The sequence below is a fragment of the Rhipicephalus sanguineus genome, chromosome 2 (genome assembly GCF_013339695.2).
Source record: "Rhipicephalus sanguineus isolate Rsan-2018 chromosome 2, BIME_Rsan_1.4, whole genome shotgun sequence".
Classification (NCBI taxonomy): Eukaryota; Metazoa; Arthropoda; class Arachnida; order Ixodida; family Ixodidae; genus Rhipicephalus; species Rhipicephalus sanguineus.
Window position 1 is genome coordinate 136,507,031 of NC_051177.1, and position 72,089 is coordinate 136,579,119.

General features: G+C 47.2%; 1 protein-coding gene and 1 long non-coding RNA gene across 4 annotated transcripts; one reads left to right on the forward strand and one right to left on the reverse strand.

Moving 5' to 3' along the window:
• Nucleotides 1–3,750: 3,750 nt before the first annotated feature.
• On the forward strand, nucleotides 3,751–28,046 carry LOC119381299 (venom allergen 5-like). 3 transcript variants are annotated; one of them, XM_049412624.1, is made up of 6 exons: nucleotides 3,751–4,105; nucleotides 10,038–10,125; nucleotides 13,792–13,965; nucleotides 15,724–15,839; nucleotides 24,912–25,005; nucleotides 27,833–28,046. In XM_049412624.1, the coding sequence occupies exons 3-6, from the start codon at nucleotides 13,915–13,917 to the stop codon at nucleotides 28,001–28,003; spliced, it is 432 nt and encodes a 143-aa protein (XP_049268581.1). In that variant the 5' UTR covers nucleotides 3,751–4,105; nucleotides 10,038–10,125; nucleotides 13,792–13,914; the 3' UTR covers nucleotides 28,004–28,046. The 3 variants fall into 3 exon arrangements, 2 of the variants coding, with proteins under 2 accessions (XP_049268581.1, XP_049268580.1); XM_049412623.1 differs by lacking the exon at nucleotides 10,038–10,125; XR_007415156.1 differs by lacking the exons at nucleotides 10,038–10,125; nucleotides 24,912–25,005.
• Nucleotides 28,047–33,060: 5,014 nt separating this feature from the next.
• LOC119383692 (uncharacterized) lies at nucleotides 33,061–41,378 on the reverse strand. The gene is made up of 3 exons (XR_005181711.2): nucleotides 41,263–41,378; nucleotides 37,811–37,933; nucleotides 33,061–33,297 (listed from the first exon to the last, which is right to left on the reverse strand). It is a non-coding gene; the product is annotated as an uncharacterized LOC119383692 (long non-coding RNA).
• Nucleotides 41,379–72,089: the final 30,711 nt, after the last annotated feature.

A 72,089-nucleotide genomic window follows, 5' to 3' on the forward strand; every position in this document is an offset into this window, starting at 1 on the left:
TACGACACCTAATTTCAGCGGGTTACCGAGGCTAGAGCGACCTAGAAACCGAATCCGCAAACGTGAGAGCCTAAAGACGCCGACAGGCTGGATAGGGGCGCCATCTAGCGGGGCCATGTGTGTACCGAACAAGCACAAAATTGTTATTGCAGACACATCGGGCGTTATCCAATGTAAATGCCTTGCAGCGGCATAATTAGGAATAACGTTGCCTTTTTAATCATTTCCCTCCTCAAGAACACTAAGGGAAAACAGCGTGGTTCCTGATTTGGTTGCACGAAGTGTCACAAGAGGCGACACCATCGCCCGGTAATACCGTATTGCTACACTTGGCCGGGATATGCACACGCTAAAAGCCTCTCATGATTTTGCTCAGCGTAATTCAGTATTATCTAAATTAAAGGGGTCGTGAAACGTTTTCCGAAAATTTTAACTACGTGTATATTCGGAATCCGGCCGTCCATTCATACTACACCTCGAATCGTTTCATCACCGGGTTCATTTAATAACTGTAAAAGAACAGTTACGATTCCCTTCTCAAGTTCCCTCAACTAACATGTGACTTCACTTAGTCAGCCAATGAAAAGTCTCTGTCGTCGACAAACTGGCGAGCAGCGTTGTTGCTGAGCCAAAGTTGGCCGAGGTTCGTAGCATCATACTGTAACATCATACGAGTAAAGACGTCAACGTAACGCTTTAAGATCTTATGACGCACAAGGTTGGCATAGCGAGGACTAAACCACCAAAACACGCCGTAGAACAACGCAACCAGAAAAAACCGGCACGCTGCACCAAGCGAGCGAAGACAAGAATACACACGCGACGGAGCCCGGATGTACTTGAAAGCGGAAGCAAGCAGATCACGTGCGTATATGCAGTGTGCACAGTCTATAACTAATATATCTGGGGTTTTAACGTCCCAAACCACGTATGATTATGAGAGACGCCGTAGTGGAGGGCTCCGGAAATTTCGACCAGCTGGTGTTCTTTAACGGCACCTAAATCTAGTACACGGCCTCTACCATTTCGCCTCCATCGAAATGCGACCGCCGCGGCCGGGATCGAACCCGCGACTTCGGGTCAGCGCCGAGCACCGAACCGCTATACCACCGCGGCGGACCGCCCAGTATATAACTCAGAGCGCAGAAGTGCTCTGTTATTTATTTTCTAGGTTCTATAATCCATTATTTTAGAGCAAATCAAAGCTAACGCAGTGTTTATAACTTCCCTTACGTGACGTCATGATAAGAGAAGTAGTGCCTAAGGCGGCCGGTAGTTTCCGCACAGTCGTTGGGAGCTCAATTAAACGCGATTTCAAACGGGCGTCATTATTACAGACTGAATATTGCGCCGAAAATTTTCGCATCGGCATGTCTAATTCCTGTTAAGCAGGGAAAAATACAACGGTCAGCTTCATTCTCTTTTCACGACCACTTTATTTGTAGTTTAAATGCAGTTATCATCACTATTGTGTGGTTTGCGCAAACGTGAAGCTTTACGTACGTACGTAAAGGTTTACGTTTGGCCACTAAAAGCTTACTAAAACTCGAGTTCCGTTAAAACGTAAAGTAATCCGGTAACGGTAACGTAAAGAAGGTACGTTACCAGCTAAAAACTCCCTAATGAAACGAAACACGTTACGCATTCTCAGGATACAATTAGGCCTACTAACCTAAGTTACTGTGACACTACGCCCATTTTGTACAGACGTGAGCCGATGCTGGGCGCGAATATCGCATTTTGTCTGAAATAAAAGCAAAGCGCACAAAAAAAGACGGGACACAAGAGACAGAAGACGGCACGGGCGCTAACTGCCAACTGATTTTAGTACGAAAGAATTGTGGGAAATTACAGAGCGTACGTCAACAAGCGCACCAGCGCGCACATCGCAAAGCTAATCATCAAAATATACTGAATATTGCGGCAAAGCAATTGAAATTCCCGTCCCACAATACACTGATGTCGGCTGACGCAATCTGTGCCTTCATTTTAATGTAGAAGCCTGCAACAGTTCGTGAGCAACCGTTTCTCTGCTGCGTCCAGCACCTTGAAACCAGCAAACAAGGCACACAGCCACACACTGCACAGTGCCAGAAAGATGCGCGCCCTTATCACGTGTAAGCGTCAACTGATGCTCATGGCCGTTGTTGGACACACCTGTGAACCGTTTGGTCAATGTAGGATTTAGCACAGCTTAGCGGCAATTCAATACACCCACACGCATCCAATCCTCGTCGCGCCTATATTCTTGATTCCTCATCTGTCTTCTTTTTACCCTCACAGAGGAATAAGCGCACAAAGCGTATTCAATTCAATATGCGAATGTCACAATCGCATTTTGATTGTGACATATTCGTGTACCCCTTTATTAACTTCACTCGCGGGCTGGAGATGGTGCCTGCCAATTCTCGGTGGACCCCGGCATAAAGCACGTTCTTCTTGAAATTACCTTGTGGCGCGTGCATGACTGCATAAATGTAGAGGTTGCATACCGGTGATATCGCGAGAATTTTTTTTGTTGCGCACTGAATTACATTACAGTGACAAACCTGATTAGCCAAACAAACGCAACGATCACCTCGTGTTTTTGCTGCTTTGCTAACAAGGTAATGACTAACCTGTCGCTCCATTCTAGGTGTTTAAAATTAAAAGCTTCAGCAAGTCTACTCAACAGTTGTCACGGCTAACTTTGCTACATATGTAGATTTTGTTCCAACGGAGGCTTACCTTTACGTTTTAACCAATCATCAAGCGCGAATTGGTCATGAATAGCTCTTTCAATGACACGTACGTTAGCTAATGACAAATAAAATAGCCACCAAAATCCCTTGACTGGGAAGAGTGTTTTCTTGTGGAAACTGTCCCGGCGTTTTCACAAAACATTAAGCTGAAAATAATACTTGAAGCGGGGTTGCAATAATACCTACACACATTCTGATATAGCACTATTCGCGATAACAGCGGCGTCTCCCTTGCCTTCCATGTACAGTTTGTTTCTTTGTCGCCTTAAGGAGACTGGCTAAATCCAGAAGCGATGTTCTTCTTCGTCTTTCTCAGTGAACTCAATGCAGTGAGCAGAAACATACACGAAGCATAAACGCAGAAGACCATATGCTTGTACAATGCCTACTCCCGAACAACCTCCGCATGGCGGTACCTCAAAGAGTTAGCGCAGCGTATTCGTTATAAACTGCAGCCGGATGCCGTCGCGATTATACATTTACAGCACAAGTACTTAATGTGACGGTACGCGGAATCTGTAGTGGCGTTGATGCAACTGTTCCTTGTTGGCTGCTCTATCTAACGCTTTTAGTCTGGCGGTGCGATACACATGGCCATGGCAGAAAAAACCCCATGAGAATTACGGGATGACTTTAGGAATTTTCAGCGAGAAAACACAAACACACGAGAGATCATGCGTATACTGACTTCCATATACTTGTTTCCCAATGCTCTGCGTTAAACGCTGCGAAAATGTGGCACGTCCTCTATCCTCTGACTGAAAGCTCGCAAATGAGCATATAATCGTTTTTCGACTTCGCGACGTCTGCGTAGCCTTTGGCGCTATCGCGCACGCTCGCGTATAATCGCTGTTCATAAGAGACGGGCGTGTCTTTGTGTGAAACCAATATGACAGGTAGCTTAACAACCCTCTAACGCCATCCTGAAATTCACCATTCTATTCACGTGGCTCCGCGACTGCCTGTCGGCTCGCTGATCGACAATCGCTTAGGCCGCGCTTCACCTCAGTAAGTCTTAGTAAAACCATCGTAACAATGTTTTGCTCAAGAGAACTGCCAGGGACCGCCCTAGGTATGCATGCCACGACAAATGATAATGAAAGAATGCCTGATGAGAAAAGGCGTATTAAAATGAAGCAAAAGTAATTGCTTCGGTAGTCCAATAACGCATGCAGCTTGACATTTAAACACATGCTCTATTTTAGTATTACCCTTTAGCTTATACGCATATTTATATGTGCCAGTGCGTCATAGTGGGTATGAGCCACATGTTGAGGGGACAACTGGTGGCCTAACAGCAGCAAACATTTTCGGGTGGAGAAGAAGAAGAAGAAGAAGAAGACTGACTTTCACACAGCTGAAAGGTGAGCATTCTTTGGAATGGCGTTCTTTACGACGCGGAAAACAACAGGTGAACTTTTGGTTGCTCTGCTTTGTAGTAATACTAGCATTGCGAAAGAAATGCAGAACGTCAACCATAATGCCGTCCCATCGGCATAAACTGGTGAATACGCTTAGTGACGAATTGATGCACAGTAGTAAACTTCCCTATACCTCTCCTTTAACTCTCCTTGGCAGTTCTGAGCAATATTCACTTAAACAATAACGTATAAAACAAACATAGACTAGCAAAAGTGGCGGCGTCATCATCTATGTGTCCTGACTAACAGAAATATTTTCATATTCATGTCGTTCTGCAATGCCGTAAGTGACTCCTTGCTGCGAATATTATTTCTCCAAATGCAAAATCAAGCTCGACGACTATGCGCATTGTCGTTTAAAAATGCGCATAGACATATTATATTTTGTACAACTGTGACTAAACGTAGTTCGCCACTTGACCAAACTTTTTACAAATAATAGAAACAATCATTCCTTATGATCCTGTTAGCGCATTTCACTATGTATCACAGGCAATCAAAAGTAGTCTTTGGGAAGTCTCGCAATGTGCCATCACTCATAACATCTTTTTTTTTCTTTTTTTCACAACACCGGAACGTTTACTCCAGCATGTTTCTGCTTTGAAGTGCGCCCATAGTTACAAGGTCGATTAAACTTTTTGATGTGTTCCTAAAGGCCACTTGATTCACTGCTCGACCATCATAAGAAACTATCACTAGAAAATATTATAGCAACAAAACCATCTAACGCTCCGTGTCAGAGTTTTGAGCATTTGAACATTACGAATAGAAACCGCACACTGCGATTCAGGAACTATGAAAAATAGAAGAGAGGCCTGATTTATAAAATAAATTTAGTTCTTAGTAACACACATTTCTCGCACTCACCGTGATAAAGTACCGTTCGTTGTTTTGCCGCTTATCTTTGCGTACAAGTGGATGAGCAAACAACACACCTGCGGGTTAAAAACGCACAAACGCACACATTCCATTCCTGAACGTTTTCGCCGGTGACCGAAAAAGCAAGCGCCTACGGCGTGGTGCTCAGAGCATCTTCCTTAAGCACTATAGACTAGAGCTAAAATAAAACACACTGTACGCGTTTATATAAATCATTCCTTTATGTTGTTACTGTTCGGCGGCGCTTGTGTTCCGTAAATTTCCTGGAAATGTATGCAGTCTCACAGGCTCGAGCCAGTCTTTCATATTTTAAAAGCTGCTGTGGCACTGGACGACACTAGGATGATGAGTACCAAACATTCTGGATAGTACGGTTTTGTTTGCTATACTAAAAACGTCACAAGTGTTAGCACGTATTCCAAACAAAATGGGCACGTGGCAGCGCTCTGTGTGTCGCGGCGGCGGAAGAGCCGACGAGCCCCGATGTTCGAATAAACTCTATATCAAAGCCTATGGCGCTGGCGTCGCGCGTGGAGAGGTTGCGTAATTTTAGGGGAGTGTCAATTTGCCTTCACTTACCTGTATTATACTTCGAAATCCCCAACTAAGGAATCACATGTGAGACAAAATTTAATTGCAGTGAAAGAGTCATCTAATAGCAGACTTGGATTGATGTGGGTCGGAGTGGCGTCCTCAGTGAAGCTTCAAATAATAATCACATATTCGACATGGCAAATAAATTAGTCATTACAACAACTGCTGAGCTGCGCAGTTGCCGCCAATCCACTCAAGTGCAGATAATTTACTTTGGCACCTGAGACCTCTGCTAAACTTATCGATATAATGCACACCGCCCAATAAGTCTTTCGAATGTTTCTATAAAACAATAGCGCGTTCATACTGAATTACTAATGAGAGTTGTGGATGCTTGCTTATGTAACGCGCTAATATACGCAGTACTGTTCAACTTCAGCTCTCCGTACACCGGTACTGAATGCCTACTGACCGCCGAAGGAAAAGCCGCACGGTCATGAGAAATGTGGGCATTCCCTCATCGCTCAGTTTGTTTCTCTTCCCCGCTTTGGTTCCACTCGACACCCTGGCCATCTGCCGGCCCGAGTACCAGAATCTCCCTGGTGGTCTAGTGCACACGGCCTGCAAGCCTCCCAACCCGGACTGCATCCTTGTGAAAACTGGACTCAGCGCTTCTGACAAAGCCGAAGCGCTTAAGGCCCACAACGACCTCAGATCCCAAGTGGCACAAGGGCGACTCTCCGGGTTTCCTACGGCTACGAACATGCACCGCTTGGTACGAATTCACAGCTGTGGAGCACAGACTATGATTTTAGATGCGAAGCATCTGATGGCGGAGTTCAAACCGGTGGTGGTGGTGGTGGTGTGCGGCGTGACCACCCTTACTGCGCATGCGCGAACCCTCTCCATACACCTCCTCTTCCACTACCCCCTCTCCTACTTTCTCCGTCTCCCCTTCCCCTCCCCCTCTCTCACTTCCCCCTCTCCCCTTCCCCATTGCCCTCTCCTCATGGTCCCCTTTAGCGGAGAGGGCGTAATTTTTTTGTCACATCGGCATGGAATGATCATTTTCTACAATCAGAAGTACGATCTAATGGGAGTATTGTAGCCTATTGCGTGAAATTACAAGTTTGGTGCTTGTATACTTTGCCGGCTATTAAATGCGCTATTTTAACAAGACATTTTATTCTGGAATACTAGTAACATCCTGTTGTACTTATGAGCACTGCTAATGTACGCATTGTTCGGCTCTAAAAAAACTTGGCTGAGGTTTCACTCTTTAAACCTTGTTACCACGAGCGAAATATCACGACCGACATGCTATGCACACAGTGTTTCATTAAAGGCCACTTAAACCACCCGAGACGATGGCGTACTCCTCTCCGTGACTCCCCCTATCCCCCCGCGGGCATCGTGATGTTATATCGCGAATGGAGGCTGTCTATTGTGCAAAGAAGAACATGTTTGTCTGCTAGCAGGTAGGCGCGGTCCATGCTCTTCCTCCTCGCACGGTGAGGAGGGGAACTCGGTGAGGTGGAGAGACGAGCCGACAAACCGAGCGCAGCGAAGAAAAGAGGGAAACGAACGAGGACCGCGTTGCAATTATCAAACGCGCAAAACTCCGCGAACGTTCGCTGTAAACTCGTGCACAACTGCAACGCCAGAAATAAATTTCCATCTCTGGCCGGTTAAGAGGCTCTTTAAACCTTCTTCTGATCACGCGCTATCGCAGGAGCGAAGCTCCGACTGCGTTCAGCTGCGAAGCCTCTCCGCAACACATCACGGGGCGTCACGCCATGCCTGCCACACTTACACTCCGGTAGCTCAAGGTCATTGCGACACGTATAATTACTTTAATAGACATGGCGCAGCAGGCCTTTCGCTTTGAAAAAAGTTGGAAACCTCTAGCAATGAGCCCACACCGCCATAAGCTCACACATATCAACTCTCGATGAGGGTTTTAATTGTTGTTCTTCGCTCATACCATGCACATCAAAGATTAGGGTATTAACAATACTTAAAAAGAAATATCCACTAAATATCAAAGTTCAGTATTCCTGCAAAACCCAGCAGGCTGCTTTAATAATAATGTCGCCAATCTGTAATAGTACTCATTGTTGAAAACAGCCGCCTTCTATCACATCGAAATGGTACCCAAGATCTCTTGTGTGTGACAACGCCACATTAGGTGCGTTATTCTCAGGAGAGGAGAATGGTTAGACTCGGTGTTGTGCTTTGGCACCTGGTTTTTTGCGAGGTGCACAGGGCATCTCCATAGCGCCACGCCACAATCGCTCTCGGAAGCATGTGTTATCAGCGCCATTATCTGCGCAACGCCCTCGCTTGCGTTCGAACTTCTCTGTAATCACAATAAAAATAATGTATAAAAATAATTAATAATATTGTTAGATTTTGCGTTCAAAAAGAACGATATCATTATGATGCAGAGAGGCAATCCGAATTTAAGCCACTTGAGGCTTTTTAACGTGCACCTAAATCTAAGCGGGCGCTGGTTCATTGCATCTCGCCGCCATCAAAATACGCCCGCCGTGGCACGGAATCGAGAGCTTAACAGTGCGACACCTCACCTGCTATGCTACTGTGGCGGGAACGTATAGAAAAAATGAATAAAATTGGAGAAAAAAAGAAACATTTATGGTAGCATGCTTCAATACAGCTTTTAGAAGTTCACTGTCCCACACACAGCGCTGAACCAGTGCCCTCTATAGAGAATCCAAGCTTAAGTTTGGGCGCGACGCTCGCGCGGCTGAGCTATGCGTCACTGGGGGCAGACGCTGCCAACAAGGGCGGTTTGTCGCCGGATTTGCCAGCGGCGGCGGCAAGGACACGTGCTTGTATGCACTCCTCATTCGGCCCAAAGCACTGCTGGTCAGTAATAGTTACATTGTGGCACACCACAGATGCAATTTGGGAGTTCTCTGCGCGCGCTGAAGCGGGGGCGGCAGTGTTGTGGCCGTGGATGCCCCCAGTTGCGATACGAACAGAGCCCCCCGCTCGACGTTGCTTTGGAATGCTATAGATAGCAGACTTGTGAACTCTGGTATATGACATCACCGCGCTTTCACAATAAGACATGACCACTTTCGTTACGCAGGGGTAGCTTTGATTAACACGAGGTGATCAGCCTTGGTGCATTGAAATGCTATCAAGGAGGCGCTGTGTGCGATCCATGTCCCCCGCTCTCTCTCTCACCCCCATTTTGTTTAGCCATAGTAGAATGTACATGAACAGGGGGAGTCCACGGAACGAGTTTCGAAAAGTGAAGCCCAAACAGGGTCAGTCCACTTGTGGCGCTGCGATCGGTAGTCTCTAATGTGTCGTCGTTTAAGCAGTGCGCGCGGCTCCGCCGAAGTGGTGCAGGGGTAGAATACTCGCTTCCCCACTGAAAAGGCCCGGGTTCGAATCGCAGCTGTAGATGGTGTGTTTTTATTCTCAGTGTCACCTTTTATAGTTGTATTGGTTTTCCTTTGTTTCTTAAAACTAGCTTCAGTTGCTACGCGTTGCTTCAACAAGTAACGCAAAATGTGAAGTAAAATAGAAGAAATTTTACAGGGAGCGTAGTTATTGGCAGTGCCACCGCCCGGGATTCAACAAAAATGTAAAGTATGTTCACTGAGATTTTAGCCAATACGAGAGTGGAAACGAGATTTCTCAGTTTACGTTACTTTTTGTAGCAATACGTAGCGACAGAAGCTAGTTTTAAGAAACAAAGGAAACCCAATACAGCTATAAAAGGCGGTACCAAGAATAAAAACCCACTATCTACAGCTGCGATTCGAACAGGGGTCTTTTGAGTGCGAAGCGGGCATTCTACCCCTGCACCACTTTGGCGGAGCCGCGCGCAACTCTTAAACGACGACACATTATAGACTACCGATGGTAGCGCCCCTAGCGGATTGATCCTCTTAGGGCTTCACTCTCTGTACATTGGTGCTGAGGGCGTTCCGGGCACTCCCCTGTTCTAGTACAGCCTAGTCATAGTTAGCTAGTTCTGCGTAGCTTTAGCTGCTGCATGCACGTGCTGACCTTGGCGGACGTTGGTGCGCCCTTGCTCTTTCATCGCACTGGAAGTGCGTGGTGTGCGGCGCTGGCACCACAGGATGGGCTCTTTGCTGGCTATGGCTTTAATTCGACTTTTTCCTTTGGCAGTCGCAACAGACAAGAAGGGCTCGGGTATCCTTGCATTTTTGTAAGGCTTTTTTATTATCACTGGTATTTTACTCCACGATATGAAAACAAATAAAGCAATGCATTTTATTCGCATCAAGACGTTTCTGTAGAAGTGAATACACTAAGTGGGATTTTACATTTCGGCTCAAGCCTAAAAAATTACTGCGATGTTGAATCAGCAATTGTATTAGCCATTCGAATAAATAATACTAATATGGGCGAATGTAGCGACAACGCTTGATGAATCTTTTGTCGGCATGTTTTACCGCAGGAATGGGACGACGAGCTAGCAGAGGTGGCCCAGGCTTTCGCCGACCAATGCAAAGGCCAACCTGATAAACAGGAACAAAGAATTACCAGTAAGTTTCGAATGCTTAAGCTTCTCTTGAAATCGCAGTGTTGTTTTCGTAAGGGTAGGACATTAACACAGCTTTCCTGCTGAGTTTTATTTCCATGCAAGCTTATACTGGCTCAAATGGAAAGTTAAAAAACAGCGATCGTAATAGGAAGCTAGATAAATGTGCATAAGTACATGAAATTTCGTGGGCAGAGCCCTACAATCGGTGTATCTATTTATGCTTACTTAATTTTGTGCGCTGCATATTAAATTGTCATATAGCATACGGAATCACATTAAATTGAGCCGGGCGGGGTCTGTAAAACTCTCCTTCTCTGTGCGGAACACTGTATTTTCTGCGTAGCAGTGAAATAAGCTGAATAGGATCGCATCTTTTTTTTTTTTCTTTCACCGATGTGCATGGAGAAACAACGATGCATAGTTATCCTGTCTGTGAATGGTTATAAGGTTCGCAAAAGAGATGCACGAATACAACTTGTGCACTGGATTGCTGGCTGTTCAAGTCGGCGTCTCGCATGAGGAGAGGTTTCGCGTCCTGAATTATGTAGGCTCAGTTGAGGAAAAAGAAACAAGGCTGATCCCCCTTTTATAGGAATCGGTTTAACACGAAAATGAAACGTGTCTTCACAGGGGTAGCTGAGCGTTTATTGTGCATTGTTTCCTCACAAGGGCAAAAGAATGAATGCTTTAGCAGCAAACTGTAATGTCATGCAAAGAACGGCAAGCAGCTCGAAGCTTCCAGTGCGCTCTAAAGCGGAAAGGACGCACGAAAATGACATATACAGCGCGAGCGCGAACAAACAACTGTCACAATTGTTACTTATTTATTTGTGAGCAACGCGCTCGTTTCGGAAACGTGGCCACTGTAGCGAGCGAAGTGACATTCGTGTTCTCTGTAACGTCAACGGAAACTTGCGGTGAAAGCACAAAAGGTACAAACCACCCCCATCACGAGATAAGCACGCGCGCACAAGAGACAGGCCCTGTAGAGGCGCGCTCGCATCGCAACGCGCGGGGCGACGACCTTTAAAGCGCGCCCTCTGTCGCTCTTCGCGCCATGTCGGTAGTGATAACAATAACACACAGAAGCCACCGATCTCTGATTACCGCCAACGGTGAATGGTGTATATAGATAGCTCGCCGTTAGTAAGCTGCGGATAGTACCCTTTGTGGCCGAGTGGTACGCTTTGTATGCTTTGCAGATAGTACTCTTGCAGAAGCGCAGATAGTACGCTTTGTCGCCGCGGGCTGCGGAGCGAGGGCTCGTACGTTCGACTCCCGGCAACGGAATTTTTCTTCTAGCTTTATTCTTTGCGATCTGTTAGTGTATATTTTCAACGTCATATCCTTCACGAAAATACGTCAGTGGAGCCATGGTGGACGCCGGCATAAAACGCTTTCGTGCTAAAAATTGAGATCTTGATAATTGCCAAAGTTAGATTACAACATTTTGGTATACAACACCCCTTTGGGGAGCGAGCTGCTCAATTTTGCTTCGTGTTCATCTGTTCCGGTGCACTGAGCGAGAGCGCCTGAGAGACAGGGATGGTTGTCGTCCCAACGTACTTTATATTTCCAAACACAATACATGAGTCCGAATTCCTTGAGTAACCACCTAAATCAGCGATACCTTATAAGAGGCGCCAGGTATATACTTTAAAGAGGACTCAGAATACGATGTATTTAAGGAGATAAGAACCCATTGGAATATTACACAAAACAAAAATTGCAACATTAGAGAGAAAACGAGACCGATGAAATACCATGTCTACGGCCTAGGTGGCCCGGCAGTGTGTATGCAGTTGCAAGTACAATATTATGAAACCTGAACGTCTAATACCCTTCGGGGAGAATGACAGCGGTAACGCTGCAAGAGTTCAAATTGTGTCGCAAGCCAGTACATGCACTCGTCTCTGCGTTGCCGCATATGCCTTGTAGGAGAGTCATATGCACAACACACCATTAAAATCAATAACGTACTGTTCGGTGCAACAATTGGTGCAACTGCATTCACAATTTCGTACCCTGCTTTGCCAACTACCCGAAGGGTCAACCGTCTGGACGACATAGGACCAGTGCGACCACTCCGTATTCGCTAATGCGGCCTTCACGAGCCAATATTGACAGACTTCGAAGCTACGTCGCAGCGTGGCTCAGGCCTTCGACCACTACGACACAGCCAATGTCGCCATTCAGAACTTTCTGTATTATTTACACTAGACGAGCCATGGTATGGCCAAGACGAACCACCAATGTGCGGATAATGGTGCCCACCAGACTTCTTCGGGAGCTTGGCTTGCAGTGTGAATGACTGTATGGAGAGTAACACCGGGGCTCGGGCGCTCGCGCTGGGGCGAAGAGGAATACGAGCATAACAAATCGATGGCCTATGCAACATGTGCTCTCTCTGTTTCTCGATATCAATAATGACTCGCATATCTCTGTAAGACCACAAATGTGAGGATGACAGCGGAAGCTAATTACGGTCAAGCTGCGATAATTCCTATCTCTTCATTTTCATCGTTTAAGTTGCGCTAAGAGCACGCAGGCAATATAGACGAAAAAAGAGAACACACGACGTTTAGCGCAAACTACCAACTCCGTTCTGTTCTGTCGTCCATGAAGTGTCAAAGTCTACATCGCACAAATTTAACGATGAGTGAACACCAACTAGCCAGCCTTGTAGTACCATGAAATGCTCGATGTCGTTTTATTCTATGTGCCCCGCCACGGTGGTCTAGTGGTTATGGCGCTCGACTGCTGACCCGAAGGTCGCGGGATCGAATCCCGGCCGCGGCGGCTGCATTTTCGATGGAGGCGAAAATGTTTGAGGCCCGTGTACTTAGATTTAGGTGCACGTTAAAGAACCCCAGGTGGTCGAAATTTCCGGAGCCCTCCACTACGGCGTCTCTCATAATCATAGTGTGGTTTTGGGACGTTAAACCCCAGATATTATTAGTTTTATTCTATGTGTGTCAAAGTCGCAGCCACAATGCTTAATTTTACGAGAACTTAACTAATCATCAAAGTGTCTTCATTTAGTGCATAGTGTATCATTTGCAAAGTGCGGGAAATGATTTCTCCGGGTTTTAGAGATTCCAGGGAATCCCTGCATCATCAAAAACAACAACTAACTTCGTGAGATGAAGCAGCGGATGAGCATTGTTAGCAAACACTCAGCGTAATTCTCGTATATCGTGGCCCATTGTTGCCCTGTGTGCATACAAGTTAGAAATTACTGATTATAACTTTACGACGAAAAAATCCGTAAACAGGGGCGGGTGCTAGAGCCGACATTTTGTCAAGTGAACTTGTCTTCCCCAAGGCTAGAATTGATTTTGTAGTAAAAATTTGTTCTTCATAAAATTCTCAGGACTTGATTGCATCCCATCATATTTACTGCGACATTACGTAAATGTGCGTAAAACTAGAAACTCGATAGCCTTAGGTTTACGACTTCCATTCTTCAATTCAAAATGAAGAATAATACGACCTACTAAGCACTATTTTATGTTTCCTAAAAGGCAAAGAACGAACAATAGTTCTAAAATTATTGCATTTGCCCAAAAGAAGGTCCCACTGCTTTATGCCGCGCTATTTTCTTACTAGTATTATCATTGCACAGCTTCATTTTAAAATATTGTTGTTTTTTCTCCGAATGTTGCAGCTAAGTTCCAAAATGTGGGTCAGAACTTTGCCCACAACTTGGAGTCGACGAATGATCCAGTTGCAGGCAGCGCGAGTCACGTGAAGGAGTGGTTTGATCAATACAAGGACTTCAATCCGGGCAATGTGGATTCTTTCAGCGTTACGGGAGGTCGATGTTACTGATTTTACGCAGGTTGGTGTTATGTTCTGTACTGGTGACGAAGCACTATATTTGAAATATGTCGCGATATGTGTACTTTCCTATGATAAAATTTGCCTCTACAGTAGGCTGCAGTAGGTGTAGGCAATTTGCCGCTACGGTAGGCGTAGTAAAATGACACAAATTCGATTGCGCTTTCTATACATCTCACAACTCATCAACATCGCTGATCGACAATTTCGCATCATCATCATCATTTATTAACCCTTCAAGGCCCATTTTGGGGCATTGTTGTTGGGCATCCCAAATGTTACACGGCACCAACCGCTATAGCTAACAGAGGTTCTCATGTCTTAGTTGATGTCTTACTTGATGTTTTACTGCCTTACTCCACGAATGGACATTCTATTGTAGCAGACTATATTGGCACGTTCCTTCCGACTGCGGCCTATAACCGTCCGTAAGGCAGCTGTCACACAATTTCGCGATATGCAAGCTCCTGCACATAAGAATAATATACACACAGATGTACGTCCTATTAGTGAGCGTTCTATATTGTGAGTTCCATGACTTTAAGCAATCTTTAGATTTTCCTACCATAAGCCTTCCATATCACAACTGTTGGGCTTCCTGTGGTACTCTGCACCCCTTGTTGCTGTTATGCTGGTGTTAACGTATTTGGATCCGATATCTGGTTCCTACACATTAGGCGCTTCCAGGACTACCTACGTACACTTAAGAGCGACACCATGTCACATCATCGTACAGAAAGGTGTCCAGCTTCAATACAGCACTTAGTGCTTTCTGCAGCATCTTGGTGCTTTGCTTTGCATAAAGATGAATTTCCAAATGTATGGGGCTAAAAAATTGACCGATGATCATGTTACTCTCTAATGCGAAACTAGAGCGTAGTTGTACTCGTGTTTTCAATTCGCGGTGTCTGGTTCGCGGCGGTGATGAGTTGCTGTTTCAGCGGTGAGAAATACCTAGCTGCGTCCCTCATTATTTAGAAACAACTGGCGAAAAGTGATTCAGGCGCGTCCGCTTTATTACATGACTCGTCGATGTTTCGAAAATTATAGCGTGGCTTCCAGAAAATGCCACAAAATTCGTGCCACGCATACAATGAATTTACAAATACAGTGGCGCCGTATCGGCGGCAGAGGTAGCGATCAACGTTTATTTTGGGGGCGCTTATTACAGGGTCCTCCTCACCCTTTCTACAACATTTAAATGAACCGCGCTAATGGTCGCGTCCGCTCCATACCGTGTCACTATTCTCTCAGCGCTTCGCGTTGGCTTTCATTTATCACTGTGCTCGATCTATCGGTGACGACGGAAGAAGAACGCTGGAACAGGTGCTTAGGAGCTTCGCTCTAAAAGTAAAATGAAGTCCGCTTCAGCTGAGGACGCTTTAAAGTTAAAGTTTCAGCTTCTTTGAATCTGAATGCCTTTTTCTTTTTTTTCTTCGCTGTGAGCCTTATTCAATCCCTAATATTTACACGGAAGAGCCGCCGTACGGCGGCTGCACTGAAGAGGAGATGGAAGATGACGTGGTTTCGATTACCAGACAGAGAGTGCCGTGACAACCTTTGCTAAAATATATTAGACTTGTGATTAAGCTATACTAGCTATTATATTGAGCTGATTAACAGAATTTACCAAAAAAAAAGTTGCCAGTCATTCGAGGGCACCTTATATTGCTTGTAAGAACAGAGATTGCCTGAAAAGTCATATGCGGAACTTCGTGTGACCTACTTTCTTATTTTCATTTATATTACGTAACTGCAGGTGGCATGGGCAGAAACAAGCTACCTAGGCTGTGGTTACGCACACTACAAGGCTCGGCAGAACCCGGACCCACACTTTCCTTTTCAAAAGATATTCGCTTGCCACTATGCACCAGGGTACGTCACGAAACTTGCAGTATATTTTCTCGCTTTGCTTTCGTGAAGATGTACTTTATTTTTGCTGAGATTGGTTAGGCTAGCCTCATTAGGTTATATTTGCAGTGGCGAGCACTGTACTTTTCAATGGGCAAAGAGTAGAAGCGCAGCGAGTGTCAAGCACTGGCTGATTCTCTTGGGCCTTAACTATTTCTTGTAGCTCCGCTTTTGGATCTTGTAAATAAGCAGCATTTCGAACGTCTTTTTACAAGGTTTAATAATATTCCCCTTGTAAATACATCTGTTGCTAGTCCTTCGAGTCTGTATATATTCCCCGTAACAATATTATGTAATCATTTTTGGGGTTTAACGTCCCAAAACAATGATATCATTATGAGAGACGCCGTACTGGAGGACTCCGGAAATTTCGATCAACTGGGGTTCTTTAACATTCTCCTAAATCTGGGCACAAGGGCCTCAAGCATTTTCGACTTGATTGAAAATGCGGCCGCCGCGACCGGGATTCGATCCCGCGACCTGCGGGTCAGCAGTCGAGCACCATAACGACTACACCACCGTGGCGGGGTTATTTACAAGGACTGGATTGCTGGACTATACAAAATAGCCTTTGCACAGCAGTGGCAGTTGCTGTCTCGCGCCTACTGGGCCACTGGTCTTAGTCAGTGATTGGTTTCAGTTCTCTATTACGCATGGAACAATGGTCAATCTGATATTAAGAAAATAAAGGGTCATGAACCACCCCTCGGCCTTTGTGAAAAAACGCATCCGTGCGGAAACAGACACCACTGTGAATAGCTGAGCCGAAACTTGCAGGCGTGCGGGGCGAGGTGACTTTAGAAGCGGGGTGCGAATTTGCCAATTTCTCAGGTGCCTTCTTTTCATATCGACGCATGTGCTCACTCTTTCCGGAACTGCCACCGCCTGCTGTTCGGCGTCACGCAACCGACAGCATGCTATTAACCAATAGACGACATAAATTACCAGCGGAATTTGGATCAGATTCCAGCTACGGGGTGGCGCCACATACCGGCGCCTCGCTTCATAGTCTGCTGACATATTAGACAGTAACCGCAACAGAGCGCATAGGGATCAAAATAGCATAGAGTGAGTGCTTTTCTCGAGGCGCTCAACGTCACGATGCACGCTGACGTAACTTTTTCCCCCAAGCTATCTCTCCCTGTGTACGTTCCAGTGCGCTCATCCGGACGACAGAAGACAGAAAGCGCTTAAGGTGTGCGCCTAATCCTTGTAAGTCCGCTCGTTCTCGACGGATTATAGAAAGTTTTGCAGCAATCAACTCGTGAGGCAGTAAACCCCTCTGCTGAAGCCATTCGATAATTTTTTAGAAAAGTGCTTCAGGGCCCCTTTAAAAAGGCTACTTCAGCTTTTAAGGTATAAAAATGCAGTTCCGCAATTAATCACAATTATTCTTATGTGATATTGCAACCTGTTTTTTTTTTAAATAGAGCGTGTGAGACTATTATGACTTACTCAATGCTCAGCCACCGCCAACCTGACGCCGACGAAGTTCACGGCGTGCTGCGACGAGAGGTCCGGGCGAGGAGAGAGAGATCTAGAGGCGTGGAATGCCGCTGCCACTTCTCGGCTACTCATAACGCCGTTTTTCTGCAGCTGGTCACCGACCCCGCAAAAAGGGGGGGGGGGGCGCCAGCGCGTGGTGTGCATGTCCCCCCCCCCCCCTTGCCCCCCTAAGAGCAACCTTATTCAAAACACTGCGCATAAGCCCGCCGCCTACCTGCCTCCCCTCCTCCCCTCCCCCCCCCCCCCCAGTAAAAAAAAAAAATCCTGGCGCCGGCCCTGCCCTCAAGGCTGGCCCGGAAAGCCAAATTCACATTCGCGTTGCGGTGTGCCCCCGCGCTTGCCTGCCGACCGGGTTTGGTCCAGGCAGAAGAGCGGCCCGCTGCAATATCACCCTTCTTTTCGTTGTTCTTTCAAAGCTATCATGAGAAATTTGCAGCCCAATTGATCTGTTTCATTTGGGTGCTGAGTGTTACGTTTTGGACTAAGCGTATTCGCTCTAATGCAACAATTGAGTGACCGGAAGCATATGTACTTTGTTAAACAGGTCAATTCGCTGCAGTGGTCTGTGTTGTAGTGGCGTCCACAATACATTGGAGAGGTAAGAATCCGGCCAGGCCATGTGATATACCTGTTTGTACAGGCTGTTTCGTTGTAGAGGCGTTCGTTGTAGCGGCGTTTTACTGTATCTAGCATGATTTATTATCAAGTAAATATAGTGGCAAATATCCCTCTTAGGGGGGCGCAATGTAGCGATGAAGTTCGAAGTAGTATTTTGAAATTATTGTTTTCTTAATGAACATATGTAACATCTGTATCACATATCTGCTCAATTTACTAATGACAGGACACAAAATATTACTGTACTAATATTCAATCTGAGGAACCCGAAATCGGGGACCACGGGTATATTTTCTCCCCCTGGGTTATTTAACTGGCACCTGAATCTAATTACACCGGTGTTATTACACTCCCCGCTCACCGAATTGCATCTGCCGTGACCGGGACTAGAAACAACATCATCTAACTTAGGAGCTAAATGAATAAGTTGAATTTTCACTTTCAGTTTTATTATATTCTCATAAGCATGAAATAAATATCATGGACAAATGTGACACGTTTCAAGGGCGAAAAAAGTATGCCTAGGAGGACTATAGTCGGCACAACCGATTTGTAGAGAAGAGAGATGATGTTGAAAAATAAAAAAAACATTGGGAGGGGCAAGCATGCAGTGTGCGCTGGTACTTCGCACAGCAAATCACTGCTAATGGGCAATGAGAGAGAGAAGAAAGATTAGACGTAGAGACCCGCAGTCTGCTTTTAGCCAACGTGCAGGCCGCGAATCTTTATTGTTCAGCCGCGGACAAGAAAAATCTCCCACAGGCACTACCTTGCATGAAGATCCTGTTCCTATATATATCGGGGTGGCAGTGAACGGTTGTGCAGTGCGAACAGCCGGTTTTTTAATTAAGGAACTCGCTAGCAGACGCTGCCTGCGTCGGCGTTGCCGCTGGCGGGCGAGGGTGCGTTCTCCTTCCTTGCGAGCTGGTAGTTCAGAGTTCATCGCAGAAACAGCGTTTCCATATTCAACGCGCGCCGTTCGCTCTCGCCACACGGCAGCGCTGAGGCGGGTTGCCCTTTCTTGCGCTCGAGCAAATGGACCGTCGCGAGAGCAGACGACCATGCACGCCGACACGCCAACCCTAAGGTGCTTCGCCTCTAAAATGTTGAAAAAATCGACGTTCACACATTTGCGTTCTAATAGAATAATCACTTGATAACTTCTTCTTAAAGATTCCTCGTCATAGCTGAAACACTGAGGTCCACTTCATTTTTAGCTTCAGTGCAATGCTACATATAATGAGAGAGAGAGAGAGAAGCTCTTTAATGAAAACAGAGAATTCTGCCGGCGTACCTAAAGGCGCCTACATGCTACTCTGCATAGGGGGGGAGTGAGGACAGAAAGGCCCTAGGAGGGCAGAAAAGGAGAAGGAGAAAAGAAGAAGATAATATGATCGTGGTATGTACATGTCACAACATAATGATGCTGATGTAAATTAAATTACAGTTTATCAATTCGATGTATGTCCTCGAGGAATCGCAACAGAAATTTTAAAATTTTACGTTGCTTATAAGGAGAAGACGTAGGTCCAAGTATATTCCCGAGGTCTAGCGGTGCTTGGGAAGTTGAGCATATTCTACTGCCGAGACAAGTTCTTTCATCTCTGTATGCTTGGCAATCTAATAAAATATGTTCTGTTGTTTTTAGAGCACCAAAGTTATCACACTATGGGTCAGTGGTCAAACCAAGGCAGCATTCACCAATAGCTACATGTGCTACATATAATGGTGACTTATGTGCCGTTCTGTCTGAATGACTGGGAAATTTACCCATTCAACAAAGTCGCACTCATTCGCGTTTTTTAGGCCTACCGAAATACAAAAACGCACCTTGCGTTCAAGCTTGACGAACAACCGAGTGTTGGCTGACGTACAGGCATTGTCGTTTCAATGCTTTCACTTATTGAGATAACGCTTACATGGACGCTGTCTGCGCGTTTTAGTCGTTGCGGTCGCGTTGACGCTGCCGAAAGGTTGTTCTTTTTTTTTACTGCGATAGAAATATACGGACACCACAGATATTGCGATATATACAGATGGTGCGACGGGTTAAAGGTCGTCGCCACACTCGTGATGCACGCGCTCCACTAACCACGCGCGCTTGCGCTTATCTCGTGATGGGGGCGGTTTGGTATCCTTATGCTTTCACCGGAAAGCTTGCGTTGAAGTTACAGAGTGCCCGAATGTCACTTCGCTCGCTGCAGCGGCCGCGTTTGCGAAAGGAGAGCGCTGCTCAACACAAAGAACAACAGAACAACTGTGACAGCTGTCAGTTCGCGGTCGACCTTTATATACCTGCGGGTTCGTTTTGTGCGCCCCCTCTGTTTGTGGAGGGCTGTAAGTGTCAAGATGTGAACGTTGCTATTCCGAACCTCTCATGCATGTGTCCTTTTCGTGCATCCTTTATGCTTGAGCAGCGCACTGCACGTTTGGAGCTGCTTGCCGTTCTTTGCGTGACATTCGCATTGATTGGTTTCTATCGCATTAATTGCTTCGCCCTTGCGGCGAAACCGTGACTTTTTTGACCAAGTTCATAAGCATCAAACAGCGCGTCGTGTCTTGTATGTGCGAGAGAAACCGTGTGAGTGCAGCTGACGATCCAGACTCAAGCTCAGAGGAAGCGGACGCGCCAGCTTTCGTCGGACGAAAGGCAAAGTAGACGGGGGTGAAGGGGTGCATGGCTCCGGCAAAAACTCCGCACTTTGCTCGGCCGCTTTATCTAGTCAGGGATTAAATACGGTCGATACGTTTGTATACATGCAGTACTCTCGCCGTTGTGGTTGCGATGCTGTGGTAGAAACACGAAGAACGCGTGGCTCGCCACAGCGGCATCGTTTCCTCGTGCCGGCGCTTCGTTGACTTAGGTAGGTTGGATTCTAACGAGATGGCTGCTAGCCTCACTTCGTAAAACATTCCAACTTCCTGCTATCGAATTCATTGCTCTGACCTGGTGGCGAAGCTGATTTTTGCAGCGTTAGAACAGTGGCCTAGCCGAGCCAGTTTCGCGAGGCTCCTCAAGAGCCGTGCTCCGCATGCGCGAGGATCAGTGATGTCACACAGCTGGCGCATCGGCGCTGGCACCTCCCGCGCACTCCGCCGCTGCCTCACGCGACACGCTGCCGCCAGAGGAGTGACCTCGTAGCCCATGTAGACGTAGTAGCGCCGGCGCGCGCGCAGCTATTCGTCTTCGCTGTGCAGTCGCCCTCTGACACTGCGCTGGAGCCGCTTGATAGCGCCTCTGACTGGCGTTTGCCAGTGTGGTATAGCCATGGAGAAGGAGAGCGCAAATGCTACTCAACGGCGCGGAAGAGCGGAGAAGCTTAACTCATCGGATCCCGAAGTAGTCTGGCAAAATAAATAAACATGTGCCACATAATATGATACCATGTGTGTGTCATTGCAGCAGCAGTAAGCATAATAATCAGCTAATCCCTGACAATCAGGAAAGCTAAGAACAAAAAGCTGAACCTTTGCTAACGCTACGTTATCCTGGCAATGCCGAGCTAAGCAACTGCAACATTTTTTTTTTGGGGGGGGGGGGGGGGGGCGCTTTCGCTGCTACAAACGTGTTTGCCTATAAATAATAATGACTTAAGTTAGTCTAATCAAATAAAATAAAGCTTCACGTTCGGAAACTGTGAAGCGATTATGAGGCGCAATGTGGTGGCGTACACCTGTTTATTGTTTAGACTTTATGCTTCTGTTCTCTGAGTTTTTATCTAAGCACAAGGTTGTTTTCACATGTGGGCCCATGGAAACGCAGTTGCCTTGACCGAGGATTCAACTGACGCGCCAATAATCAGTAGCGAAAGCACAAAACTGCTAAACCACCATGACGGGTGGCTCAAGTTGGTTGTACGTGCCATTGTACACGCCTTCACGTGACGCTCACCGTGCCGAATCATAAATATTGAAGCATCTCTTGGTATCTGCGCTGTCGTGACAGTCGCGCTTGGATTACCATGTCCGCGAGGGTCATTTGCAAATGCACCATGAGGGATCAAAAATGTTGGAGAATTTTAAGTTGGGCGTGCGCAGCACCTCTCCAGAGGCAGGCTGTGGGCCATGTCCAGTGCAGCCCGACATTGATGCTCGCTCCTCCGGTACTAACATTGTGTTTTGCAGGGCATCCTTATAAAATGGATACTTACTATACAGCTGTTCTACGAATGCAGGCGAAAAATGCACATATATAACTAGCGACCCCATTACATATTATTTGCTCGATGTGGACGCGAAGAAATTGTGTGCACTTAAAGTACAAGGCCTGAATGAGCCCTTTATGTACAGGTTGCGAAATATTACCGGTTGCGTTCACGTGTCGTCTTTCAGCGATAACATTCAGGATGCTTTGCGTGGATTGCACATAGGTTGCGAACGAACCATTTTGCTGTTGGTTCGCGCCTTTAGCAAAATATTCCTTTCCAGTAGCGCCCATTTAAAGGTACACTAAAGGGAAACAATGAACTGATTTAGATTGATAAAGTGTGCTCGGAGAACTCTTGTGTAGTTTATTTCACCACCATAGGTTTATTGTTAGACGAGAAAACCAAGTTCAAAGTTTCATTTTTAAATTTCGCGCCGAACTTTGTAATTCGTGACGTAAAAGGTTTCAAAGAGCATTTAACGTATTTTGGCCCACTGGCTCGACAAAATTTCCACAAACTCGTTATGTCAATTCTCTGGCCCCCTCAGAGGACAATGTACTTCGATTTAACCGATTAGGAACTACGTAGGCACAAGCAGGCGCCGTCAAAAATATGTGACGTCACGGCAAATGGTGCGGGAATTCCAAAGTGGCGTCGCCACCTGTATTTTCTCGCTTATTAAGCGTCTTCTTGCAGCAAGCGTGGTGTTTTTGGTATCGTGGAGGACTACTCTACTAATGCGAGAAAATCGTTTTGCTCTTTAGTGTCCCTTTAAAATCACAGCAAAAGTAAATAGAATGCTTGTGAAATGCGTTATTAACATATTAGTAAACATAATCACCAGCATATTCTGCGTGGAGAGCTGGCCGAAGGTTTCTCCTTTTGATCCTCATGTTACCCTTCTGTGAATCCGCCTCTTTCATTTTCCTGTGCAGCCCTCTGCCATTTTGGTAGGGTTTGGTAGGGGCCGGGACATTCGGTATCGCCTGAAGCAAAGCCTCCGAGATGATGAGATGTTTCGCGACATTTCCGCTAGGGGAGAGCACATGCGCGGGGGCGTCGCGAAGAAAGGGTGTTATCACCAGTTAAAGCGTTGACGGCGTTTGTGTACACGTATTGTCTTTAAGCGAGAGTTTTCACCGCGGCGGAGACATTCTGTAATTAATTTCTTCTTATGACATAGATAAACAGCATCCGAACTTCAACGTCAAAAGAAGGTGGAATATTGTGCTCGAAGGGAACAGGAGGACAGGTGCGTAACTTCTGGAGTCACTTCTTGCAAGCGGCTGATGAAACGAGAAGTACTACGTACGAAAGCTGAGTCTATATTTCAGTTTTGTGAGATAAAATGCTGCATGACAGCCAGCACATCCCCTTTATTGTTTATCACTTTCGTCCCCGTAAATACCGTGTTTTAGCATAAGCTACCTGGAAGCAGTTTTCAGAAGTGTGTTTCGCGTACAGCAAGACAATCCAAATGACGGCGCAAAGGTCGAGAAGACAAGCGCTTTGTTCTCATTTCTAGCTGCTTTGTCTTGTGTTCTACAGTACAACGAAGTGGAACCATAACTATACTAAATACCAGGTCAAATGCCGTACTTCAGAACAGTGCAACGATTAGATCGCTTTACTGAAACATTAAACAAATTTTGTATGACCTATCATTGAATGCATATGTGCCATTTAAATAAGTTTCATGATTTCGCTCAGCGTATTGTAAGGTTATATTCATGTGTGGTTTTTGGTTGTTATTAGGGTGCTTTGATGACGTCAGTTGACTCAGTGTTGAGAAATCTGATTGCATTCGAATCACGGTATCCAGCTCTGCCCTGTCGTTTGCCTTCCGAAAGTGTCCGTGTTGACAAAGTACGCTACGCGCAAGGGTTATTGGCAGCGCGGCAATGCACGCGAGGCGACAAGTTATCCTACGTTTTGTGCTCTTCTGATACACTGATCTGAAACGCAGCCGGCTGTTTGGTTGTCAAAAGACAGTTCCTGTTTTCTGCAAGATTGTACTGTATTCTGTCTGCTAGGATCCTCAGCATTAAAGCGATCATACAATCGGTCTATATTATTCTGCACAGTGCTAGCTATTTGTCTTGGACTTCATCTTGTAAAGTCAGTGGTGCCGCAGTATGCAATGACGGTGACAAACGCGCACATAATGCATTCGCCCAAATGGAACGCGTCGTGAGAGCTGGTTCAAGAGGGCACTTAAATATATTGTACGGCTCCTCCAAACAGAGGGGTTAACACATTGCGTCAGAGAGGACATTTGCTAGCTTCACCCCGTAGGCACAAGTCATGAATCCCGGTGGCATCGGGTGAAGCTTCTGTGCGAAGCTTGCGCTAAACAGATGAGAAAGAAATTTGATACCGCCGCACCAGTGACATGAAGTCCGGTATAAGCACGTAGCATAGAACCCCAGGCAAATTATGTAGCCACGAGGCTCATTGCTACGCGCAGACCTCACTTTCATCTGAGTTACTTGCCACGTGGCACTACTACTTAGTAGTTTTATGTAGCAGCATCATTCGCTCGATAAGCGTGAGGTGCAAAATTTCTCACTCTGAGAAACAAAGCCGGTTTGTAAGACGCTGATGGTGTCACTCACTCGCTAAGCAGGCTTGTGGCATGCACGTCAGCTGGCATGTATATGTTCACGAGAAAATTTACGTAACGCTGAGGCTGTTTTCTAACACCACGTGCTTGCAGGACTGCTCTACACAATTCGTTTGCCTTCATTTATCTCTTGACCTACAGTGGAAACATTAATGGAGCGTCCATGTACAAGCGAGGTGCGACTTGCAGCGCGTGCCCAGATGGAACTACCTGTGATTCTGCCAGTGGTCTCTGCGTAAGTTTTGCGAAGAACGCGCTACATATCTTGGCTGAACGGCAGACACCACTCCCTTGCAGAAATCAGCCTCGACGCGTAATTTTTTTTTTCGAATGCCTAAAACTTTTTACATGGTCACACAAGTCGATCTGTGAGAAACCCAGAAACACTGTAAGCCGCTAACCACATAACCAACTCCTTTGCCCGCCTCCCTGTACAACGCTTATTATCGTTTTCATTATTAAACCGGTAATGATAAGAGAGATAATTTTGTGCAGCAAAAAGTTACAACATATGTACGCAGCACATTAGCCAAGCGTTCATAGCCTGACTTAGAATGACTGTGGCATCCTCAGAGGCGATGAATGATCTCCTGTACATTTCAAATTATAATATACCATGCGGTAATCCAGAATAAAAAGTGAAAAAGGGAACTCAGTTGTGATGTTAAACGCGGCGTACATGTCTAGAAAAACGCGGGTGATCCCTCCGTCACAGGAATCGGTATAACACGAAAAAAAAACGTGTCTTTACAGAAGTAGTTGAATGTTTACTCTACGTTGATATAAGAGAGCTTGCACAATGTATATTGGTGTTGGCAGCTATCGCGCCGTTTAACGTGGATGCACCCAAGTTGACTCTTGGGGGCACATCTCCGTCCCAACGACTGACGTCCATTATCAACGATTAAACAAACCTTTGTGGTAGCTGTGATAGTTAACGGTGAGAGGGTAATTAGAGAAAGCAGTGTGACAGCCAGAAGCATAGGCGTGTGCAGGGCTCCCCATCAGGGGGGGGGGGGGCGAAGCTTCATCGCGGGGTCCCCCCACCCTACTGAGACAATGTATGGGTAGATTTGGCGCCCCCCCCCTTAGGTGACTAGAAGGGTCAATATAGGGGGCAGATTTTGCGCCCCCGTCTAAGGTGATTAGGAGAGGCGGCCGCCCCCTTGCCCCTCTGTGCGCACGCCTATGGCCAGAAGAGCGTCGGCTAAGGTCGCCATCCCGCGGCATGTTAAAGAGTATACAGAACACCACGCCCAGACTAGAGGGAAACGCAATGCGTGTCGTGTCTCCCCTCTAGCCCGGCTGCAATTTTTCTCGGAGGGAGCGTAAGCGGGGAGCGTAACGTGTCGCAGAGATATTTTAGTATGGATGGATGCTATGAGTGAGGCCGAGGCTTGCGCTAAGGTCGCCACCTCGCGGTTTGTTAAGGCACTGACATAATTGCACTTCTATTAGAAACGCACCGAATCGGACGGACACGTAGCAACGACCCGCTGAAAGTGCTAATCGCGAAGGCTGCGGTCATGATGCATCACTTACTTGGCTGCTTCCACACGGCGACCCCACCACGCCGACCAACATCACTATGAAAGGAAAGTGTCAGATATAAAAGGCGCGTTTGTAAAGTAACCAGAGTGTGGGACGGTGGCGCAGTGGATACGAACCGAGAGGACGTGGGTTCGACTAGCGTTGATGGAACTTGTTTTCCAAGTTTTTATTTGCCATGTGATCGTGTAACTTTTTTCGACGGCATTTCCGAGACGCAAATACACCACTGATGTCTTCGCGGACCCCGGCATAAATCCCTTGTTAAAATGTGTTAAAAATGTTTTATTGCACACGCAATATATGAACACTCTGGGAGCGTACTGCCGTTGCCGTCGCCATAGGAATTGGTGCCTGTGCCGCTGCGATGTTCCTCATAAAGTCGAAATTCATTGCGCGTCGTATGATCGATGTGCGAGTGAAAGCGTACGAGCGCAGACGACTAACGCTTATCTAGCGGAGAGAAAACCATATTTCATCGCTCCAAATGCCACCAGGGCGGTAGTGCGGCTGCATAGCTCCGCGATTTCGTCAGCCTGACGGGCATCGCGTGCGCTAATGTTTAGAAACTTCAGCAAATGGCATATTCCTTTGTACTTGCTGGTCTCAACACTCGGTTTGCGATGAAATGGTAGACAGCGTGAAGGTCGCTTTGCTCGCTGCAGCGGTCGTGTTTACTTATACCGACGTATTTTCGAGTTACCCTAGGTTGGGCGTGTAGGAGTTAGCCGCTAGCCTTATATCGAATAACATTCGAATTTGTTGCTATCGTATTATTTGCTTCGACCTTACTGGCAAAGCTGATTTTTATGGGAATGAATTGTAGAATTAAGTCGTACCACTCCGCTCTGCATGCGCTGATGAATATTTCGAGACACTTTCAGATAAAAAAGCACAGGAAGTATCTGCGCTGTTGTGCTTGCTGGGTTCACTATTGTAGCATTGCTACAGCAAGTGATAGCAGCCAAGTGAGAGTTCATCACCGTTTCCCAATGCGCAAGCATCAAGGAGCATATCATTTGAACAGTAAGCTAAGATTAACTGCTCGTCACATGGTTGATAAAACTAGGAAACTAAGTTGGTGTTGTTATCTAATACATTGTCATGCTTAATAATGCTTGTCGTTACGGGCCCAAGCGCGTTGGTCTATTTTCATAGCTGTTCTTGTATCCTGGACCTTGGAGCCATAGAAACGCAAGGCAGCATCTTAGTGTGCAAGTGAAAGTGACCGCGCGAAGTAAGAACGCTTTAAAAAGTAATTGCACGTCCGTAAACATGTGCCACGTTTCACAGCATTGCATATTTATTAAAAACTGTAGCCTGCTAGTTTGATATAAAATGAAATGTAGCAGTTTTGTAATGTACTTACACAAACACGCACAGTCAAGGCAGCTTGATCTTTCTAAATTTTCGACTACTCTGAAAGTTCATGTACAACATGCTTGGCTTCCAAGTACATTCGAACTACTTATAGTTCAATAGCGAAATATTCATCGTGCGAATTGTTTCTGCAGCACACACCTGGCGCGTCGGACGGGAACGGAAAATCGGAGAGCAGCGGCGGCAGCGGGACACTATGGATAATACTGGCGTGTGGCCTCCTGGGTATTCTCGCTGCTACTGGTGTAGCCATTGGATATTTGTACGCGAACTCAGGCACTGCCGCTTTATCTGTAACTCAGTGAGAACGTTCCTGTCTTACTATCTGCTACAAGATTCAGGAGCCTAGCGGACTGTTATACATCTATAGTAACGTGTATTTGTTATTCCTGTGGTTCGGCCTCTATTAAATCTATTATTAGTAACTATAGCCTTGCTATCTCCTTCTTATATGTTACAGACGGTTGCTCTCTGTAGCTCCCAAGTGAACGTCATGCTGCTCACCCGCTAGCATACAGCGGTGGCGACGATCAATCATACCCGTGAAATACAGGCATATAATAGCTGATCATGTGTATTTCAATGTGTCGTGACCATTTGGAGATTTGCCACAATTATTGACCTAATTTTTATTTATTTCATGATACCTGCGGGGTAAAGGTATTATGAAGGGGAAACAAATATGATTTACATTACTGATACAAGATTAGCTAAAATCTAGTGGTTTTACACGAAATGAACAGTATTTTCGATGACTTCACTATACAATAGTAGCTATTACGGAACGAAGCTCGTGATCACAGGTGCTGGTGGCCACAAATCCTCGAACGCGGTCTCAGTAAACAGATGTTCTGGCGATAAATGGATCACTACCAATTAATGGCAATGAAAGAAGTGAATTACTGAGTTAGCGCTCAGAGGGAAACTACATAATTCAGGATGCAGCTCAAGAACAGTTGCTCGGCTATAAGAATAGAACATTCTGTAGAGAACGGACGAAGCCTAATATCTGTGTAGAGGAAGCTGGACACAAGCGAAAACCAGATGTATGCACTAAGAGATAAAAAGGCAAAATCGCCACCAGTATAGAGAACACAGTTAAGCTGAGGAGTTCTACAGATAACTTTACAGTAGCCGGGACAAGCAGGACAATAATGTCAGTAAAAGCAGTAGCCCACAGGAATCAGACATCTACGGGAAGTAAAGAAAGGGGGAGTAAAGAAACGCATCTGGGAATTCAAAGAAGGAAACCCGCTGTGGCTAGGATCCGGTAACATCAGTTCTGTGGAAAGACGCTGAACATATCTGAGACCCCTGTAATCCAGGGGTCTTAAAGTCACCTCGGCTAGCGGGCCGCAGTCACGAAATTTTGTCCTGCACGGGCCGGTATTGAAGCATACCATTCAAGCAATGCGGGAATACGTGGGGGGGGGGGGGTTATAAGTATGACTACTGAGTTGGACAGAGAAAAAAACAGTAGGTCTCAAAATAATATTATACGTTGTTGTATAGATGCAGTTATTATGGATAATATTATACGCAGTTATTAGAATAATGCTCAGAAGTTTCAGAAGGGAACAATACTATGCGATAGTAAAGGGCGAAGTGGCAAATGGATACGCATACTAAAAATAGGTAGTGACAGGAGAGCCGTAAATAGAAATAAAGTGACTCGAAATATAAGAATAGCGTGGAGTTCACTTGGCAGCCATTCTCAAATCACGGATGATAGTTTCCAACTAACCCTCAAGAGAAAAACATATAGAAGCTGCATCTTAGTAGTAATTACATACTGAACAGAAACCTGAAGGCTCACAAAGAGGGTTCAAGTAAAATTGAGAACGACGTAGGGAGCCATGGAAAGGAAAATGATAAGGTAGCGTTAAGATACCAGAAGAGAGCAGAGTGGGTCAATGAAAAAACGGGTGTTAAGGGCGTTTTAGTCTAAATCAACAAGGAGAAATGGGCATGGAGATGGTATGTAGCGTGAAAGCTAGAAAACTGTTGTCATTAAGAGTAACAGAGTGGATTGCAAGAGAAATCAAGCGCACGAGGGATGACAGGAAGATAGATGGGCAGACGTCGTTAAGAAGTTTGCGGGGAAACGCGGCCGCAGCAAGCACAACACCGGGTTGATTGGCGAAACATTGAAGAGGCCTTTGCCCTGCAGGGCGCGTACAAAGGATGAAGATTATTACGATGAATCACTGCATGTTTTCATTACACACGAAATATGTCCAGCGTATTTAGATGATCATGCTATCCGATACATAAGAAAGGACAAATGAGTGTCACGAAGAGTAGGAATATAATGTTACATTTTGTGAAATGAACGCAGGCGTAGAAGCTAGGGAGCTAGCAAGGAACGGCAGTTCATGTAAGTCCTTCGGGGCTGCAATACTTGCGTGGCGTGTAATGCGAACCATCAGCATGAAGACGTGCAGCACATTATTTGACTAAAATTCATGATACTTTCACCCAAGGAGCTTCAATTACCGCAAACGTCATTTGGAGTTATCGCAAAAGTTGTGTAAGTCCTCATAAATTTGTGTGAATTATTCATTGAACTATTCATTGAACGCTAACTCTATTCGTCCATGTGCCTCGTTATCACTCGCAAGGAATAACTCCATCTCCTAAAGACTCGGTCTTTGCCGTGCTGTGGTGCGCCATGGACAGCCCCAATTCCATGGACAGTTTTAGACAATATGTCCAGCGTCAGGATTAGTGGCGGTTTTTATTACGAGCATATTTAGCGAAAACGTTATTGTGACTACGAAAGCTTGTTCGTGCTCGCCACCGTCTGCGAAGCTAAGTCCCTGTCACGGAGCAGGTGTTGGCTTAAGTGACTCCGAACAAGAGCCGTCTTATGGCAGGACGTTGTCCCAAGATGCGCTGGAAGAAAAAAATCACACAGTTCAATATTTGCTTTATTTATTTTCATACTCTCAGACCCGAGGGCATTACACAGAGAAGTGGTCTGACAACAATACATCAATAACTGCAAATTTGAAGGTGGCGGATTCTTCGATTGCAGCAATGGAGGCAGAAGGTCGTTTCAATGTGCATACGCCTAAGGCGGCTCGAAGGCGGAAGCCCACTTCTTCGCTTACTACTACTTGTTATTCTTCTTCTCTGCAGATTGTATTCATCCGTTTCCCACCACCCAAAAGATTTGTGCACATAATGTGGCTTTGCACCGCCGCCGAGATCGAATGCATTGACGCTTTTTTTACCTCACGTGGTTTGACATTGTTTACGGAACCTGCCTACGGGATCTGCCCACATTTGAACAAGCCACGTTGTAGTGTGATGACATCATCATACGACAATGTCATTACGTAACGATGACTCGGTCACGACATCACAAAGTCTGGCATCACAGAGTCTGACATACCAGAGTCGTGATGACGTGACGGGGTGACGTCAATGGTGACGTCATGCGACATGAGGCCACGTACATACTCCGACGGCATACATATATTTCCTTGACTATTACGCCACATTTAACGGACCTTAGTTACCTAGTTGTTTTTTGATCATTCATGTTTACGCAGCCGTCGACAAGGTCCTCGCGGTGTATCATCATGTCTCGGCTATTCGCGAAAAGTTCTTGAGTCATGAGAAATATGAGAAATATGAGCTTTCGCCTTGCTAACAACATCATCAAACACACTGGCGTTTCCCAATGAGAGTACTCAAGAAAAATTGCTGATGAAAGAGCAGGAAAGGTCGCGCAGCGCGGAAGCAGCTACTGCGTCTGCATGTTCGAGTGTCAAAGGTATTTTTGTGGTTATGCCATATGTACATAAGCTATCGCACAATATCATGAAGGTGGCGATCAAACATGACATGCGCATGTATGGTGTTCTCGGCTCCGCGAAAGTTGAGTGCTCTGTGCAGCCGCATCAATCGGCATGCGCAGACAAGGGCTACGTGCGGCACAAATAATGTTTCGACATTTGTGCCTTGCCCTACACATGTGATTTATCATATCCCTTTATCAGGTGGCAAAGTATACATCGGCCAAACTGTCCGGTGTCTTAATGATCGTCGCAGGGACCACATGGTCTCCCTTCCCGCGAATGACGGTGCTCATCTGCGAAACCATTGCAGGCAGTGCGGGTGCACTCCTGCGTTTGACAACGCTAGCATTTTAGGTTGGGGAAGGACGAAGCCCCAAAGGGAAATTTTGGAAGCGTTCTACACTAATAAACGGAGAAGCAACTGCGCCAGCGCCACGTCGCAACTGTCTGGTAAAGAGATTAGCTTTCTAAACGCCATGATACCTAGTTAAGATTTCGTGTAATGCGACACATGGTTGTTCACGCATTCGCAAGGTAGTGGCCGATGGGTAACTTAGCCTTTCAAGCATGCTTTTGACCAGTTGTAAGTGCCAGTGTCCCGCCGTTTCTTTCTCTGTGCTTTGTGTTTCCCGCTGTTTTTTAACCAATTTTATGCGTACCAGTTAGCCCAGTCCCATCGCCTTGGTAGTACTTAAGGAGGAGGAGGAGGCAGAAACAAACGTAAAGGCAGACAGCTTAGCCAGTTATTAGACCGGGAAATACTGAGCGTTTCCCACTAAACTAGGCATCTAATGAATTTGTGCTGAGCCTCACAGGTTCTCAGTTGTCTGACCAGACTGTCTCACTGTATGATTTTCTAAAAAAAAAATAGATTTAAAAAGCCGATCTTGATTCAACAATGTGCCCAACAATGATCTTGTGTATCATATTACAACTTGCCGACGTATCAGTTACCATTTAAAAAATAGCTCAGCTGTGTACGACACTGCTAGGTAATATTTCTAGAAAATTTCGTAAGTTTTCTATATGAAGACCCGATTAGATCGACAGTACCAGTTTTATGTAATGTTGGCGATTATGACATACATCTTGGTTCACCTCTTTACCGAGTTGTTTGGGAAACCTCTCATGACCTTTACTTATTTGAAGTTTTCAAACCGTTTTTACATATCTTTAGAAAATCATTTCATGTGCTTTTCAATGCACGAACGGTTCTATCGCTACACGGGCCTGCCCATGCAAACACACCTCACATATCGTGCCCCTATACAGATAAAGGCCCTCGGCGCCGCAATGTCAAATATATGATGGCAATGATAGGTTGAAGTGTGGTAAAAATACCCAAACACAAGAAGATTACGTTCGAAAGAGCTCAATCACATCCGCAATATGTAGGAGCTCTTATTGCCCATTGATGTCATTCAGCGCAAAATATGTATCTCGATCTTTCGTTATCGCAAAAACGGGCTTGCTTAGCAGATAATTGGTGGCTCATTAATAGGCCGTGTGTAATATGAAATTGTTTTAGCATGCATAGTCTACAATTAGACTGTCTAGGACTCACAATGCTTTATTAGTATTCTCCAGTGAAGGAAAACAAGTACTCTACTCAAAACCTTTGCGGATGAATTTGCCCTTCTGACCAAAGAGTTGGCGATGAACAGTATCATGCTCGCTTTTGCTCGTGTAGACGCAACATGTTTTTAGTCCAGAGCAGGTGACATTCTTTCTTATATGTCCGCCGCAAACTGCTTGGCATGTCCCTCCCAACGTTGAGCAGAATGGGGTTTTCGCTGCATGGTAGAGAAATGAATTTTAAGTATGAAGTTAGGCAACTGTTTAATGGTTCCAATATACAACTTGTACAACTACGCAAATAATCATTGGTGTTGCTGGAAGAAGCTGTCAAAAAAGGTAGGGTGGTTTTAAAGTCAATCATAAAACAAATACGTTGCAAATTGTTAGGACACACTTGCTAACTTATTTTCATTACCATATTACGGTAATATTGTCCAGATGTGCAGCTTAGCTGGACACACATTAACGCACGTCCATGTTAAGACGACGTCTTCAGGCTCACGGGCAAGGCGGCGCCAGAGGTGGCATCATATATCTATGACCCGCGATAAAGTTAGCTGGAAAGCCACCGTTTTTGACTTCGCCAAATGACCACACTAGACATATTAGGTTGCCGTCTACCGTAAATTCAGTTCAGCGCATAACTTCCATAACGGGTTGTTATGCACGCAGCTCAGCAGGAACGGTAATGCATGTGAGAACAAAGCTCATGCCTTAACTCATTCGTGACTGTGGGAACATTGGCCATACTTTGTTGTTTTAGTAAATAATTTTCTTATGAATAATATGAATATACAGTTTACTATTATATTCAATATAAAGAAAATGATTGTACTTTTTAATCCTATTATTTAGAACGAGTGATATTAAATTACGGTACGCAAGATTATTTTTAAAATCTACAATTATTGAACACTGCATAGATGATTTTTATTGTTATGCCCCCAGCACGAAGAAAAAAAAAACAACGAAAACTAATCTGAGATACAGAAAACATTTGCTTGACAGGTTTCTATGTTACAGAAAAGTTTGACTGATCTTGCTCAAAAAGCGTAAGAGTGACAATTTTTTGTCTGCTCAGTGAAAATTGACTTAGTACGCCATCTTTATAACTCTTGAAAAACGAAGTTGATTTCTGGACAAGTTTTGTCTGATTTTGGGGCGATGTGCCCGCAAACATACCCGCCATTTTTCTGATGATGTGAGAGTTAACAGCAGAGCGCCAAGACAGGCGTTCATTGATGATCATGCTCAGGTAGCGGTGTTAGTAGTAACTGTTGGGGTTTCACGTCCCAAAACCCCGATATATATATGAGGAACGCCGCAGCGCAGAGCTTCGGAAATTTCTACCTGGTGTTCTTTATCGTGCCCCTCAGGTAGCGGTGTTGCTCTGCCCATCGGATCGGTGTCTCTCCGAGGTATAGGCGGCTCATGCTTCGATGAGCGCGTTGCCAAAAATGGTAAACAATCGAGGCTGACTTCGTATGTGAAATCAGCAGAGCAGCTTTCATCGAGTCTGCTGACTTTATGGCGCAACGGATCTGGTCACCGGTTTACGATTTTTTTCGTGGTTTTACTTCATTTTTCCTAAGTGTTCGTCATTTATTTCTTTACTTTCTTATTGTTTTTCCTCTATCTCTTCCTTCCTCCCCGAAGAATAGGCATGCGTTGTGCCCATCAAGGTGGCAGTGGTCAGCCTGCTTTCTCCCTCTGTACTCTGTGTTCTTGTTTATGAATATAATATAATAATAATAATAATAATAAATAATATAATAATAATAATAATAATAATAATTTACGCGTGCTTATACCTCATTTGCATTCTTGCAGTTTTTTGTGTTTCGACACAGTGACTCGCAGCCTGACTTCATTTTAATGCAAAATTCGTTTAGCAAAGTATGGGATTAGTTGATGCAGGTGGCACACTTTGACGCAACGCTGTATTACCTAATGCAATAGTGTTTATTTCCTGAAAGCACCCGGAAAAAAATTTAACAATCTAATACAAACTCATTGATACGCTAGCGCAAGTATCTTGTTTCGTTGATAGAAAAACTTTTAACGTTCTGCGTGAAGTGTGCTTGCGAAGAGAAGTTCTAGGGCTCGTTTTTTTGTTTGATACAGCCTTAAATAAAACGCACAGATAATGAAGCCGAGGACGGTGTAGGGGACGGTAACTGTGCTGTTTAAGTGTATTTCGGTATTCACGATATAGATGTGAAGCAAGTAGAGTGGCTTAAAAGATAACTTGCCGCCGAAGGGACCGAACGTGGAATCTTCGGATATCGCGCCTGACGCTATACCAATCGAGCTAAAGCGGCGATCGTCCCCTCGTCCACTTTATCGGGTATTTATGCGCATGCTAACCTGAAAGTGTTAGTCAGCGCCGCTCGTAGCCATGACGGCGAGTGTAAGGCACTCGTTTTTATATCCAGCTGGAGTCACGTAGAACGCGATCTTTTAACACGTGGACAGACAACGTGCAAGGCTTCGCATACTACTGAAGGCATCATATCTTCCGGAACGGCACTCATGGCTACGAGCGGCGCTGACTAACATTCCCAGGTTTGCGCGCACATATACACCAGATTAAGTTAACGAGGGGCGGCTACCACCGTAGTTTACTTGGTAAAGCATCGGCCGCGTTATCCGAAGGCAGCAGGTTCGGTCCCTGCGGCGGCAAGTTGTCTTTGCGTCCACTTTACTTTCTTCATATGTGTTTCACTTTTGATTGTGCACATGTATCTGCCGCTCTGTCTTTTTCAATATGAAGCATTTCTTACGAACCCAAGGCACTTTGAGCGTTTCTATCTATCTATATCTATCTATCTATCTACTATCTATCTATCTATCTATCTATATCTATATCTATCTATCTATCTATCTATCTATCTATCTATCTATCTATCTATCTATCTATCTATCGATCACTACAGCACCCAGCCGCCTACGTCTGGGTGCTCTAGTGATCGCCTCCATGTCTTGGTGTAGACCAATATTGCCATGGGAGCGCAAGAGGATTAGACGAATATGACTTTCTGGTCATCGCATGGATAACGTGAAAATCCTGTCGCGTACATCGTCAAACCCTTTCCTCCAGACACGTGTGGCACATACCCGGTTACCAAGGGCCGCTATATAAGAGGGTGTATGTCGCAAGTGATTGACAGTTTATATCTTCCCATGACAGCGAGATCAGACATTGGTAATTCAAATGCGAGGTCATTGAAAAACCCTCAGGATTCCAGCACGAATTGAACCCAAGCGTTCTGCGTGGCAGTCAGGTATTCAACCACAAAGCCACTCCAGGTCTAGAAACTGCTTTGTAAAATCAACCTATGCAAGCGTAATGTCAGTGCAAACCACAATTTTATAACAAAGCAATAGACACTACATATGTGCTCCTATGATACAGGCGTCGTGTCAGGTTAACCTCTGTGTTTCCAGTGTTCGCTCTGTTTGATAGCAGTGTAATAAACATTAACATTTGTATTCCTCTGATTCCACAAGCTATATTCAAGGATTGCTCGACGCCGTAGAAATACGCTAATGAAAGTTACGTATGATATTCACGTAGTCGCACTGTAAAGTGCTCTTAGTTTCGATAATGCGGATGTCTGTGCTGTAAAATTAGTGCTGACGTTACGTCAGACCATATGTTACCCTGCGCCAGTGTAGTCGGCGTGCTTGGTAAAGCCACGATGTGCACACAACTAGTACGCTTTCAAAAAAGACGCCAATCCACCTCGTAACGCTTGTCACAAAGCCAAAAAATGCAGCGTAGGCAACTACTCTCTGAATGCTTCGCATGAAACCGATTCCCGCAAGGCGTGGGAGCTGCCGATTTTTTTATCTTTTGCTCAGCTGGGCCTCCTGCACTGCTCTAGCTAGCATTGTAACTTTTCGCTAGAGGCCCATTTCCTGCCTTTTGCTAGAAATAAACATTCATTCATTCATTCGTATCTGTATCGTAATCACTACAATGTTCTGAAAACAGTACATTTAACGTCCCTTATACCTTCCTTGCCTTGATTATTGGTTGCTCTTCATTGGGGCTGCGTAAAATGTGTAATATATTATTATGTTTTAAATATGCACAGCGCTACCGACCGCAGCGCAATGCCGCGCCGAGTTCTCAGCTACCCCTATATTAGGACGCAGCATTGTTTCGGTTTATCATACACGCGACCAACCGATGGTCTTTTTAGCTTTCGTACGCCTGGAGAAAACGCAAGTGGTTTGGTTCGTGGAGGCATCAAGAGGAACGAGAAAATTTTCAAGCGTTACCTCCATGATCTATGGCTCCTCAGAGAATCGTGCAAAGCGGAGCTTGACCCCAGCGCTTGGTAAATACAATGAGGACAAGAAAGCATGACTAGGCAGGGAGGTAATGCGCAATCGCTCGTAGGTACTTTCATCTAAGGTGGTTTGCTTCAATCACGGAGCTGACGTTTTACTGCAGTTGTAGTTTCGAGAAAACATGTCGGGATTCTCTAAGGAGGAACGCATTGAACTTTTCCACATGACATCGAGCACACACACACACACACGTCATAAATCGAACATGAATTGATCATAAATCGATAAAATTTTCGATTTATGATCGAATATTTATGATCGAGCACTTGTTCGATCGTAAATATGTTGGTTGTGTCCGGCATATAATTTTTTTTAAATGCCGATTTCAGTGTTCTTATCATACAAGTATATAGGATCAAGCTTGCTTACCTGTTTTACAGCAAACAGTTTTATCTCCACAGCCAAAAATCCATGACTTTTTCTCTTTGGGACAATCGGCTTCAGGTACACATGTGTTCCCGAAGAGATGACATATTAAGGGAAATCTGAATGCTGTAAAAAGAAAACAAACTTCGCAATTACCTTTGCAAGTGTGCGCGAGGAAAAAATTGGAAAAAAAAAGACACACTTAGGGATTGCTTCTGTCCACATCTTCCTTTACACGATGAAGAGAGCGTATCGCCAAGGAAGAAAAAACTCACACGGTCCCTTATGCATTCACCTAAGACGACTCAAAGAAGGAAGCCATCTTGTCCTTTTTCTTCTCAGACGATGTATTCATCCTACGCCGGCCCCCCTCCTACATATTTCTGCACCTAACACTGCCTCCCGGATAGGATGTGCTTTATGCGACTCACGTGGTTTGGCGCTGCCACCGTCATCGGTCCATCTTTGACCAAGCGTCGATGCCATGTCATGATGTCATAATGTGACGTCACAAACTTTTGCGATCTGTGATGTTAGGATGACATATGGTACATCATCACGTGATGATATTTCGCATCACTCGTCTTGATTCCGACGCCGCCGGACGACGACCGTCTAGTTTCGCGCTTGACGAGGCATCTAAGACTTTCGCCTTAAAGTATTTTCTTTGGGAGCTCTTACAGCAATTTGTAATCAAACTTCCAAATGAGTAATTTGGTTTATGCACTTAACATAGATTATTGAAAAGGTATTGAAGGTGACGCTGATTATGAAGAAAGGGCGTTGGGCAGGCTTTTACCTATAGAGTCTGCAAACCGTTACGTTTGAATGCAACAATATTGTCATCGTGATTGATATAGGGCGTACTTCTGAACGTCACTTGCATCTAGAAGGTATTTCACGCCGTACGTAGTCCTGAAATCTGACATGCAAGCAGAATGTACTACATGGCGTAGCCCCTAAGCGCACCTGAAGGCTTTCACTAAAGGTGGACTTCAAGTTCAAACTTAAAATTGTCATACTATTCGTTTGACGATTTTCCTAATATTTCTTATAAAACTCCGCACGTAATACTCTTGACTATGCATCACCTTATTCATCACAACTTATCAGGCGCATTTCTTTAAGTGAGAACGGAGATGACAACTTTCTATCAAGTAATTTGTGTTTTATTGCGATAGCAATTATGGACAGTCCTGGCTGAATTTTGCCGTCGCCGTCGCCGTCATGCACCGTATATGTATAAGTATGTATATATATATATAAGCCCTTAAGAAAAATAATTCAGAAAAATGCTTCTGAAGCGTGGAATCGAACCAGGGACCTCTTCCTCCGCAGCGAGTGGCGCTAACCGCTGCGCCACGAAACGCAGATCCTCCACGCAGCTAACGGCGCGCGTTATATACACACCCTTTACCGCTGGACGGACTCAGAGCGGCCGGCGCTTATAAGCGTTTCTTCATTACCAGCGAGATGGCGCTAGGAGCATGACGGGCGCAGACGGGCGCATTTAAAAGTCGTCGGCGAGCTCGCTCGCTTCTTATTGCGCAGGGAGCCTTGCCCTTCCGCTGTCTGCTCGCGCGGTTTTCTCGTGGTGAGGGGAAGAGGAATGTTTCAAGCTTTCACCGTGATGTCCGCGCTCCTGTTACGGAGCGTGCGAAAGTCACTCGAGCACAAGGGACGCCGCTAAACGAACAAACAGAAGATGAGCGCGAACTATCAAGTGTCACAGCTCGACACTTGAAGCACGCTAGTCTCCTTCGCTGCTTCGGCCGCCTTTGCAACAGGAGCGCTCTTCAAACTGAGAGTATCCATTGGCGAGCCTCACTTCGTATAGCATTAGTTTCTTGCTATCGCATTCATTGCTTCGCCCTTGCGGCGAAACTGTGACTTTTTTTGGGCTAGTCAGTCCGCCATCTGAATGTGAGCTAGATCTGCGATGTTTTGTTTATTGCTTTGTATACGGAAGAGTACATGTTTGCGGCAATATTTAAGTGTATAGCATTTAATTAAACTTTTCCGCCGCGAACAATTGCTCAACATGCCTATTTAAAGTATTGGACGACAGAGCATGCCCTCTGTGGCTGCTTCCTGATATATTTGTTCCAGATACAATGCAGAAAGCAAGCGTTTGTGTAAAGCAAGGTACCCTATGATAATTAGATCGGTGTTTATTATTGTTATTATGTAATTGTTGAATGTTTTTGTGTAAAGCTCTATAAATTACACCTAGTATATTTATTCGATCTGCGACAGAACACTCCGACTCTGCGCATGACAAAGTAAAAGTATTACCATTGTTCATTCACCGTGTAGATTGTTATTTAATAGTATGTTTTATAGACCATATTACAACAGCGAAAAATGTATGACAGTTGTGTTTTTGAAACAAATAACGACAAAGCGACAAAAAAGGAAGGCGCACCTGCCTTGCTTTTTAGCCCATATTTTTCGCTGCCTTCAGTTCATCTAGTTTAGGGCTGGAAATATGATGTGAATACCAAATGGAGAAGCGAATTTTCTTTTTCAGTGTTTCTGCTTTTCGACATAGCCGATCTTCAAAGGCACATTACGTAAATGGTTTATTATATTCGAAACAGCACGACGTTCTGTTGTGCTACAAATGCTGTATATTTTAAGGTACGCTATGAACTCAATGACTGCTTAAAACAAGAAAGGCTAGGAACTCTCATTAAATAAAAAGCAAGCAACTTAATGTGAGCACTTCTTTCTGTGCTAGTGCACTGAGTTGAATATGCGATGAATTGTCACACCAAGTCAATAAAAGAGAATTAGCGCGCCCACTTATGCTTCCATTCTAATGCAACTATGGTATCTATCATACGACTTCGTACAGACTTTTGAATGACCGCAGCTCGCCAGGTCTACTGCTCTCCATGTATGACAAGCCATACGCGTTGCAACGTTGTAGAACAATACGGCAATCATCCCATTATCGCCTTCGTATCCGCGGTTCCCCTATTGCCATCGTTATCAGTCAGTTTGCGCTCACCATCTTAATAAATCCATCATCGTTTTTATTGTTGTCATATTTCGCCAACCGTCTTTATACTTTCTTGTTTGCGGTAATTTCATATACAGTAGTCTGCTTTATACATACGCGTTGTGCAGTCTCTTACGGCTAAACCGAGCGGAGGCCAGATATTCTGTTGCATACAGAATGCTTCGCGTTACGCCTACCTTCATGATAAGCGGCACGTATCTGGAAACTTTTCACGCAAACTTCGCTCCACCCTGAGACGAAAAGTGTCGCATGTATTATAGTACACGCGTAAAAGTTCATAACTATACATTAGCCTATATATGAGCAAATTAACTAGAAAACAAAATAAATATTTTTTTCCTTTCAACCATATGTGCAAATATTGCTTGCGACGGAAACGTCGTCAAACATCAAAAGTTCAGTTTAAACATTGCATGAAAACACTACTCACCGATGGCATCCAAGATAAGGCAAAACAGGCAAAGTAAAGTGAGTGCCCTCATGGCGACAAACGGGCCGCGTTATTTCGTTGTTTTTCTTTGCACTATACCTGGAGCTGTTTTAGCCCTCGGGACGTGGCATTGCTGCTGGTATTGTTTTTTTTTATTTTAAGCCCCGTTTCAACAACCACCTGCGGATTGTGTAGGCGCGCGGCCGAAGCACATTACATAGAAAATCATAAGGAAACGTATATGGCTGGCTCCAAGTTCCCTTTCCTCTTGCGGCCGTTGCTTCTGCATAGAAACACTTGCCGAGAACGAACAAAAGCTCATTGTTTTTGGAATACCCTATTTCGAAATACTGCTGGCCGGCTTGAAGGACTAGCTTCAGTACTTGGTTATCAAGACCTTCTGCATATAAAGGCTGCTAAGCATTCGCATAACGCGAGCCTATCTCACAGAAATGAAATATTTGCGCAGGATATACGAGCGCTTTTATTCGAAATAGGTGGACTGATTGATGAAAATACGTTTTATAACAGCCTAAATTTACAACAGAAACAAGAAGCAGCAAATTGCAGTACTCCAGCGCTTGTAAAAAAAACAACTGCTAATATTTATTTACAGCAGTGATATAAAAGTATATAGTCCTATTTGAAAGAACAGTGTGCATAATTTTTCGGCTTATCTCTCTGCAGATCTCATGACAATAATAGATTTCCACCTTCTTTCCTGTCCATAGCTATCAAGAAGGGAACAAGTGGTAGCTTTCGGAAAAGACACAAAAGCGCAATGCACAATGAACGGTTTTAGCTGGGCAGTCCAGGCTAGTGAAAAGAGCTTCATGCTGCGATAACAGGTTCAAACTTCTGTGTTAGCAATAACTCTGTGTATATGGACGAATTATTTTCATATCACTGACTGGCGACCTATTCGAAGTACCTGCATAAATTCATCAATGATTAAACATTCATATGCGTAGGCTACAAACAAACAAACAAAGCTGTGGCACGTGCAGCCACGGCCCACGTTCCTTGCTGGCGTCGATTATCGTTCAGGCGTGTCTTTCCTTCCCTCCTGTGGCATAAGCTACAAGTGACCTAGGACGAAGAAAATGACTGACGCAAATGCACCCTCAACTGAACAAGCCTCACGTCTGCAGGACGTCTCGGCCGTGCAACTGCGTCTCCCATCTTTCTGGCCTCAGGATCCGCAAGTTTGGCTTCACCAGGTCGAGGCGCAATTCTCCCTGTACCGCATTGCCTCGGAAACGACACGCTACTACCACGTAGCCTCAGTCCTTCCTCCTGATGTGCCAGCAAGCTCTCTGACGTCATCTCCATCCCCTCGGACAGTACGCCATATCAGCACCTTAAAACCAAGGTGCTGGAGCGATTCATGCCTTCGGAACGCGTCCGCCTACAGCAGCTCCTTGCAGAGGGGGACCTTGGCGACAGGCGCTCCTCCCAACTACGCGCCGAATGCGACAGCTTTTTGGGGAACACGACGTCTCTGCCCACTCAGTGTTGCTTAGTGAGCTCTTTCCTCCAACGCCTTCTCAGCCAATCCGCTCGTCCTCGCGGCCGCCGGCGAGGTCAACCTGGACCGCCTGGCGGAGCTCGCGATGAGGTTCATGAAAGGACCTCCCCATCTGTCAACGCTGTCTTACCACCAGCAGACACAGCGATTTCGCGCCTTGAGGCACATATCGATGAACACGCCGCCTCCATTGCCGCACTCCGGAGCCCCTGCAGGAGACTCGTTTCGCCTCGTTCCGGTCGTCGAGCTCTTCCACGCACATGACATGCTCGTAGTCCCAGGCCTCCACATCTCTGGTGGTACCACCGGCGTTTCCGACACCGAGCCACGCAGTGTACACCTCCTTGTTCGTGGCAGGGAAACGCCTGTCGGGATCACTGATGGCGGCGTGGTGATCTCACCTCTCGTTCCAGCCGCCTTTTCATGGTCACCAACCAGCTATCGGGCTCCAGGTTCCTTATAGATACAGGTGCGGAAATTAGGGTTGTGCCCCCGACTAAGGCTGATCGTTCGAAATCACAGGGGCAAGTGCTTCGCGCTGCCAAACGCCTCGTCTATAGCGACGTATGGACTCTGATCTCTCACCCTCGACCTCGGCCTTCGCCTCATGTTTCCGGTGGGTTTTCGTCATCGCAGACGTGGATCAACCGATGATCGGCTCGGATTCACTCATACTTCGATTTGGACGTCAGCGTGCGGCGGCACCGCCTCATAGACGGTCAGACTCGTCTCTCCATGTCGGGAGTCCTGTCCGACATCGCTTCCAATGGCCATCCGTATGCTGATACCTTCCTCACCGTTCGAAAAATCTTGGCGTGTTTCTCTGAGTTAACAAAACCGTGCAACCTCACTCAGCCGCCTAACATTCGGCGACACACCACATCGTCAACCCGGGGTCCACCGGAGCCCCTCGACCAACGCCCCCTGTTTGGCGACCGCCTAGCTATTTGTAAACGGGAGTTTGACTACATTCTGGAGCTCGGCAATATACGCCCGTCGTCAAGCGCTTGGGCTTCGCCGCTTCATTTGGTGCCAAAGCGTGATCCTGGTGACCGGCGTCCTTGTGGGGGAATATAGAGCGTGAACGCCAAGGCTGTCCACGACAGCTATCCCCTACCTCACATTCAGGATTTTACATCGCGCCTCGACGGCTGCACAATTTTCAGCAAAGTGTACCTTGTTAAGGCGTACCATCAGATTCCTGTCGAGTCCGCCAACATACCTAATGCCGCCATCACGACCCCCTTTGGGTTGTTTGAATACGTGCGGATGCCTTTTGGACTCCGCAATTCGGCTTGAAACTTTCCAGCGGTTTCGTTTCTGAGGTCACACGAGGCCTCACTACTGTGTTTGCATATTGACGGTGTCCTCATTATCAGCCGCACGCCTGAAGGATGTGAGCACCATCTTCGCGCTCTGTTCCAACGTGCACAGCAGTACGGCCTCGTTGTGAACGCCTCGAAGTGTATTTTTCGGCGCATCTGAGCTCGAGTTCTTGGACCATCATATATGATCCCAAGGAATACGGCCTCTCCGGTCCCACGTTAAATCAATTCAGGATTATCCTCAGCCTACAACACTGCGCCAATTACGTCAATTCCTGAGGCTTGTGAATTTACCAGGCGCGTGGCACGTCCAGCCACGGCTCACGTTCCTTGCTGGCATCGATTAGCGTTCAGGCGTGTCTTTCCTTCGCTCCTGTGGCATAAGCCTACAATACAAATAAATATGAAACAAACATTGGCCGCGTATCTGCGTGCTTCGCTGCAAATGTCGTCTAAAGACGATAGAAGAGGCGCTGGGTGAGATATGAACGCCATCTGGCAATACGTCGGGAAACGTGAATGCTGTGTTGCGGTCTGGTAGTCCCGGCGCAGCAGCAGGCGAAGACCGGCAGTGACCAACGCGACCGGCGGGGACGCCAGCCAGCCCAACACGCGGTTGGCGCGAAGCGCCGGAGCAGAAGAAACGTCCGCACTCAACGAGTACTCTGCACACACTCTTTTATATTCACGTCGCCTGGGTAAAGCAGGAATGCCAGAGCGGCGCCCCATGGCACTCGTACAGTGCATACTGAACCCAAACCGAAACACAACAATGAGCTCGTGCAAAGGGCACCGAGGGAAGCCAAGTTTCGGCGCAGTCGCATTTTCTGCGCAGCTTAAGAAGCTAGGGTCTCTAGAATTACGTATCTATGTCTTTTCTATTACAGGAACACACCACCTAATACTTACCTAGCGATGTTGCGCCTCAGATATGCGTAATGTTTGCTTTTTGATCAACAATGTACACAAGTATAAACCTAGTGAGCCGTTCACGACGGCTGGCCCTTGGGCAAGTGGTTCAACTTTGGCCGAGTGGCTGAATCGAGGGACGTGCCGAAAAACAGAAAGACAGACAGAAAGACAGACCAAAATTTCTGCGTTAAGTTCCCCAAGAAAGACTATCGTCTTTAAAAAATATATCTAAGTGCGAACATAAACGCCTAATAAATAGTCGAAACGCGGACATGGCGCAAATGTTTACCAGAAAATACAGCTATTAGCCGTGATATTGGCGCGCTTCACACACAACGTGACGCGCTTGAAGAACGATGTATGGATGTTTTAGGACAAAAGAAGGCTTGCACTTAAAACATAACAGAAAAAGAGACGATATAGTTTGCGACATAACTACAAATAACATTTGTGTACGCATTATGGAAAGAAGCGGTGACGTAAAGCTCTAAACATATCGTTACAACTTACTATCGTTACATATCGTTACTCTTACACAAAACAGATGAAAAACATAACCGAAAAGACCAGGCACAAACGCAAATCAGGCCCGACTGTGGCCTAAACAATGCGTGACGTCCGCACTTGCGTCGAGCGCAATGTTTTGTAACAAACAACATCGGTTGTTGCTTTCCCACGTGTTTCCCTGTAAGCGCTTCGGCTGTTCGGTTCTCACAGACGATCACTCTCGCACAAGATAAGGAGGCAGAGAGTAGAAAGCCACCTCACCTTTATTGCCATAGCCCCAGTCCAAGAGTTGCGTGTCCTGCGGCGTCGAACGCCTGCACGCACCAGCCGCATCTCAGACGACTCCTATTCAGCTCGCTCCTTTGACGTTACCGCGGGCCATACGCAGCGGCACGAAAACCCTCAAAAATCTAATTATAAAAGGGTCTCAGCCTCTCAGGCTCAAGAAAACATGACCTGTAACAAAGAAAGAGGAAGATTTACTCGTTTATGGTATAGTTTACATATGTTTCCGCGATTAGAGGGTGACTGAAATCACCAAGAAAATTTCAGAGCACATTTTCAAAGGGCAAACATTATCAGCAGAAGCGTGAACCGCTGAGTAGTTGGTGTGGCATTTCTTCGATGAACAGTGGAGAACTGTCGATGAATACGTGCACCGAGAGAGACAGAGGACCGCTAGGAAAGACGCTTAACTTGCAACTGAGTGTTATTTGACAAGAAAAATCTTCGGGCTACTATTGCGCATGCGCAGTAACCAGCACACCTCTGAGGATTACGTGTAAGCCAAAAGCAATACATCACATAAAGAAAGATATGAGTTGTTCACACACGATATTACGTCCACGAGTTAGCTAATATGTTATGTAGTATATATACCAGCAGAAGGTTTGTTTTGGCAATGATTTCATGCCTAGTTACATGTGACGTAAGGTGTGAACAGAGTATAAATAGAAAAGTAGCATGTGCACTTGGAGGCAAATGCACACCAGCAACAGGCACACTTCGATGGGGCGGTGCAGTAAGTTCAACTCGCGAACCCACGATCCTCTTGAAGTAGGATAGTTTCTTGCTGTAAGGGCACCCCACTGGAAGAACCACCGAAAGTCATCTCAGGAACGTGTCTAACCTTGTGGCTCATCTCATTCCAAGTCGCCAAGCGAGGTATTAAGGCGAATGCCTTAGAGCCTCACCGAACACGGAAAATTGACTGCCGGCGTCGGTGTCGACACGAGCGATGCAAATGTGATCATCAGACATGACGTCACCATACGAAGTCATCATGTGCGGCTACCATATGACGTCGTCATGACGTCACATGTACCTGAATTTGTGATGTCATCATTACGTCGCTATGACGTTCTCTTTCACTTGGTCAAAGCGAGCGGTCACGGGGGCAGTGGAAAACAAGGTGAGGGGCAGAAAGCCTGCCGGGCTGAACAAGGGCGTATAAGACGTTTATTAGCGGACACACGGCGACGACACACGCAGTGACAGTCAAGGCAGGGCTGACTCTCAGCACGAGCTGCGCTTTCTCGAAAGGAGCCGAAGAAGGCGACCGTTTAGAAGGTGCTCGAGAGGACGACCATTACTGAGTTCGAACACTTCGCTACAATACCTGAGCGGGTCATGCTAGGGCTTCAGGCGTTTCACGTTGGCAATGTCGCGCCCTCGACGGCGCATGTCCAAAGATGGTTCGATGGGTTTAATCAGGTAGTTGACCGGTGATGTGCGTTCGACGCTACGGTAGGGCCTTCGTATTTGGGACAGTAGTTTTGAAGAGAGGCCAGTTGCAGTGGTAGGGACCGAGAGCCATGCGAACGCTAGAGGGAAGAACGTGGGCGCAGAAGTGGTGGCGTCACCGCGAATGCTCTTCTGCTGCTCTTAGTATGCGTAGTAAGCGTTTTGGAGAGCTCACGACACTCCTCAGCAGGTTTGGCTGTGGCAGGAATAGGCGCACATTCAGATCGACTGGCTTGTAGGGAAGGATTGCGTCGATTGTGTATGACGGGTGCCTGCCGTAGATTTAAGAAAAAGGGTGAGAACCAGCAGTGCTTTGAGGGGCGATATTGTCGGCGTACGTGACGAAGGGCAGAATGGCATCCCAATTTGTGTGGTCGGCGGCGATGTACATCGAGAGCATGTCGCCGAGCGTGCGGTTAAAGCGTTCGGTGAGGCCATTCGTCTGCGGGTGGTAAGCAGTTTTGCGGTGAACGACGTTGCACTCTTTGAGAATGGCTTCGATGACTTCCGACAAGAAAACATGGCCTCGATCACTGAGCAGCTCCTGGGGTGGACCATGACGCAGCATGAATCGGTGAAGCGAGGAGGCCACATCGCGCGCCGTAGCCGCAGGGAGGGCGGTAGTTTCAGCGTATCGCGTGAGGTGGTCTACAGCGACGATGGTCTACTGGATACCATCGGATCGTCAGAGGAAGTGGCCCATACAAATCGCCGCCAAAGCGTCCAAACGCTCGCTCAGGGCAAGGTAGAGGTTGCAGACCTGCCGATGACCGGTGCGTTGAGGTTTTGCGGCGCTGACAATTGTTGCAGGAGCGAACGAACTTCTGCACGTAGCGGTACATTCCACGCCAAAAGTACCGTTGGCGAATGCGGTGGTAGGATTTCGATACCCCAGAGTGTGGACACTGCGGATCAGAGTGGAATGACTCGCATATGTGAGAACGTGGACTGCGGGGTACTAGTAGTAGCCACTGGCGGCCGACGCGTCGTAACTGCGGGGTGGAAGAGTTCGTTGCGAACCGTGAAATGGTGGGCTGACGACGCAACGCGCCAGATGATGGTGTGGCCGATGGATCAGTCAGCAAGTCTATCAGTTAGGCAGTCTATTGATCGCTGCGCTGTCGGTAGCGATGGTGTGAATGTCGAGGGATGAAACGGCAAAGTGAGACACTCAGCTGCGGGCATTGTCGTCAGGCAAGGGAGAGCGCAACAGGGCGTCGGCGTCAGCATGCTGACGTCCGTTGCGGTACAGCGCGCGGATGTCGTAGTCATGCAGGCGAAGTGCTCACCGGGCGAGACGGCCTGAACGATCTTGCAATGACGACAACGAGCACAGTGCATGATGGTCGATGACGACATCAATGGGCGACCATACAAATAGCCCGGAACATCGTAAGGGCCCAGATGATTGCCAGGCACTCTTTCTCCGTAACGGTGTAGTTGATCTCGGCTTTAGTAAGCGTATGACTTCGATATGCCACGACATATTCCGGGAACACAGGTTTACGCTGCGGAAGGACAGCGCCGAGGCCAACACCGCTGGCGTCCATGTGTACATCTGTAGGAGCCGTAGGGTCGTAGTGGCCGTAGTATGGGAGGAGACGTCAACAAACGATGGAGCTTAGCGAAAGCGTCGTCGCAATCTGACGACCACGAATTGAGGGGCCCATTGCTGCCAAGGAGCTTCGTCAGTGGCGATATGATAGTAGCGAAGTTTCGGATGAAGCACCGAACGTAGGAGCATAGTTCTACGAAACTGCGGAGTTCTTTGACCGACGTAGGTTTGGGGAACTCTGTCACGGCCGGAAGCTTGGCTGGATCAGGGAGAATTCCGTCCTAGGACACGAGGTAGCCTAGCATTGTCAGCTGCCGTGCTGCAAATCGGCACTTCTTTAGATTCAGTTGTAGCCCGGCGTCGCTTAAACGCGTCAAAACGTGCCGCAGGCGTTGAAGATGCGTGGAGAAGTACGGAGCAAAAACGACGACGTCGTCGAGGTAGCACAGGCACGTGTGCCATTTCAAGTTTCACAGAACGGTATCCATCATGCGCTCAAAGGTCGCAGGCGCATTACACAGCCCAAACGGCATGACGTTGAATTCGCACAAGAAATCGGGCGTGACAAAGGCTGCCTTCGGTCGACCTGACGTCATCAGCCATGGAGACTTGCCAGTACCCTGAGCGCAAATCGAGCGACGAAAACAATTCTACTCCTTGCAGGCTGTCAATGGCGTCGTCTATTCGAGGTAGGAGATAAACGACCTTACGAGCAAAGTCCAGCAGTGAGAACTGGCTCGCGATTTCCTCGCGCACGAATGTCTTCATCTCTCCAAGCAACGCGGAGTGGTCGGTTATGGTCAACAAGCCATCGAGCTCGGTGTCGCGTGATGGATAGTGACATGTCATCGACCGCTGCCCGCGTAGCTCCTCATAGCTTTGCCAGAGCGTTATCACCTCTGCTACTGTGCTGGGGTTCTTGGCGAGCAGCATGGTGAAGGCGTCGTCGTCGATGCCTTTCATGATGTGCCTGATCTTGTCAGATTCGGACATTGTGGCATCGGCTTTATTACAGAAATCGAGGACGTCTTCAATCTAACTGGTGAATGATTCACCGGCTTTCATGAGCGCGTTCACGTAAGCGCGATTCGGCCTGCAGCTTACGAACGGCAGGGCGGCCAAACACGTTGATAATGGCGGTCTTGAATTCGGACCATGTCGTAAAATCTGATGCGTGGTTATTTTACCACAGGCCCGCCACACCCGCGATGTAGGAAACCAGGTTAGTCAATTTTCCTGCCTCGTTCCATTTATTTGGGACACTCACGCGCTCGTAACTCGCGAGCCAGTCCTCCATATCGGTACCATCCGCGCCAGTGAAGACTGGAGGGTCGCGGATACGAGGGACACCGAGACATGAGGTCGGTGCAGGCGGGCACGTTTGCTGGGCAGCGTCTTGAGGCATCGCAGGCGGCAGGGTACGGGATCGAAGAACCAGGGGCATCGAATGAGGGCCGAAGTTTTTGTGAACGCCGAACTCCTCCACCAAATTTTAAAGACGTTTATTAACGGACACTCGGTGATGATACACGGCAGTGACAGTCAACTCTCAGCACGAACTGCATTCTCTTAGAAAGGAGCCGAAGAGGGCGACCCACTAGAAGGTGCTCGAGAGGACGACCCATTACTGAGTTCGAATGCTTCGCTACAGCATGAAAAACCCATTTTTACCCTGCGTCACTGAGGTGGTGTGTAGGGTACGATTGGGTTGCGGTAAAGAATATATTGGAGAAACCAGGAGCTGCCTCTATGACAGGTTGATAAAATATTCCACGTTCCTGAACACTCAGAGAAACGGTCCTCACCTCCCGATGCCTTGCAGAGTGCGGGTACTCTGCCTTCTTTGATCATGCCAAGGTTATTGGCAGTGAGGGCAGGCTGGAAAGCGACATTTTTTAGGCTGGAAGGCAGAAGAGCCAGAGTAAGGCCTAGTTTGTTGTGCATAGTTGACACTTGCAACTCGCTACTGGACCACAAAGAAAGACGAACAAAACACGTATGGGCACAAAACGAGCGCTTCTTTGTACATACGTGCGTTTTTTATGCGTCTTTCTTTCTGTTCGAGCAGCGCGTCGCAATTGTCAGCGAGCCTGGAAGAATTAACTCTACAGGTGGTATGTGTATTTGTGTGCGTTCTGTACATCTACATCTTACAGGGAGGGAATCATATTACTTGACGAGATGATGGCTTTCGGATTTCAATTTACTATGTCAGCCGCTCTTAGCGTATACTCTTTTTATCTTATATTTGTTGACACATTACACCATTTTTAAAATAGGTGCCAAATTCTTGTCAAAACAAAGCTCCTGCAGGTGTCTATACCATTTTGCTGAGTTAGGTTCTCGACATAATAGTGTGCGATGATCAACTTTTAATTGCACATTTTCATAGAGGCATAGTAGTTCTTGCCCATGCGCGGTTTTCGTCAAGAGACTCTCGGTACAACTTTAGTAAACCATAGTAAAACGTCCAAGAGACTCTTCGTGCCTAACAAAAAGTTTTATGTTTAGCATCTTTCGCGTCAGTCCTGTGTTTCTTTCGTCGATGTGATTATTCACGGACGGTGCGGCGCACTTTACTCAGAAAATTATTAGCAGAGTTCGCGTTTTCACTTCAGTAAAAACACCTTTGGTAAAATATCGTCGTAGCAAGAGAAAAGCCAAATATATTGCTGTTCTCGTACGTATGGAGGAACTATCATTAGAGAGTGCTACTTAAAAAGGCTTTGTAAACTTTGATATAGCAAAGTGCGACTTAAGAAGGCTTTGTTTTCTGAGTTCCTTCTGTTGCTTGCAGCCCGATTTTTCTTGCGGTTTCTTCGTGGAACACGTATCGTTACCGAGGACGCCGGCGATGAGTCAGACGATATTTTGCAATTATTCAGCATTATTTCTAACTCTGGAGTATCGGCGACATATATTACCACTGTTCCTGAAGGGCTTTTGTAAGAAAACGAGTTCTGCCGTTTTATTGTATTCAGGCGCGTTGTGACTTTGGGCACAGTATTGTAGCTATAAATATTACCGAGGAATGTCCACAGGCGAACGAAGTGTCCATCGAGGGCTTTGGTGTCTGTTATTGTATAAACTTATATTTTACGCTTTCACTTCATGGAAGACCGTGCGCCCCATGCGAAATATACTCGAACTTTTGTGTAGTGACTATCCGAATAATTTACCCAATATAATAACCACTGTCACGTTCACGGAAGAAATGCACCTGCACAAAACTACTCAGAGGTAGTGGTGACAGCCAGCCTAAATTCCGGTGTTAGTATTACACACCTTCGTCACCGTCTGCTGAAACGTGCCCCTTAGCATGAACCATGTGCCGTATTGTCGGTAAACCTCCAGATTTTGGCTCATGCGTGACTTGGAATGTACGTTCCCAGCAACTACATGTGCGGTCACAACGGAGATAGGCAAACCTCACGTTGGTTTGTACCGTTAGTTCGGTTAGTTGTCTGTTAGTTCCCATTATATTGCATCTAACAAAAAAGAGCCCTTAAAAAGTCATCTTCTTTCCTACGTTGGTGCAAACTTACTTATCTCATTGTGCAGCCCTTGTCATTTGAAGAGGATTGTTTTTTCACTACTGCTTTTGCACGTCATGCATTTGCACGTCATGTGGAGGTGTCAGAAGAGCGCCTGAGAATGTGATAAAGCGGGTAGCGCAGAATGTGCGGAGAAACTAAGGTGCGGTGGGGAATGCTATAGAAGGAACGCGTTGAGTGGGTTGGGCTAGGTGAAGTTGCATAGAACGTGCCAGGGTGTGGTCGCACTCAAAACTAGCTCTCAACCATATCTAATACTCGATCTTATGCAGGCCGCCACATGGAGGCTTCAGGTGCCCCTACACGCAAACCAGCCCGGGTTCTAGCTTTGCTGTCTTCATGACCCGTTATTGTCATGAAGGCACCTATAGGCATGCTAATGATTGGCATGCTGTTGACACTTAGCGTTGAACACTTTTTCTGAACACAAGTATTCCCCAATCAAGAAACTACATGCTTACCAGTGTGAGCGCTTGCTTCTTCAGCTTCGTAACTGCCTGACATCTGGCGAAGGCACCTGTTACGTACCTGATACGTCGGGAATCGTAGAACCAAACATATGCCATGAAAATACTTCACGAGTCTCGGATCACCAAACTAGCGGCCGGCAGCATGTGCTACAGCCTGAATAAGAGTCCTTTCTCTACAAGACTAGAAAACCCTAGACCTTGACCACGACATCAAGAGAAAAGACAGCCCTTGTGACACCTACATCTATCCTGCTTCAGCAGTCTGAGGAGCCAAATTTTGGGTCATACATGACATGTATATCCAGAAACCTGACTCGAAGCATTCGAAAAGGTCGCCGTTTACAGCAGTTGGAGCAGTCAAGACAAGCCGTGCCATGTCTGTGTCGTCTTGCAAGTCGTCGCTAGGACACGGCTCGAGAACTGAGTCAACACTGGTAGCATATGACATTTTTCGGGCCAGGATCTTGGCCACCTTCACGAGCGTCGTCGCTAAAAGAGGACCGAAGCTCTGCTCAAAACCCACGTGCATCTGCGAAATGGTCACGTCGTGCGCTTAACATGATGACCCGGCTGTTTGCCACACCGACATGCCGATGGACAAGGTATTCCTCATGTGATGGGTAAAAGAGGAGCTCTTCTCTTGACTTATGCGGAACAAAAGAAAGAATGTCCAAAGATTTCCTTCCGCGGTATCAAAGGCTGAGGACGCTAAAAATCCGCGCACAAATGTATAATGGTCATTTGATTCAAGACAGCGCAGATGTTCGTTCCCTAAGCTACGATAAGCCGCACGAGGCCATCCGAGTCTTCGTGCGAGAGAAGCTGCGAAAGCTGCCTCCTTTTCCGCAGCGTCACGTGACAACTGCTATCGGCATACGCGACGAAATCCAACAGTCACTGGCTGTACCTGAGCTATTGCCACCACAGCCGGAAGCTGTGAGCTACACTGGTGCACTTTGCCGTCACCTTCCTCCACGCCGTCGTCAAGACGCCGCACTGTAGCAGTTCTGTCGCCAAACACCGCCACCACCGCCAACGCCATACCGCCTGCCTGTTGGCCAACCGTGCTCCCGAAGGAAGACACAGATGTGGCAAGCGCCGTCCACTGTGCTACTACCGCGATATAGTCGGTCACACGTACCACCATTGCTAGTACCTCGAGATGGCACATCGCGGTTTCACCGTCAACGCGCCTCGTCCACAGCGTGGTGAAAGGCGACGCGATATCGCTGACTACCTGGGAGTAAACTATGCGGGTGCTCGGCGGCTGTGAGCGCGTAGAAGAAAACGACGATCGCATGTGCGCTCGTGTCACGCGGCAGCCGCTGGCAGCGGGCAGTTGCGGCCGATGCTTGGACCAGTAAAGACGTGTCTCTTTGGTCTCGGCCTCATTTCTCAAGGGTTCAGGGCTGGCTGCAGCCGCAAGACCCTACAAAACAAATGAAGACCCCGTCGGCCGTTGCGTTCACCGTCGCCAGGACGCTACTTCTCTCTTGTGCGTCGACGACCATACACTGGCCCCGTCCGCGGCCGGCTTTAACCATATCCAGAAAACTAAGAGCAGGAACCGACGGAGGTGCGGTTGTTGTTAGTCGCTAAAACGAACAGCCTCCACTATCGACGACACCATTGAAATAATTCTCTCGGGGACGAAACGACGAAACGCAGGCATCCAGACAAAGCCAAGCACCAGATACAACACCGTAAAACAATTAAGCAATCACGCAACGTAATAACAACAACGGAACAAGTGGACACAGCCGATGAAACCGCTACCTAATCGTAACACAATAAGTATGCACAATAAGTACGCTGGCACTGCTATAGTGGACACCGAAGCTGTTCGCTCCGTCCTGAGTTGATCGTTTGTCCCCGAGAGGAAGAAAAAAGTGCTTGAAAAGGCGCCCATATACGAATGCCTAGAGGAGACGTAATAACGCGAATTGGAATCTGTGTGACAAGAGTCACTCTTCGTGACCGCACTTTCCCTGTGATATTCATCTTGAAACAATGCTCGCGAAAGGTAATTGTTAATATAGACTTCCTATGCGCCCGCGGTGCATTATTCGACATGATATCCGAATCAATAATGCTCTCCTCAAGAGAAACATTACCGCTGCACAAGACGCGAGGAAACACCTTAAATGGACTCGGAAACCAAGCCCGCATTCTGCTGCGCTCCAGCGTCGCCACTCTTGCCGGCACTGAAAAATCTGCGACTTGAGTACTGGAAGACCTAAACACGTGTAGCACTGAAAAGTCTGGAGTTAAATCGTGATGCTTGCGACAAAAGAAGCACAGGTGAGTTGCATGGAAGGAAAGTGAAAGAGATGCTCAAAAATATCAGCCACGAATAGAAGAACATCAACTAAAGCACAACTGGTGCCTATACAGAAAAAACTGCGATAACAAGCAGCGTTTCCGCCCTCTTGGATTCTGCCAAGCCTACTCCGACGATACCCATGCCTGAACCAGCTTGCGACATCAATGCGAGCCTTCCCAGGCACAAGCAAGAACAGCTCGAGGGTAAGCCCGTCTAACCAAAGGACTGCTTCTCGATGTCCTCTGCTGCTAAGCACTGCATTATAACCGAAGAATATGCCCGCACACTTCTGCAGTGCCCGCGGGGAGTTTCTGCACGCGAACGCGAAGTTATGAAACTAAAAATCGACAAAATGATGCGTGATGAAACCATACAGCCATGCAATAGTCCTGGGGCGTCACCGGTGGTATTAATGAGGAAGGATAGATCCCTTTGGTTGTACGCCGATTATCGCCGTCATAAAAATATCACGAAGATAGGCGTCCACTCCCTACCATGAATAGTTGACACGTTGGACCGGATTTGCAGCGCAAGGCCTTTCTCGTCGATAGACTTGAAGACAAGCTACTCGCAAATTGAAGCGAACGAGGGGGATCGAGAGAAAACCGCCTCCATCACGTCATACGGCCTGTTTGAGTTTAAGGTCATTCAATTGTGACTGTGCTCGGAACCCGCGACGTTCCAACGCGTAATAGACAGCGTACCGGCGGGCCTGAGGTAGCCGTTCTATCTCGTTTTAATACACGACCTAGCCAATTTAAGAGCGGAGCTGTTTAAAACCGAGGTAAATATCTGTGTATCGTCGCCAAAACTTTCTAGCCCATGTGCGAGAGCGAAGGCTTGGGTAAAGCTGAGAGGGTGGGAGGGAAGCCTAGTACAGTGAGTTAAGCGTGGTAGATAAAGGGTAACGACGTGGAAAGGACGAAGCTGGGTAGTGAGGAGGAGAGGAAATACGAAGCTATGGCTGCAGCGGAGCAGCTAGTTTAAAGGGCAGGAGAAAGAGGACGATTAACTGTGCCCGTGAAAGGTGTCGACCAATGGTAGCACGCGCTCGAGCAAATGTGGTGATAGTGAGAGAGGAGGAAGAGTGCACCGCCCGTTGGCAATAGCGAAGCAAACGCGCGCTGATGCTACCAGTTCCGCTCTTTAATCAGCCTTCGCGACTTTAAGTCAGTTGAAATTGAGCATATTTTTTAACAGCGGATCTGTATAAGAGGCCATGAAAAAACTTTGGCGTCAGCAGAAAACTGCAGGTGGGTATGCTTCACAAGAACTGGGCAAGCCCTGCAACCGAGTACAGCAGGTCGGAACGTTAAACGAAAATTCTTCTCGGCGATGTGGAGCACGTCAAGCACTTGAAAGAGAGAGGTAGGAAGAAAGAGAAAATAGACAGCGAAAGAAAGCGAGAAAGAGAGAGAAAGAAAGAAATAGAAACCAGCAGGTACAACAACCAGATACAAGAAACAGAGAGAAAAAGAAAGAAGGAGAAGAAAGAAAGAAAAAATAAATAGAAACAAAGAAGGCCGCCCATTTCCACTCTTCCTTCAGGCTTGGCATGAAAACACCTGCCGCATCGCCACACCTCTGACAGGTCTGAGGAAATCTGATGTCGCTTGAAAGGGGGGAATGCCACAGAGCTAATTCGACGCCTGCAGTCACCACCGCTTCTCCCGCATTTCGACGAACAACCCGAAAACAAAATTCACACCAACACATGCACTGTAGGACTGGACGCGGAGCTTGAATAGAGAACAGGTGGTCCTGAAAGGGTGATGATTTAGCTAGCCAGTACTTCCGCTACGTCGGAGTTTTGCCCGTACCTTTACGGCAGGCCTTTCAAAGTGATGAGAGATCACGACTTGTGTTGTCTGGCAAACCTAGCCCCTTATTCTCAGTCGTTCGCGAAATGCAATAGTATCGCGTTTGGTGACGTAGAATCTCATGCGTTCATTACCTGAAAAAACAGTCGCCTGTGACGTCATTACTGCACTGGCCGTTAGTGTTGGGAATGTCTCACAACACAGGAGTGAGCGTACCCTACGAGTGCAGAGCGACCCGAGTGCGGCGTTTCCGAGCCTATGCGGGCTTCTACGCAGTGGCCAGTCTTGGTTGTGGCTACTTGACATAAAGACGTGTTTGATTGGGGCAATTGTTTAATGCACAGTATAATAATTATAGAATGCAACGTTGTGTGAAACGCCTCGCCAGGGTGGTCTAGTGGTTACGGCGCTCGACTGCTGACCCGAAGGTCGCGGGATCGAATCCCGGCCACGGCGGCTGCAGTTTGGATGGAGGCGAAAATGTCTGATGTCCGTATACTTAGATTTAAGTGCACGTTAAAGAACCCCAGGTGGTCGAAATTTCCGGAGACCAGCACTATGGCGTCCCTCGTAATCATATCGTGGTTTTGAGATGGTGAACCCCAGATATTATTGTTATTATCTTTGTGTGAAATGCATTCTGATTGAGAGTTTAACATGGCGTATTCAGACAGTCACCTTTAGTGTGCCGCCGCAGCGACATCGTCTCATCGTCTGAATATGTGGTCGGCACGCGATAAATCACGCGAGCAACGCACGGTTCATGTTTCTGGAACGCGCGCTGGCAAAGAAGGAGTACTAAAAACACGCCAAGGTAATGCTCGCCGAGAACTTTAGCGCAGAAAAATTTCGCAGATCCCACGTACCGCGGGAGTCTATGTTATGCGAAGCATGCAGCGGGAAGGTAACCATGGCATAATTTTTTTACTGAGCGAAACATTACACTATGACGCTAAAAATTTGTATAAATTTCATACGCACACATTTATATTGAAGAGCCTCATATGTGTTATATAAGCAGTTGTTTACAGTTGGGTAAAGTTGATAACGGCAACGTGGATATTACCAACACCAGAAGCGGTAAGCTGATACGTAGTGCTTATACTTGTCCCTTACGATGCAGAACAATGCGCGTTTCACGAACCCGTGTGCATTTGTTGAAGAAAATCTTGACAGTTCTCAAACAAGGTCATCATCAGCGTGATCACGCGTGATCAGCGTGAACATCAGTGTCATCAGCGTGGTCAGAGTGCTTGCGACTGCACTTGTAAACGACGGTAATGTCGAATTCCTGCAGTCGGAGACTCCACCGGGACAGGCGACCTGAAGGGTCCTTCAAGTTAGCTAACGGGCTTCAAGTTAGGTGGTCACTTACACCTTTGAAAAGCCTGCCGTGAAGGTAGGGGCGAAACTTTCATGTAGCCGAGATGATAGCAAGGCACTCGTTTTCTGTTGTGGCATACTTGGCTTCCGCCTTCGATAGTCATCAGCTGACGTAAGTGATCACTCTTTTTAATCCATCAGTCCTCTGCACAAGGACGGCTCCGAGTCTTACAAGGCTTGCGTCGATGTGAATTTGAGTGTAGGCGTATTTGCCGATGAGTGCAATTATCAGAGGCGTTTTCAAGTGCTGTTTCAGTTCCTCGAATGCTTCAGTGTGTGCCGTTACCCAGTTGAATTCCACGTCGGTTTCCGAGAGGTGAGTTAGTGGCTTGGCGATCCGTGGAAATCCCCTCAGAAATCGACGCACGGCCTTCTTGTCGGCGGGTGGTGGGAATGTAGCGATGTCGGCTGTCTTCTTCGGTTCGGGGCGTACTCTAGACTTGCTTATCACGAGGCTCAAGAACAAGAGCTCCTCGTATTCAAAGCGGCCCTTTTCTGACTTCAGGATGAGTCCGGAGCTCTTGATTGCTTGAAGTACAGCTTGAAGGTGCTGGAGGTGTTCGTCGAAGTTTGAGGCAAACGCAACGACGTCTTCTAAGTACACGAGGCAAGTGTGCCACTTCAAGCCAGCCAGTACTGTATCCATGACGCGTTGGAAAGTCGCAGGTTCGAGAAAAGACGAAAGTGCATGACCTTGCACTGGAACGGGCCGTCTGCTGTTATGGCAGTCTTATCTCGGTCTCTCTCGTCGACTTCGAATTGCCAATAGTCGGTCTTGAGGTCCATCGACGAAAAGTACTTCGCGTTTTGCAGTCGATCCAAGGCGTCGTCTATCCGTGGGAGAAGCTTCACGTCCTTCTTCGTGATTTTGTTGAGGCGACGATAATCGACGCAAAAACTTAGGCTTCCGTCTTTCTTCCTGACAAACACTACGGGAGATGCCCACGGATTCTCTTGGACGGCTGGATGATGCCGACGCATAGCGTTTCGTCGACTTGTTTCTTAACGGCCTCCCGTTCTCGCGTCGAAACCCTAAAGAAACTCTGAAGGAATGGTCGAGCATTTGCATTCCTTATGACACGGTGCTTACCAAGGGCCGTTTGTCGGACCCGCGGTGACGACGAGAAACAGTCGTTGTATTCCTTCAGAAGGCATCGGAGCTGTTGCTGTTGGCGAGCCAGAAGACTTGGGTTGACGTGGAAAGATGACTCAGGCATCGGGGCCGTCGTTGTAGCTTCGTCAGAATCTGCAAGCAAACACATTGCTAACGGCCAAGACTTCTTCGATGTACGCAATCGTCGCGCCCCTGCTTAGGTGTCCGTGTTCTTGGCTGAAGTTCGTTAGCATCGCGCTTCTTTTTCCTTCATGCAACCGAGCAATGCCTTTTGAGACGCAAATTCCACGGTCCAGCAGCGAGCCCTTATCGCTCTCGATGACGCCTTCAAGCTGTTCAGGCTCTACAGTGCCGATGGAAATTATGACACTGAAGCGAGGCGAAATGGTGCCACCATTCTCGAAGGCGTTAAGGCATGTTGACATTGGTTCGTATCTGGCGGTGTCGCTTTGTCCGGCGATCGAGTTATCGACTGGGTTCTTAAGTCGATAACGGCGTCGTAATGGTCTAAGAAGACCATGCCAAATTATGGCATCCCTGGAGCATTGTTGCAAGGTTACGAAGCTCGCAGGATAAGTGTGCTCGTTGATGGTGACTTGTTGGGCAGACTCCAGATAGCGTTATTAGATGGCCTCCGGCGGTCGGGATATCGGGGCCTTCCCAAGAAGTCCTAACTTTCTTCAACTTCGCAGCGAACGACTCGCTGATGAAGGAACGGTCGGCTCTAGTATCGACAAGAGCGGTGACCTTGTGGCCATCGACGAGAACGGTCGCTAGTTCTCTGCCTTGCGTTGCGGTTAGGTCACGGCGTCGGAGGACGGCTACGTCGGTTTGTCCCACTGCTTTTACGTTGTGTCTCCTTTGGGTTGCGAAGTTTCGTCAGAGCCCCGTTCGGCATGCGGCGTCTTCGCATGGTTTCGTCGGTATGTCGTCGTAGAGCAAAAGCACCTGCATCGGTTTCTGCCATCAGTTTTCCAAATATGGACTCGCGGAAGAGCCCCGGGTAGGGCTTCTGCACTGCGGGTGTAGCGGTGAGTGGTAGCGTCCTGGTGATGGCGAACGCGACGGCTTTCGATGTCTCCACTCAGATGCGGTGAGATAGTCGGCGATGTCCTGCGGCCGTTCACCTCGCTCTCGACGCGGCACGCTGATGGTAAAGCAACGCAGGCCCATTTCGCGGTAGCGGCAGCGGCGGTAGGTGTGGCCGACTTCTCCGCAGTGGTAGCAGAGCGGGTGGCGCTCACGCGCGCCAGACGTCGGTCTTTCAGGTGACCTAGCCTTGTCCTGCAAGAGGGCGATATGGCGTCGGTGATGGCGGTGGTGGTGACTGGCGGCAGAACTGCTGCGGCGGTGCGGCGTCTTGACGTGGGGGCGGAGGGGGGAGGCCGTTGTGTCTGGCTACAGCAGCATAGCTCATGGCTTGCAGCTGCCATTGCGGCGGTTCAAGGGCACCCAATGACTGCTGGATTTCTGCTCGAACGACGTCTGCGATCGACTCCACTTGAGGCTGTGGTGAGGGTAACACCTTGCGCAGTTCCTCCCACATGATCGCTCGGATCATTTCGCGCTGGTCGTCGGAGCAGAGTGATTGAATATCTGCGTAGCCTGGCGTCGAGCGGCGATTGAATTACCGAGTGCGCCTTTACGGCGTCTTTTGCATTGTTGCCTCCGAGCGAAATTCGTGGACGGTGTTCAGTGGATTCCTCGTAAGTCCAGCAAAGAGCTCCTCCTTTTCTTTTCGCATGAGGAAACGAGCTTCCTTCTCTTCAGTCATGTTGCGATCAGCGTGGCGGAACAGCCGGGTCATTTCTTTTGACTAATCATTCATTTCGATTCATCATCTTCCGAAGCCTGCCATGTAATGCGCACAAGTGCATCAAACGCAGGTGACCACCTAAACACAGCTAAGAAGCTCCTGAAAGAGAGAACCAGCCATAAAAGTGCAAACGCATACAACAAAGGTTAGACACTATGAAGTTTACTTATCCCCACGATCTTTAAGATAGTGTTGCGAATATATGTATAGCTTATTTACAATATAGAGTAGTCTGGCGGTGAAGACGGCGGCTGTTATTGTCCAGAACACCGACACGTCGTCTGCCTCTTCTTCGCACACCTCACCATAGTCATAGCTGCAACCCCGCTACATCGACCTCCGGCGGCGAAAGCACCGACTCGCCGCTTGTTAGCAGGTGTTGGGCGAAAGTTGCGGCTTCCGGCAAGCGACGTGGACGACGTTTGAAGAAGTAGAGGGCGCTGTAGGGTCCAGAGGGGCGATGTCATAGGTAACATGTTACCTGGCGTAGCACATGGTAGGGGCCGGAGTACTTTGTCAGAAGTTTTTCGGCCAGGCCAACATGCACAGACGGAGACCACAGGAGAACGAGGTCACCCGGATTGAAGCGGACGTTCGGTGGCAGCTGTCGTATGTGTGTCTTATGTATAGAGTCGCAAGTACATAAGGCGTCGATGGGCGATTTGTCGGGCCTTTTCGGCTGTGGTAATAGCGTGGCGAGTATATTAGGTGTGCAGGTGGGCAGGGGTGGGTACCAGCGTGTCGAACGGCAAGGTCGGTTCTCTTCCATAGAAAAGGTAAAAGGTAGAATATCCAGCAGTGTCGTGGCGCGATCTGTAGTAAGCAAAAGTGACAAATGGTAGCGCAATATCCCAGTCGTGATGATCATTCGAGACAAACATGACGAGCATGTCAGTGATTGTGCTATTCAAACGTTCTTTGAGTCCATTCGTTTGAGGATGATAGGCCGTCATAAGCTTGTGCTTGGTTGCACAAGAGCGAAGTACGTCTTCGATTACCTTGGATAAAATGTAGCGACCTCGGTCCGTGATAAGATGACGAGGAACGACGTGATATAAGATGATGTATTGTATCAAAACGTCGGTGACCTATATAGCGCAGCTGCTCGGTAGAGGTCTCGTAAATGGAAAATGGGTCGAACAATCCGTAGCGACGGGGACCCATCTGTTACCGTTGTTAGAAAGTGGGAAAGGTCTCAGAAGGTCGAGGCCGACACAAAAAAAGGCTCAGCAGGTAGGCCGATACTTTGAAGGAGCCCAGCGGGCTGCACAGCTGGCCTTTTCCGGCGTTGGTATGACTAGCAAGATGCGACATAACGATGTACAGAACGGTAGAGGCCGCACCACAAAAAGCCTCAGCGGACATGGGCGTACGTTCTGTCAACACCAAGGTGGCCGGCCGTTGGTACATCATGTAGTTGCTGGAGTACGGTCGAGCGGAGATGAGTGGGTACTACAAATAGTAGTTGCTGTACCACTGGGCGCACGTTCCGGCGGTAAAAGATACCGTTTATGATGACGAACACGCGAACCGAACTGTCCGTCGAGTCAGTATTTAGGCTGGTGATTAGATCTCGTAGGGACGCGTCACGCTGTTGCTCGTCACCGATGTTGCAGAAAGCGGAGAGCGAGGAAATACAGATGGACGTGTCATCCGTTACGAAGTCTGGAGCGTCGCGTCGCTGGGGTACCGAGAAAGGCAGTCGGCGTCTTGGTGTAAACGGCCGGACATGTAGACCACTGTGTACATGAATTCCTCGAGGCGCACAGCCCAACGAGCTAGGCGCATTCTTGGGCCTTGAGTGCTGCAAGCCAGCGGAGAGCGAGGAAATACAGATGGACGTGTCATCCGTTACGAAGTCTGGAGCGTCGCGTCGCTGGGGTACCGAGAAAGGCAGTCGGCGTCTTGGTGTAAACGGCCGGACATGTAGACCACTGTGTACATGAATTCCTCGAGGCGCAGAGCCCAACGAGCTAGGCGCATTCTTGGGCCTTGAGTGCTGCAAGCCAGCATAGAGCGTGGTGGTCTCTAGTAGCGGTGAAAGGTCAACCATATAAACATGGGCTGAATTTACTAACTGCCCATACAAGCGCCAGGCACTCGCGCTCAGTAACAGAGTAATCGCGTTCGACAGGGGAAAGGAGCGGGCTGGCATACGCAAGAACTCTATCATCCGGATTGACGCTGGGCTAACACAGTGCCAATACCGTAACCACTAGCTTCGGTGCGGACCTCAGTGGGAGCGGAGCGTCGAAGTGGGCGAGGATCGGCGGTGTGGTGAGCAGCGTAATGAGGTGGGAAAAAACGCCAGGCCTGCGCTGAAACCGCAGTACAGTCACAGCGAAAGCTAGAAGAGCGGCGTTTCTAGAGCCCACCGTAAGCGCTCTTGGGGCTACTAATACAAGTACACTAGCAAGGTACACACTACACCATAAATCATAATTTTTGTGAAGTTGAGAAGCACTTACTATGCCATTATTCGTCATTCTACGGAGAAGCGAGGCACCAGCTACAGGTCTGTAAGGCATTATGTGCACTTTGTTGAGGCGACGACTGATGGCGATGAAGAATTATGGCTCAGCCCTTTGTAGTGGGTTGGAAGCTTTAACCGCCCCACCCGTTATGTAATTTGCATTGGGTGACGCCCGGTCGCTATTTCCCTCTCCCGCTATGCTGTATAACATACGTTGACGTGCGAGAGAGAGGGGGTGGGGGCGAAGAACTTTATTGTGACCCCGAGGAAATGGATCATGCGTTTATGGGCTTCCTTGGCAACCAATACAAGTGCACTTGCGAGGAACCCACTACGCTATAAATCATTGTAAGTTTTGAGAAATAGGAACGCAAGCATTATGCTATTTTTCTTCATTCTACGGACAGCCGTGGTACCTGCTGAAGGCATGTAAGGCATTATGCGCACTTTGTTGATGCTGTGCCTGATGACGATGAAGAATTATGGCAGAGCCCTTTGTAATGGGTTGGACGCATTCAACAACGTACTCGTTGCGCAATTCACATTGTGTGACGCCTGGTTACAGAATTCGCGTTGTGCGACGCTTGGTGCTTATTTTACTCTTCTACCACGCTATATCGCATATGCTAATGTGGTTCCTTCCCGACATGAAGCCTGTATAGGACCTTTTTGCAGAGCAGCTTCAAGCACCGGCATGGCTCAGTGGTTGAATACTGGGCTCCCACGCAGAGGGCCCAGGTTCGAACCCCATTCCGTCCTGGAATTTTTTTCTTATTTCGTTTTTTTTTCTTATTTCGAGCGACAGTGGTTACGGACACCGGCGGCGGCGGCGGCTGCGCACAACTACGCCACCAAAAACGGCCGCTGAAATGATTTCATAACAGCTTTCGCTGTAAAACAATGGCTTCGTCAGGACCCCACCAAAATGGCACATCCTTCCTGAGAAGATCAGTGAGGGGGCGTGCAGTATCTGCGAAGTTTCTGACGATTTGTCGGAAATAGGAGCATACGCCAACAAAACTTCGAACGTCTTCGGCACAAAATGGTAGGGGAATTCGAGGACAGCGCGAACTTGTCGGGATCAGGTCGGATGACAGATGAGTCAAAGAGATGCTCTAGAATAGCAACTTGACGATGGCCAAAGTGGCATTTCGATGAATTAAGTGTAGCCCAGCCGCACGAAACATTGAAAGAATTGACGAAAGTCGGTCGAGGTGAGGCTCAAAGGTGGGGGCAAATACGATGACGTCGTCCAGGTAACAAGCAGATAGACCATTTAAAGCTGCGCATACGCATGTCCATCATCCGCTTGAACGTGGCCGGCGCATTGCACATGTCGAACAACGTGTCTCTGAAATGGTAGAGACCGTCAGGCGTTACAAAGGCGGTCTTCTCGCGGTCAAGGTCGTCTGCGGCAAGTTGCCAGTAATCAGAGCGGATGTCTACCGAAGAAAAATAGTAGCACCATGAAGGCAGTCTAGAGCATCATCGATATGAGGAAGCGGGTGGACATCCTTTTTGGTGATCTTGTTTAACTGCCGATAATCCGCGCAGAAACGCCAGGTGTTGTCTTTCTTTTTACAAAGACCACAGTGAAGCCCACGGACTCAAAGGAGGCTCAATAATGCCTTTTGTGAGCACCTTGTCGATCTCCTGTTAAACAATTTTGCAATCTTATGGTGAAACTCGGTTAGGACACCTGTGAAATGGAGCTGCATCTCCGGTATCTATGCGGTGCTTGACATGCGAGGTTTGACCTAAGGGCCTATCGTCAAAGTCAAATATACCAGAGTAGGTCATAAGGAGATGCCGAGGTCTTTAACATGAGAGGGAAAAGGTCTAAGGCAATCATCTTGGTTATGTTGTTGTGCAGTTTAGAAGAGGTGACTGCGTCGACTCTATGCGGGTTCGGAGAGACGACAGCGGGCAGTTCAGGTGACACCGGTGAGATCTGGCACTCGTGCGACCATGACAGAGTAGCGAGAGCAATGCCTTGGCTGGCTAAATCCGAAGTTTAGAAGCGGAAGGCACGCCTTGTTCGCTGTAACAATTAGAACTGTGTACTGAGACGAGACGTTGCGGGCCAGTAAAACACTGGGTGAGGGAGGGACCACCAAATCCTCATCCGGTACACTGGGATAAGGTTCAACAGCGACGCAAGTTAGGGCTTGTGGTGGCACACGAACAGCCTCAGAACACGAAAGTTTGTTCTGAACCACCTCCGACACGTCGGCGTACGCAGGCAAGTTATACAACACCTGCTGAGCAGTCAATGACAGCAGAGTGGTCATACACCAAATCGAATCCAAGGATAACATCATGAGGACAATGAGCGAGAACATGAAACAGAACGGACGTCTGGCGGTCGGAAAACCTCACACGTGCCGTGCACATTCCGAGCACAGCCGGAGTTATTCACTAGCGACACGTACAAATAGAGACTCGGGCGGCAAAAGGACCTTATGTATTCGTGCACGGAGATCACAGCTCATAATAGAAATATGTTCGCCGGTGTAAATGAGGGCAGTAACAGGCGGGCCATCCAATTCCACAGCAAGCAGGTTTTGGTCCGTAGTGAGGGCCAGCAGAGGGTTTTCAGGTCGGGGGTCGAATGCAGCGTCACCTCCGGGAGCTGCATTGCTCCGTTTTCGCAGTATCGGCATCCAGTAGGGCGGGGCGACGAGTGGCGACGGTGCTGAGGTGACCGGGAGCGACGATCGTGTGGGGACGGCGAACGGCTGGAGCTTCGGACCGAGGTCGCAGGAGCCTCATCGTATGGTCCACAATCACGAGCGGGAGACCGCAGGGGCCGGTGGTTGCCGTCATGTCGATAGCCAAAAAACAAGTGAGATGCAGTCCAACATTTGCAAGCTCCTCCCTCACAACCTGCTGAATAAACGAGATCTTTAGTCCAGGATCATTAGATGGCCGCGTGAGGAAAGATGGTGGTGACGCCGTCTCGATTTCTCGGAGCACGATGCGAACTACGCTCTCGTTTGAAGGCGGTTGACCATATGGCGGCTGGAGATCCTCGCAGGATGGTGTAGCGGCCGTGTTCGGAAGTCGTATGAAATGCTGGGCAATGCGGCAACTCTTCTGTTCTTTGAACTGGCGGCACACTTTGATGATGTCGCCCACGGTTGAGCTCTCTTTAGACGTAAGTAAATGAAAAGCATGATCCGCAATTCCCTTGAGCAAATGGGTCACTTTTTCATCCTCTGTCATGTTGGTGTCGACAGGGCGGCAATGGGCCAGGACGTCAAGGATGTAGGAGACCTATGATTCGGTCGAAGTTTGTGGCCGACAGGAGAGTTCTTTAGAAGCGGCCCGCTTGCGTCCGACGGCTCTGCCAAATAGGTCGCGAAGCTTCTGTTTAGAGGCATCCCAACTGGTTAGGTCAGCCTATGAGCCTGAAAACACGCGCCTGCTGTTCCGCAGAGGTAGAAGCCAACGTTGGCGATCATCATTGTAGGGTGCCACCGGTCAACAGCTGCAAACCGCTCGTACTTCGCAATCCAGTCATCGACATCAACGTGGTCAGTGCTGCAGAAGTTACCGGGATCGCGCGGTTGAGTCAACACAACCGGCTGTACCGGCTGTACTGAGTCACGGTCGAAGCGGTAGCAGCAGTGTTGCTTTCTGTCGAAATATTGGGGCTGTCCAGGACACGTCCGCTGCGGAGTTCCGTCTTTTGTGGTACGCAGGACCTCCACCAAAATGTTCCGAATATATTTATAACTTATTTACAATATAGAATAGTCCAACAGTCAAGATGGAGGCTCTTATTTTCGAGAACACCGGCACGTCTTCTGCATCTTCTTTGCACACCTCACAGTAGTGACAGTTGCAACCCCGCTACAATATGAGGGCTTTTTGAGTACTCCTTCCACCAAAAGCTTTCCATACGCGGAAGTTGCCTCGGTGTTGGATCGCTGTGTTGGCGACTGATGCGCCACACTGCTATAACTCATCGTTGCGGCATGATGGCGTCGCCGACAGCGTCCTCATGAGCAGTTTGCATCAAAGATCTGCGAATATCCACAATAATCAACTTGAACGCTCCTGGTTTGTATTCGAAGCTTACTGACTCCCGAAGCATTTTGCCAGCGTATCCCTTCCCCTTGATGGCGACTTCCCAGTGGTGCATTCGCAAAAAATTCTTATGTGCATGAACACTTTCTGGTGGAAACTACACCACGGACACAAAGGTACAGAATGAACAGGAGATGCGCCCATTCTGCTCATTGTGTTCCTTCGTGTCCGCATATTAGTTTGCAGCGCAATGCTTTCGCGAAATATTAAACTTCACCAATCAGCTCAAACCAGAAGCTCAAACCAAGATCCTTCCAATGCGCCTTTTTCACGTGGAAGGGTTTTTCTTGCGAAGACTACATCTGGCTTTAGCGGAGACTCATTGTGTTCAGGCACATTCCCTTGATTTTGATCTAAGTTGCGCTCAATGATGCTTTATCAAAGTAAAAAAGTCGACTCTCATCAGCTGTTTCTTTATTAGTTTGTGTATCTGCTCTCGAAATAACGCCACTTACACAATAACTACGATAGCAATGTGATTTATGCTGACGAGGAGAATTCTTCTATCACACATACACACAGCATGTTTTATTTGGACCGCATGACCAGTGGTCATTCGCGAGTCCATGGCACTCATTCGTGCAAGATCCTCCGTTCTTACGGCATGACGACTCTGAAATAAAGAAACCAAATACAGCGAGTCAATCGAAAGCCACATCTCCACCTACCATATACTTACAGCCGTTCAGTCTGTTCATGCTGATGAGCTTAAACTCCAAACTCCCCTCAACTACTCATTGTACCGCGCCGCGACTGATGAAAAGGCGCGAAATACCATACTGAGGAAATAGTTACTCATTCTTTGCAATGTTTTTGCATGAACCACTGGCATTTCAGCGTTTCTATCTACGTATCTATCTATCTAGCCGCCTGTCTCTGGGTGCTCGCATGATCGCCTCCTTAATTTCGCGCTGACTAAAACTGGCATCCGAGGGTAAGAATATTTGACAAATATGACTGTCTGGTCATAACATGAATATTGGGAAAACCCTGTCGCGTAAGTCGTCAAACCCTTTCTTTCAGACACGTGTGGCACATACCCGTAACCACGGGTCATCGTATACGGGTATGCGCCACAGATTATTGATAGTTTAGATCTACCCAGCAACGGCGAGAACAGACATTGGTAATTTAGTTGTGAGAGCGTTAAGAAAAACCGGCACCCGCTGCGTAGACCCGACGAAAGCAAATTATAAAAATTAGGATCCCATGAGGAATCAAACAAACCTTATGCGTGACAATCAGGTATTCTACCACAGAGCCACGCCAGGTCTATAAACTGGTTTGGAAAACCAGCCTATGCACAAGTAATGTCGGGGCAACGTGAATTGTGGTTGTGGTGCTGGCTATCTAATCTTAAGCGAAGCAATAGACACTATAACATATGCACTCCTACAATACACGCGTCATGTCATGTTAACGTCCATGGTTCCAGCGTTGGCTCCGCTTTTATAGCAGTCTAATTAACATTACATTTGCATTCCTATAATTCAGGAAGCTATATTCAAGCATTTTTCGACTGCGGGGGTTACGCTAACGAAAGTTAATATGATACTCACGTCATCGCACCGTGAAGTGCACTTCGTTTCGATGATACTGACGTATGCGCTCTAACGTGAGTGCTCACGTAACGTCCGACCATGCGTTACCCTTTAAACGCCAGTGTTGTCACCTAGCCTGGTAAGCCTACGATGTGCACAAAACTACTACACTTACAAAAACGCGTCGATCCACCTGGTCAAACTTAGCTCATAGCCAAATAAATGCCGCATAGCATTGCTCGCTGACTGTTTCGCATGAAACCGGTTTCCACAAAGCATGGGATCTGCCGAACTTCTTGATAAGGTATTGCAGTCATCATTTTTAAGAGTGAGGTGCAAACGCAAATGTTCGAAGCGTAAAGAATACCATACGGCAGAGAGAGAGCGACACTTTTCTTCCGTCCTTGTTCGCCTAGTCACTATGGCTCATACCAATGATACGGGAGAGTAGCAAGAATCGGACGGCTTTATAAATTTATATGAACGTGAAACTTGAGGCAACTCACAGAACATGACTTGAAAAAATAAAGATGAAGTTCAAGTACGCGATGCAAGGTAGAAAAATTGTTCAGAAGACATTCAGAAGAAAAAATCAAATATACATAAAAGTTAAAAAAAATTACCGCTACTCCTTCTTTTTTCCCGCTTAGTTTTCATTCGCCATTACGTCATTTCAACCACAAGCCACCTGTCCCTGGCTCATTCTGCCTTATTCATTAGTCGATATGTTCCGCACATTCCTGTGTCAATAATGCATACGAAATTAACACACATAGTGAAGCCAGTAACTGCGATTGCACGACCTATAGCGAACTACTTCAAGTTTCCTTTGCTTTTGTTCATTGATTCGCTATGCTCGCAGTTACTAGGGTATTTTGTGCAACACGTTTTGTTGAACCACATATCTTGTTCATCGAGCATCCTCACTGCTTTTTTCGCTTCTCACTAAATCTAACATTTGCGCCAGCTACGCAATCACATTATTATTCAATGTGCACCTGCGTGCTTCCCACATGTCAAACATTTTTTTTGCGTTAGCAATTATGTGGACACTCCATGCACATTCTTGCCTTGGGCGTCGGCGTGGCCATGAGATTCTGTGCAATGTACAATGGCGATAACAAGGCCCCACGCCTTATATGTTGTGTGCGCAAGTAAAAATGGGCAGTGGCAGCTGATGATAACGGTTCAAACAGAGAGGAAGTGCTCCGGCCATCTTCCGCCGCACGTAAGGAGGGGTCCCAGATAGGGTGCTGCCTGGCTCCGTAAGGAACTGTAAAGTACTGGTAGTGACCGGGCGTTGCCGCGCGCGCCTTGTCTTGAGAGAGTATAGCAAACAGCTCATACCTTTGTATGTGCTGATGTCTTTCCGCTAAGTTCGCACTAAAAAAGGTATACAGCACTCCGGTCACTGCGCTTACTGCCGCGACCGCATTTCCTTATGCTAAGGTTTTGTTTGGTTATGCCAAGTCGGATGCTGAAGGAATTAGCTTCAAGCATTGCTAATTATAGCATTCCAATTTCTATCTACTCGTTCATTGCTTCGCCCTTGCGAACAAAATGTTGCTTTTGTCCTTCTATCTCTCGGAGAGAAATATTTGTTCTCCTTGAGTCATAATTGACGTCTCGCGCTCTTCGCGCACGCGAAACAACCCTGATACTTGCATTTCTCTCAATGTGCTCCTCGAGCCCAATTCACGTGACAGCATAAAATCAGTTCTTGAAGAATGTCGAAGTGCCTATTCGAATACCGGGGAACTTCCAATGACACTCCTGCATCGTCTCGCCCAACGTGCTCGCCGTGTCCATCTTGAAGTGCTGCAACACTTCCGATCCCACCAAATGCAAGCGAATATAGCACAGACATTTAAAATTGACAGAAAAAGCGCAGTGTTTTGTATTCTGAATTATTCGCCCTGTAAATAAAGCGCAGTTCTGGGAATGCTTTGTTCGTCATCCATGTATTGGGGCATCATATTGCCGTGGAGATGCGCTTGCCTCAGAACTTGCAATATTTGACCTAGAACTTGCAGAGTTGGAACTTATAGCTGGGGTACACCAGTTAGTATTGTGTTCTAATGTCCAGTAAAATTCTCACCGCAAATTTTTCGATGTAAGCGGCCGAAGAAGATGCGATAGAGCAGACGAAACGCTGATGGAGAAATTGGACTGACACGAATGGAAGCCACCAGCGTTAATCTATCATTCACTTTAGTCTGCGTTCAATTAGGATATGTCTTTTACTGCAGTCACGGCATGCATTGCTGCTGCATGCATTGCCCAAGAGCACTTGAGAAGGAATGCTGTGACTGAGACAAAGAGGTGTCATGTCTGGTTATAAAATGTTGCCTAATTATTAACTACAGCTGATGTACTGTGTGAACTTCGTGTTAGCGCATAAACATCGATAATTATCCACTGTTAAGCAATAAATAACGAGAACGAAGTAGGTTTTGTATGGGTGTGATTGACAGGGAACATGTAAGGCTATGAGAGATTATTGAACAGATCAAGAGTAGTGCCACGTGCGTTGACACCGTCCTTATTACTATAGCCAAAGCGGTGTGAAATAAAAGGGGGTAAGGAAAGTACACCAAAATTTGCAGCCGTGGTATAGGCTAATGGATTTTGTGATACAATTATGGCTTGAAAATACTGCGGGGTCGTGCAC

What these genes read in the sequence shown, in the direction of transcription:
- LOC119381299 (XM_049412624.1), top strand. Translation starts at nt 13,915, where the DNA reads ATGTGGATTCTTTCAGCGTTACGGGAGGTCGATGTTACTGATTTTACG. An exon ending in GCTTGCCACTATGCACCAGG is followed by an intron (nt 15,840 to 24,911) that starts GTACGTCACGAA and finishes CTTGACCTACAG; the next exon opens with TGGAAACATTAATGGAGCGT. An exon ending in ATTCTGCCAGTGGTCTCTGC is followed by an intron (nt 25,006 to 27,832) that starts GTAAGTTTTGCG and finishes TTGTTTCTGCAG; the next exon opens with CACACACCTGGCGCGTCGGA.